Raw genomic sequence first — 72,089 nt, 5'->3', positions numbered from 1 at the left:
TGCAAAACATAAAATTTATCATTTTAGCCATTGGAGGTATACGATTCATGGCATTTAGGACACTCATCACCAACATCTTAATCTAGGATCCCTAAAGAAAACTATATAGAACCCGAATGCACTGAGTACTTTGCAGTTGTGATAAAGTAAAAACAAAGATATCTATGAATCAATATGGAGAAAGATCAGGATATATTGGTATATAGGGAAAAAAACAAAGTGTAAAAGAGCATTTATAACATGCTACTTTCTATGAAAAAATTAAAGGACATATACATATGTCTACCATTTGAGCAAAAAGAATCACAGGAAAAAGAAACCAGAAACTAATGAGATTGTTTACCTCCAGGAGGTGGGGCAGAAGGAATGGGAGGTGAGTAGAATTAGTTGTGTAGTTCTGACTGTGCTGACTTTTGCCACTAAAAGTAAACAAAAGAAGTGGTGACTAAAACAAAATAGAATAAAACAAAGCAAATGAACCTAACTATATTTCAAATTAATACCATAATTAGATTAAAATGGAAAATGAAATAAGTAACCTAAATAATTCTTGAACCCAGAATTTTGTCTATATACTCTCACAATAAAAAACACTGGGAACAGAAACTTAAGCTATACTTCATGTGTCATTAACAGGATATATGTTCCACCTTCTGAAACAGCTCATGTTGTATCCAAAGATTCAGCAAATAAGTAAACATTGAGGAAAAGTGAGTGACTCCTCACTCTGAGGAAAGGAGAGGCTCGGAAGGTCGCCACAGTGTCAACTAGAATTGGAGATACCAGCTGAAACTCATGGGTTTCCAAGTGTCCATCAATAGATGAGTGAGTAAAAAAGCTGTGGTACATATACACCATAGAATACTATACAGCTATAAGAAAGAACAATGTCTTATCATTTGAGACGACATGGAGGCACCTGGAGAGTATTATGCTAAGAAAAAAATATGTCAATCAGAGAGAGACAAATATCACATGATCTCACTTATTTGTGGAATATAATGGACAAAATAAGCTAACAAACAAAATAGACCCAGAGATATAGAAGAAGGGAACAGACTGACAAACCTCAGAAGAAGGGGTTGGGGAGAGGGAAGAGATAAACCAAAGAATTCATATGCATATAGGCATAACCAAAGGACATAGACAACAATGCTGGGTTTCAATGGGGTAAAAAGGAGAAACATCTGTAACAAAAATAAATTAATAAAAAAATTTATACAGCCCAACCGGTGTGGCTCAATGGTTGAGTGTCGACCCATGCACCAAGAGGTCAGTTTGATTCCAGCTCAGGGCACATGCCCAGGTTGTGGGCTTGATTCCCAGTGGGGGATATGCAGGAGGTGGCCAATAGATGTTCTCTCTCATCAATGTTTCTATTTCTCTTTGTCTCCTTTCCTCTCTCTCTAAAATTAATAAAGAAAATATTTTTTTAAATCTTAAAAAAAAAGTATACATAGATTGCATCTAAAGTATACATATATCAACATCTATTCTGTTTCCATCCCCCATTCTTTCTGTCCCTCTCCTGACCCACCTCCTGTGGGTAAACTTTCCTTTAGTTTCTTAGCTTCTAGTTTTTTACCTTTGTGTCTCTCTTTTCTTTTAAATCCTCATCCAAAAATATATTTTTTTATTTATCTTCAGATAGAGTGGGAGTGGGGAGTGGAGAGAGAAAGAGAGAAACATTGATGTGAGAGAGACATACTGACTGGTTGCTTCCTTCATGACCCCAACCAGGGCCAGAGACGGAACTGCAAAAGAGGTATGTGCCCTTGAACAGAATCAAATCCACAACTCTTTGGTCTTTGGGCTGACGCTCTAACCATTAAGCTGAACTGGCCAGGGCCTTTTGTGTCTCTTTTATGCATCTTTCCTAGTTGGCTTCTCTAAGATCATTTAGAATCTTTGTAAGTAATGAACAGACCTAAAGCTACAAAATGGATCACAGCGATAATGGATTATAACTTAGAAAATAAAAAATCATGAGTCTATAATGATTTAAATAAATAAATAAATAAATAAATAAATAAATAAATGCCAAGAGGGGAATATGGATGAGATTCTTCTTATAAAAGAATATCACCTCACACCTGTCAGAATACCTACTATCAATAAATCAAAAATCAAGTGCTGGCAAGGATGTGGAGAAAAGGAAACTCTAGTACACTGCTGTTGGGAAAGTAGATTGGTGCAGCCACCATAGAAAAGAGTGTGCAGTTTCCTCAAATAATTAAAAATGAAACTGCCTTTACCAAATAATCCCATTTCTGGGAATATATCCTAAGAATCCCAAAACACCAATCAGAAATAATATATGCAATCCTATGTTCATAGCAGCATTATTTACAAGAGCCAAGATCTGAAAAGAGCCCAAGTGCCCATGAGCAGATGAGTTGATAAATAGCTGTGGTATATTTACACAATGAAATACTATGAGGCTGTTAAAAACAAACAAACAAACAAAAAAACAACTCTTACCCTTTGTGACAGCATGAATGGACCTGGAGAGTATTATGCTAAGCAAAATAAGCCAGTCATAGAAAGTCAAATACCACACGATCTCACTTTTAGGTGGAATTTAATGAACAAAATAAACTGACCAAAAAATGGAATCAGAGGCATAGATGCATGGAACAGACTGGTGGGAGCCAGAGGGGATGAGGGTGGGATAACTGGATAAAGCAGGTGAAGAAATTATCTAAACAACATATATGCATACCCCATGGAAATGGACAAAAGTTTACTGAAAGCCATCAAAGAAGGCTGCAGGAGTAGGTGGAGGTGTGCAAAGGGAGGAAATGGAGTATGTCTGCTGTTGCCTCCCGTATGTCGGGAGGAGGGGGAAAGGGAATGAACAAAGAAACAGACAAGCACAAAAGACAGGTACAAGACTGCAGTGCCAAGTACTGCGTCGTTTTATTTTTATATCCTCTATCTGCGTTAGGCTAGGTCCCAAGAATTCGCTGACCTCACTCTGGTTATAGTTTAACTGTTCCTTAATCTTTAAGATCAATGAGTTCCTTGGGAGTTAACCATATCCCGTTTGCGGGCATATGTTGTAACATACTCGTTTGCGAGGTATGTGACCTCCCAGGTTAATGGAAACATTCCAGAGCTTGTTTGCAAGACATCTGGACTCCTTCCAAGTTATCTCTCTGCAGAATAACAAGGCTAAACTCTATATGATCTTACAGTCTGCAATAATGTAAACATTAAAATATTTTAATAAAAAAGAATACAACTAGATTGATTCCAACATGATGGTGGAGTGAATAGAAGCTATGCAGACCATTACCCAGGACCAAACTGGAATTACAACCAAAATAAAGACAAATTGTCAGGAAAAAGCAACAGAAAAGCAGCTGGAGAGGACCCATATAACCAGGGACAGGAAAAAGGGACACTAAATCAAGTCTGGTTGGATCTGCAGAGGCACAAGAGGGCAGGCAGAGAGCCCACAGACAGCAGCTGTTTTAGCTGTGAGCAGCTCCCTCGGGGTTAAAATCTCAAGCCAGTCCCACAGTGCAGAGGGCTGGGACAATGCACCAAATTAGCTACAGCCACTCACATTGGACTCTGGCAGAGGGAGGGGGTATTGGTCTGGAACTGTATAGAGAGACTGTGGATTTGGAGGGCACTGGGAGTTTTTTTATGAATCACTCCCTCACAGGACAATAGACATCTTACTCAAAGAGCCCTTCCTACAGTCCAGGAAAGAAGCAACAGCCCCTCCCTCAGAAATTTAACAGCACCCAGCTGGGCCAGAGAAATGCAAATTGAGGCTCATTAACAGCCAGCATCTGCCCCACCCTCTGGAAATCCTTTTACACTGAACACCTGAGGGAGTTTTCCATTCAGCTGAGAGCTCATCAAGTAACTGAGACTAGTAGCCCCTCCGCAAAAAGCTAGAGGAAAATTGAACCATTCCCGCGCTTGTAAATCTAGCCAGGGAAGTAAGACCTGACAGTGGTGTTTAACATGGGTCCTCCCACGCTCATCCAAACCTAGTAGAGGGAGTCACACACAGCAGAACACCAACACCCAGAGGGAAAATTTGAGAGGCTCCAAAACCCACTGAGATAGCCAAAATGGTGAAACAAACAAATTCCAAATGAAAGAATAAGAGGACTCTACTGGAGATGAGATCAACGAAATGCAGTTAAGCAAGTTATCAGAGGTAGAGTTCAGAGCCATGATCTTGAGGAAACTCAACAGCATGAGTAAGGACATCAACACCATGACTAAAGGTATAGAAACATTGAAAACAAACCAATTGGAAGTGAAGAATGACATAGCAGAAATAAAAAAAACACATGACAAGGAATAACCAACAGAGTAGAGGAGGCTGAGCAATGCATTAGTAAATTAGTAAATTAGAAGACAGGGTAGATAAAAATCACCCAATCAGATAACCAAAAGAAAAATAAATAAAAAATAAAAAGGAACACAGCTTAAGAGAACTCTGGGACAACTGGAAACATAACAACATTTGCATAACAGCAGTTCCAGAAGAAGTAAATGAGCAAGGGTTAGAGAATATATTTGAAGAAATAATGACAGAACACTTCCCTAACTTGGTGAAGAAAAAAGGCATTCAGGGGAATTCCAAAATGGCGGCGGAGTGAACGGAAGCTACACAGACTGTCTCCCAGGACCAAACTGGAATTACAATTATAACACAGACAAATTGACGGGAAAAAAAACAACAGAAAAGCAGCTTATGAGGACCATATAACCAGGGACACTGACTCGATGCTACTAGGCTTGCGAAGGTGTGAGACGGGGGCTGGAAGGCCATGGTCAGCAGCTCGGCAGCACCCTCGGGTTACACTCCAAAGCGGCTCCACAGCGCAGAGCCGGGAAAGAGGCTAAAAAAGCCACAGCCACTCACCTTGGGCTCCAGTAGAGGTAGGACAGGAACTGTGTCAGGACACTTGGGATTTGGAGGGCACTCAGAGCTTTTGCTGAGTGGCAGCCACGCAGGACGGTGGCCATATTGCTCCTTCCCAGGGCTCTGGGGAGAGGCAGCAGCCCCTCCCTCGGAGATCCAACCCCACCCTGTGGGCCATTGAAGTGCTAATTGAAGCTCATTAACAACCAGCATCTGCCCCACCCTCATGAAATCCCCTTATGCTGAGCACCTGAGGGAGTTTTTCAATCAACTGACAACCCAAAACCCATCAAGTAACCTCCACTGCTAGCCTCCAGGCAAAAAAGCTAGAGGATAACAGTACCTTTCCTGGGCTAGTAAAGTTAACCAGAAAAGTAAGACTTGACAGTGGTGTTTAACATGGGTTCTCCCTTGCTAATCTAAACCCAGGAGAGGGAGGCCAAACAGCAGAACACCAACACCCACAGGGAAAACTGGACAGGCTACAAAGCCCACTGTGAAAGCCGAAGTGGTGAAACTCAGAAACAGAAGCCAAATGAAAGAGCAAGAGACCTTCACTGAAGATGATATCAATGTGGAGCAATTAGGCATGTTAACGGGGCTAGAATTCAGAGCCATGCTCTTGAGGAAGCTCAACAGCATGAGTAAGGACATAGAGATGCTGAAAATAAGCCAATTGGAAATTAAAAACCATCAAGAAGAGATAAAAAATGACATATCAGAAATGAAAAACACATTGGAAGGTTTAAAAAGCAGAGTAGAGGAAGCTGAGAACCGGATCAGTAAATTAGAAGACAGGGTAGTAAAAATCAACCAATCAGAAAAACAAAAGGAAAAAACGATTAAAAAACAGGAAGACAGCTTAAGAGAACTGTGGGACAACTGGAAACTTAATAATATTTGCATCATAGGAGTCCCCGAAGAAGAAGAAAATGAGCAAGGGATAGAGAATATATTCAAAAAAAAATAGTGTCTGAAAACTTCCCTAATTTGGTGAAGGAAGAAGGCATTCAAGTTCAAGAAGCATAGAGAGTCCCAGTAGGAAGAACCCAAACAGGCCCACAACAAGACACATAGTAATTAAAATGCCAAAAATTAAAGACAAAGAGAGAGTCCTAAAAGCAGCAAGAGATAAGTAACAGGTTACCTACAAAGAAAAACCCATAAGGCTTTCAGCTGACTTCTCACAAGAAACACTACAGGCCAGAAGGGAATGGCATGAAGTAATCAAGGTCATGAAAAACAAGAATCTGAATCCAAGACTACTCTACCCAGCAAGGCTATCATTCAAAATAAAAGGTCAAATAAAAAGCTTCCCAGACAAAAAAAAAAAAAAAAAGGCTAAGGGAATACATTAGCACCAAACCAGCACTGCAAGAACTTTTTAAAGGACTGCTGTAATTAGCAGTAGAAATGGGAAGAAAAATAGAACCACACTAAACAAAAATGGGCATAAATAAGTACATATCAATAATCACCTTAAATGTAAATGGATTGAATGCTCCCATAAAAAAGACAGAGTAGCTGATTGGATAATAAAGCATGACTCATCTATATGTTGTTTACAAGAGACCCACCTCACAACAAAAGACTCACATAGGATGAAAGTGAAGGGATGAAAAAAATTTTCCAAGCAAATGGAAAGGAAAAAAAAGCTGGGATAGCAATACTCATATACGATAAAAATAGATTTTGAAATGAAGGCCATAACTAGAGACAAAGAAGGCCACTACATAATATTGAAAGGATCTATTCAACAGGAAGATATAACCTTGATAAACATATATGCACCCAATATAGGAGCACGAAAATGTATTAAAAAACTTCTGGAGGACTTCCAAGGAAAAATCGACATCAATACAATCATAGCAGGGGACTTCAACACCCCGTTGACACTGCTGGATTGATCCTCTACACAAAAAATTAGCAAGGAAACAGAGACTCTAAGTGAAGCACTAGACCAAATAGATTTAATAGATATCTACAGAGAATTATACCTCAAAACTACAAAATACACATTTTTCTCAAGTGCACCTGGGACATTCTCAAAGATAGACCACATGATAGGACACAAATTAAATCTCTACAAGTTCAAAAAGATTGAGATCATATCAAGCATCTTCTCAGATCACAATGGCATGAAAACAATCTCTACAAGTTCAAAAAGATTGAGATCATATCAAGCATCTTCTCAGATCACAATGGCATGAAAACAAGAAATCAATTGCAACAAGAACATGCAAAGACATTTCAATACATTCAAGCTAAATAGCATGTTAATAAACAATGAATGGGTTATCGAGGAGATCAAGGAAGAAATTAAAAACTTCCTGGAAACCAATAAAAATGAACACACAACAACACAAAACCTATGGGATGCAGTGAAAGCAGTTCTGAGAGGGAAGGTCATAGCACTACATGCCTACCTCAAGAAACAAAAAAAAATCTCTAATTGACTGTCTAACCTTACAACTTAAAGAATTAGAAAGCAAACAAAAAGAAAACCCCAGAGCAAGTAGAAGGAAAGAAATAGTAAATATCAGAGCAGAAATAAATGACATAGAGACCAAAAAAACAATTCAAAGGATCAATGAAACAAAGAGCTGGTTTTTCGAAAAGATAAACAAGATCAATGGACCCTTAGCTAGACTCACCAAGAAACAAAGAGAGAGAACCCAAATACACAAAGTCAGAAATGAAAGAGGAGAAGTAACAACCGACACCACAGAAATACAAAAGATCGTTAACAGCTACTATGAACTATTATATGGCAACAAATTCGACAATCTAAGCAAAATGGACAAATTTCCAGAAACACACAGTCTCCCAAAACTATTCCCGGAAGAGATAGAAAACTTGAACAGACCAATAACAACTAAGGAAATTGAAGAGGTAATCAAGACTCTCCCAGCAAACAAAAGCCCAGGACCAGATGGCTTCATGGGAGAGTTTTACTGAACATTCAAAAAAGAACTAACACCCATTCTCCTCAAACTATTTCAAAAATTCAAGAAGAAGGAAGACTTCAAACACATTCTAAGAGTCCAGCCTAATTCTAATTCCAAAACCAGAAAAAGACACTACAAAGAAAGAAAACTACAGGCCAATATCCCTGATGAACATAGATGCCAAAATCCTGAACAAAATACTAGCAAATTGAATCCAGCAATACATCAAAAAAATTATTCACCATGACCAAGTGGGATTCATCCCAGGGATGCAAGGCTGGTACAATATTTGCAAATCCATAAATGTGATACACCACATAAAAAAAATGAAGAAGAAAAACCACATGATCATATCAATAGATACTGAAAAAGCATTCGACAAAATCCAGCATCTATTTCTGATAAAAACTCTCAGCAATGTGGGGATAGAAGGATCACTTCTCGACATAATAAAGGCTATATATGAAAGACCTACAGCCAACATCATACTCAATGGGCAGAAACTAAAAACATTTCCATTAAGAACAGGAACAAGACAGGGAAGTCCACTTTCACCACTCTTCTTTAACATAGTACTGGAAGTCTAAGCCACAGCAATCAGACATGAGAAAAAAATAAAAGAGATCCAAATTGGAAAGGAGGAAGGAAAACTGTCATTATTTGCATATGACATGATATTATACATAGAAAACCCTAAAGACTCCATCAAAAATCTACTAGACTTAATAAATGAATTTGGAAAAGTAGCAGGATACAAAATTAACGTCAAGAAATCAATGGCATTCTTGTACACCAATGATGAACTAACAGAAAGAGAAACTGAAAAAATAATCCCATTTACCATCGCGCCAAAAAAATTAAGATACCTAGGAATAAACTTAACCAAAGAAGTAAAGGACCTATTTGCAGAAAACTACAGGACATTGAAAAAAGAAATAGAGGAAGATATAAAAAAGTGGAATCACATACCCTGTTCATGGATTGGAAGAATTAACATCATTAAAATGTCCATACTACCCAAAGCAATCTATAGATTCAATGCAATCCCCATCAAAATACCAGTGACATATATTACAGAACTAGAACAAATACTTCAAAAGTTCATATGGAACCAAAAAAGTCCCCGAATAGCCACAGCAATTTTGAAAAAGAAGGACAAAATAGGTGGGATCACAATACCTGATATCAGGTTATACTACAAAGCAACTGTAATCAATACAGCCTGGTACTGGCACAAGAACAGGCATATAGACTAGTGGAACAGAACTAAAAAGCCAGAAAAGAACCCAAGACAATATGCTCAATTAATATTTGACAAAGGTGGCAAGAGCATACAGTGGAGTAAAGATAGCCTCTTTAATAAATGGTGTTGGGAAAATTACACAGCTAAATGCAAAAAAAATGAAACTAGACCATCGACTTACACCATACACAAACATAAAATCAAAATGCATAAAAGACTTAAATGTGAACCGTGAATCCATAAAAATTCTAGAAGAAAATGTGGACAACAAAATTTCGGACATCATACAGAGCAGAATTTTTACTGATACATCACCTAAGGCAACAGAAACAAAGGAGAAAATGAACACATGGGACTACATCAAACTAAAAAGCTTCTGCACAGCAAAAGATACAATCATCAAAATGGAAAGGCATCCCACTGTATGGGAGAACATCATTGCCAATGATGTATCAGATAAGGGGTTAATTTCCAATATTTATAGAGTGCTCATACAACTCAACAAAAGGAAGACAATGAACCCAATTAAAAAATGGGCAGAGGGCTGAATAGACACCTCTCCAAACAGGACATACAAATGGCCAAGAGACATATGAAGAAATGCTCAACATCACTAATCATCAGAGAGATGCAAATTAAAGCAACAATGAGGTATCACCTCACACCTGTCAGAATGGCCGCCATCAACAAATCATCAAACAACAAGTGTTGGCGAGGGTGTGGAGAAAAGGGGACTCTAATACACTGCTGGTGGGAATGCAGACTGGTGCAGCCACTATGGAAAACAATGGTGTCACCTCAAAAAATTAAAAATGGAACTTCCATTTGACACAGTGATCCTGCTTCTAGGAATAAACCCTAAGAAGCCTGAAACACCAATCAGGAAGAATATATGTACCCCCATGTTCATAGTAGCACTATTGCCCTGGCCAGTTTGGCTCAGCGGTTAAAAGCGTCGACCTGCGGTCCGGACAGACCCGGGTTCGGTTCCCGCTAAGGGCACGTACTTCGGTTGCAGTTTGTCCCGGGCCCTGGTTGGTCGTGTGGGTGGCAGCCACTCGATGTGTCCCTTCACATCGATGTTTCTCTCTCTCTCTCCCTTCCTCTCTCTCCCTCCCACTCTATCTGTACAAAAAATGGAAAAATATCCTCGGTTGAGGATAAAAACAAAACAAAACATAGTAGCACTATTTACAATAGCTAAGATCTGGAAACAGCCCAAGTGTCCATCAGCAGACAAATGGATAAAAAAGTTGTGGTACATATACACAATGGAGTACTATGCAGCGGTAAGAAAGAAAGATCTCTTATCCTTTAAGATGACATGGAGGGACCTGGAAAGTATTATCCTAAATGAAATAAGCCAAGCAGTATAAGACAAATACCACATGATCTCACTTATATACAGGGTATAATGAACATAACAGTCTGAGCAATATGGTAGACCCAGAAACATGGAAGTAGGGCACAGACTGACATCTCTCAGAAGAGGGGGATGGAGGAGTGGGAAGAGATTAACCACAGAACTTATATGCATGTATTCATGACCAATGGACAACTAAGCTGTGGACGGGGCAAGGGTGGGGTGTGGAGGGGTGTGCCAATGGGGTAAAAAAGGAGAATTATCTGTAACTAAAAAATAAATAAATAACTTTTTAAAAAAAATGGTCATAACAATAGACACTGAAAAAGCTTTCAACAAAATCCAGCACCTGTTTTAGGTAAAAACGCTCAGCAATGTGAGAATAGAGGCATCATATCTCGACATAATAAAGGCCATATATGAAAGACCATCAGCCAACCTCATACTGGATGGGAAAAAACTAAAAGCATTTCTCTTAAGAACAGGAACAGGAAAGGGATGACCACTTTTGTCACTCATATTTAACATAGTACTGAAAGTCTTAGCCAGAGCAATTAGACATGAAGAAAAAATAAAAGGGATCCAAATTGGAAAGGTGGAAGTGAAATTGCCATTATTTGCAGATGATATATTGTACATAGAAAACCATAAAGACTCCATCAAAAATCTACTAGATTTAATAAACCAATTTGGCAAGGTAGCAGAATACAAAATAACATCAAGAAATCAATGGCATTCTTATACACCAATGATGAACTCACAGAATGAGAAAATAAAAATAATCCCATTTACCATCGTGGCAAAAAAAATTAAGATACCTAGCAATAAACTTAACCAAAGAAGTAAAGGACCTATTTGCAGAAAACTACAGGACATTGAAAAAAATAGAGGAAGATATAAAAAAGTGGAAGCACATACCTTGTTCATGGATTGGAAGAAGTAATATTAAAATGTCCATACTACCCAAAGCAAGCTATAGATTCAATGCAATCCCCATCAAAATACCTACTACAGATTTCACAGAATTAGAACAAATACTTCAAAAGTTCATATGGTACCCAAAAAGACCCTGAATAGCCACAGTAATCTTGAAAAAGAAGGACAAAGTAGGTAGGATCACAATACTGAATATCAGCTTATGCTACAAAGCCATTGTAATCAAAACAGCCTGGTGTTGGCATAAGAACAGGCATATAGATCAATGCAACAGAACAGAGAACTGGAAATTGACACAGGAGATTATGCTCAACTAATATTTAACAAAGGTAGCAAAAGTATACAATCAAGTAAAGAGAGCCTGTTCAATAAATAGTGTTGGGAAAATTGGACAGTAACATGCACAAAATAAAACTAGACCATCAGGTTACACCATACACAAGAAAAAAATCAAAATGAATAAAAGACTTAAATGTAACTCATGAATCCATAAAAATTGTAGAAGAAAATGTAGGCAACAAAATTTCAGACATCATACACAGCAGAATTTTCACTGATACCACACCTAAAGCAAAAGAAACAAAGAAAACATGGGACTACATTAAACTCAAAAGCTTCTGCACAGCAAAAGGAACAATCATCAAAATGGAATGGGAATCCACCATATGGAAGACCATAATTGCCAATGATGCATCAGATAAGAGATTAATTTCCAAAATATATAGAGTACTGATACAACTCACCAAAAGGAAGACAAAAAAAAAACCAATTAAAATATGGACAGAGGAACTAAATAGACAACTCTCCAAAAAGGACATACAAATGGCCAAGAGACATATGAAAAATGCTCAACGTCACTAATCATCAAAGAGATGCAAATTAAAACAACTATCACCTCACACCTGTCAGAATGGCTCCCATCAACAAATCATCAAACAAGTTTTGGTTAGGGTGTAGAGAAAAGGGGACTCTAGCACACTGCTGGGGGGAATGCAGACTGGTGCAGCCACCATGGAAAACAATATGGTCTTTCCTCAAAAAATTAAAAATTAATCTGCCACTTGACCCAGTAATTCCACTTCTTAGAATATATCCTATGAAGCCTGAAACACCAATCAGAATAACTATATGTACCCCTATGTTCATATCAGCACTATTTACAATTGCTAAGATCTGGAAACAGTCTAAGTGTCTATCAATAGATGAGTGGATAAAAAGCTGTGGTACATGTACACAATGTAAGAAAGAAAGATCTTTTATTCTTTGTGATGACATGGAGGGACCTGGAGAGCATTATGCTAAGCAAAATAACTCAATAGGAGAAAGACAAATACCACATGTTCTCACTTATTTGTGGAATATAATGAACAAAATAAGCTGATGAATAAAATAGACCCAGAGACATAGAAAGAAGTATGGTTCAGACTCACAGACCTCAGAGGACAAGGGCAGGGGGGATGGATAAGATAAACCAAAGAACTTATATGCATGTATGCTTAACCAATGGACATAGACAACAATGCTGGGGAGGTGGGTGCAGGATGGGTAGAGGGTGCCTAGGGGGGAATATGGAGAAACATCTTTAACAAAAATAAATTAATAAAAATTTGAAAAAAATGCAACTAATAAACAAAGAAGAAATGATAGAATAAGAAAAATCACCCTTAGGCCACCACATTTACCATGTAAACATCAGCAATGGATGTAAAATATTTAAGAAAAAAAAATATGTTTATATAGTACCAAAACATATACCCAAGTGATACCAATTATTTATGAGGCTAAAATACTAACTTTAAAAAAAAAAATGGTAACTTTGCAGTAGAGAACCTGGCAGATACCACCTTAGCCAATTAATCAAGGATAATAATACTAAAAATTGCAAAATTTAATATTATATGCCTTCTAATAGTGTGCACTTTGGTATATCTCCTGCAAATCTAAGCCTGAAACATATATATATATATATATATATATATATATATATATATATATATATATATATACTGTGTGTGTGTGTATATATATATATATATACACACACACAGAAAGTAAACGTAGTAAAATGATAACCAGTGGGAAATCTGAGTGAAGCCTGTCCAAGAATTCTTTATATCATTTTTACAACTTTTCCATATCTTTAAAATCATTTCAAAATGAAAGGTGAAAAATCCTTTGTCCCAGCTGGAGCAATGCCCAAGAAGAAAAAAGTCCAGGCATCACTGGACTCAGGACACTGTCCCCTGGGATTCCAGTCCCTCTGGCTCTTGAACACACAGCTCCCCAAAGGGCAGTCAGAAACCAGCCAGAAGGATGTGGACTTCTTCTCACTCTCTCATTAGTAATTATGTGTTATTATTGGACTCATTCCTCTGGAGATGGTTACGGAAAATAAAAGTGTGGAGAAGTGCCAAGGCCACAGATACTTCTTCTAGCTGTCTGGGTGTTGGGCCTCCTGAAGGAAACCTGAGAGTTGGGTGACAGTCTGGAGCAGAAGGTGTCTGACGGACCAATGACAGGCACAGGTCAGAGGAGCTCAAAATCTGCACTTGGCGATGGATCAGCTGTGTGCTGGTGGGTTCATGTCTGAGTCTGCATCCATGACTGTGGGTGTCTGCATGTACTGTGCATGCTTGTGTATGTGCTGTTTGATAGTTGCATGTGTATGTGTGCTGAATATCTGACTCATAGCCTGACTCTTTACCTGAGTAAGACCTAATCTGGGCCCTGTTTCAGCACATGTTGACAAGTTAGCCTCCTTGGGTGTAGCCAGGGACTCCTGACTCATGCCTGTGATGGCCAATGCTGGTATCACAGCTGAGCACTGGGAGTGAGACTGTTGTCTCTGCTGCTGGACAAGAAGATGCCCGACCTCACGGGGAACCAAGGTCAGGTCAGAGAGGGCTCAGACCCCTGCTCAGCAGCGTGTGCTGTGTTTGTGGGTGACACACTCGTGTGTGAGAGCAGGAAGGTGTGTTGTTTGGTTTTCTCTGTGTGTATGTGACCATATGTGTGTGACCATGTGCATTGGTGCTGGTTTAATGACTGTGCCTGACACTGAATGGGCTTCATGCCCCATGCTCACTGTGCCCCAGCACACAACACTGAGCAGAGGTCTGAACCCTCTCTGCTAGTGTGTTTATAGGTCAGTGGTCCATCATTGTGTGGTATGTCTCACTCTGTGTGGTCCTTATGACCTGTGTGTATGTATATGAGTCTTTATGAGCTGAACCACATATTGGTTCTCCTTCCCTTAGAATGGGACATGGTCTCGGGTGACTGGAATCCTCAAATCAGCTGTGTGTGTGTGTGTGTGTGTGTGTGTGTGTCTGATCTGCATCTATAACCTCAGGTGTCCTTCTGGGGCTCCATTAGCTAAGATAACCATACTCTAAGCAATGCTCTGTTTCTTGAAACATATCTGCTATAATGTTCATGTTCCTGAGTAAAAAATGAGTCACTTAGAATTGTGCAACCTCTTCTTTACTTTTAGTAAACATCCCAGAAAAAGATACTCTAGGCATCGTGCTGTGTGAAGTTATTGGGCAGAATCACCATCATACACTGGTAAGACCTTGGGAAGGCTACTTAATTTTTGGTCTCAGTTTTCACATTTATATGTATATATACATATTTTTTACTATTTTTTTGGTATGTACCCCTAGTGGAAACCAAACCTGGGACTCTCTGGTCGGCAGGCCAACACTCCAACTGTTCAGGGCTTTTTTTTTATTTTTTTTTTTAGTTTTCACATTTATAAAACAGAAGAATTACAATGGTTTTGTGACTCTTACAGAGGCTTTAAGTAAACAGTTATTATATAAATAAAGTTAATGTGTTTGAGAATTCATTGCTAGTTGGAAAGTATATAAATATAAACAAATGACATTACTTAGTAAGAGGGCTAAAAATGTTGGACAACTTTGTGTCCTCACAGCTCTAAAATAATATATTATTCTTGGCTCCTCCAAACTAGAAAAGGGAAGTTTCCATTTGTAAAGGTAAAGAACATGGGTTGGGATTACAGAAATATTAAACACCATGAAATAGCTAATACTTGGAAATATTCAACATATAGAAAATGATACTTATAAATCAAGTTATATACATTACATATCATATATATTATTGATACAGATATACACACACGTGTGTGTGCCCTTCTGTCTCCTACTGTACTATAGTTTGCCTACAGAATTTGTATAATTTATGCTTCCATTTCATAAAAGCTAAAATAAGTAAAAGAACAATAATTCTTAGTGTAGCTGTGAAGAGGTCTTAAAATCTGGGAATGCAAGGCTGATGTGTGGATTTAATTGGGAAACATAGATCAAGTCCGTAACCTCGTACCTATATGTTCACCAAAATGTTCAACAATATTAGGAAAGATATTTTGAGGACTATTTTGGTTTCAGAGCTATTCTGGCATCAAGTGGGTTTAAGTGGCCACCCATTTCTGGAGTGTCTGGGAGTTTTTAGCTGTGAGTCATGGGGACCAGGCAGGGTCACAGGAGTGTGACTGTGCTCCAACAAGGCAACTTAGCTTTGCAGTCTCACATACTTTAAGGCAGAAACAACTGACACCAGTTTACAAAGGTTCATCTTCTATTTCTGCCACAGTGAATTACTATGGTTTGGCTCTGATCTAGTGCAGAAATTATCCCTCCAAGCTCATCAAGATGCAAACATCACAGTAGAGACCTTGCTTTTCTTGTTCACGGCTGCATCTCAGTCTTAGTAGAGGTCCCTACACTGACTTGATGTTCAATAAACAGTGGTGACTGAAACAGTGAATGCCCACTTGCTTCTGTGCAATGATATCTTGTTTACTGATTTGGACTTTGATGATTCCTGGAGCCAGACGGGAATAGAGCGATGATGCATAAGTCCACAGGTGTAAGAAATTAATAAGAGTGTAGTTAAAATTCTTGTCCCGGAGAATTATAATATAAGATGTGATGGTTCTAGTCATTCTTTCTAGGTTCCTCAGATTCCCAACCCACCTTCAACCCCTCAGCATGAGGCCTGAGAACCAGAGCAGCGTGTCCGAGTTCCTCCTCCTGGGGCTCCCCATCTGGCCAGAGCAGCAGGACATGTACTTCACCCTGTTCCTGGGCATGTACCTGACCACGGTGCTGGGCAACCTGCTCATCATCCTGCTCATCAGGCTGGACTCTCGCCTGCACACGCCCATGTACTTCTTCCTCAGCCACTTGGCCTTCTCTGACATCTGTCTTTCTTCTGTCACTGTTCCAAAGATGCTCGTGAACATGCAGACTCGGCGACAATCTATCTCCTATATGGGATGCATTTCTCAGTTGTATTTTTTCATATTTTTTGCTGCTCTTGACAATTTCCTTCTGGCATTGATGGCATATGACAGGTATGTGGCCATCTGTCACCCTCTGCACTACACCACCATCATGCGGGAGGGGCTGTGCACACTGCTGGTGTGTGGCTCCTGGATTCTCACCTGTGTCCATGATTTGTTGCACACCCTCCTCTTGGTCCGACTGTCCTTCTGTGCCGACATCACCATCACCCACTTCTTCTGTGATTTCACCGCACTCCTGAAGCTGAGCTGCTCAGACATCTCTCTCAATATGCTTGTGATCTTTACAGAGGGAGGATTTCTTTACTTTCTGCCTTTGAGTATTATTTTTGGCTCATATATCCGTATAGGGACCATCATCCTGAGGGTGCCCTCCACTAACAGAATCCTAAAAGTCTTTTCTACCTGTGGCTCCCACCTCTTTGTGGTGTTTTTATACTATGGAACACTTGCAGGTGTTTACTTTTTTCCCTCATCATGGGATTCCAAAGACATAATTGCTTCAGTCTTGTATGCAATAGTTACCCCCATGCTGAATCCCTTCATCTATAGCCTGAGGAACAGAGATATAAAACAGGCCTTAGAAATGTGTGTCAATAGGGTTAATTTCTTTAGGCGGCAAACACAAAATCTTCCTGTTGCAGTCAGGAGCACAGTGAGATATGTCTCCTAAAATTACCTTAAAGTTGACATCTCCATTAACTTTCATAGAATATCCTATATGTTGTCATGTATAAGTGTTGTTATAAGTACTCTAGGTCACATTTGCTACCTGGATTGGAAATAATTTTTTATTCCTAATTGATATTTTTCACTTGTCTATCATCTCTTATAAGATATGTACAAAATCTATGCAAAACATGTGCACAATTATAATCGTGGATTTGTCTCTTTCTGTTTTGAGATGTCATGGTTTGCTTATGTATTTTTTATTTTATGTTATAGAAGACTCACTTATTTAACATCATAATCTGCTTCTGGTGAATTTTCTCTTCAATTTTTTTAAACTAATTCTTTTATGGTGGCTTTTGATGATTTCAAGACAATTGTGCACATCTCTTCCCAACTCACAGTCAATAACATCATGTTGGTTGACTGCAGTCGGACATGATGAGAATAATTACATTATGAAAATTAGTACGTGCTACAAAGCAAGGCTGTTGGATAAAGAGAGAGAGACATTTTTAAGCAATAAAACAGAAAGTTATTTATTTCAGAAGAGTAAAATGTCCAAATCTCTGGTGAGAATGGCTAAAATAAGGAAAGCAGAAATAACCAATATAAGGAATAAAAAATGGGAAAGTAATATAGATCCTATTGATGTATAAAAGGTAATGAGAGAAAATTTTGAAGAACTATTTTTTAAATTTTTTTATTAATTTGTTTTTGTTATAGATGTTTCTTCTTTTTCCCCCATTGACACCCTCCTCCCCATACCCTCCCCACCCCATCCCCAGCTTTGTTGTCTATGTCCATTGGTCATGCATACATGCATATAAGTTCTGTGGTTTATCTCTTCCCCGCAAACACCCCCTCCTCTGCGGCTTGTCACTCTGTAACCCACCTCTATGTCTCTGGATCAATTCTGAAACTCAAATGGTCTATAAACATTAAATACATTTAATTGATAATTTAAAATTTCTACAATCTCACAGCCCAGAAAATTTCATAAAATCCTGTAGGAAGAAATAAATCCAATGATACATATTGGGTTTAGAGAGAGAGACTTTTTAAAAATGCATTTAAGAGCACACCACTTCATTTATAATTGGAAAAGTTTCCTGTAATGGGTCCTACCTTAATGCGTCATCTAAATCTGATATTAGTACAGATACTTTGTAACTATAAATATAGACATATAGAGATAGATGCACATAGAGATAAAGATACTAATACAATATAGGTATAAAGATGCAGCTTTCTGGTGGTTAGTGGATACATGGTATTTCTATTCTATCACTTTATACTTTTCTTTGTCCTTATATCTGTGAGATGTCCATTGTTAACAGTGCAATGCTGAATTTTGCTCATTTTATATAGAGCAACAATTATTATAATTCTGTAGAAATTTGTCTATTGATATCTAGTATAATCGCAATACATTTTAATTTATGTTTTCCATATTACTGTTTTTTATCTGATACACCTGTTTAACATATATTCTCTCTATCTTTTGATTAAATATATAGTTTTTAATTCCATTTCCCTCTATTAACATATTAATCATATATGATTATTGTTGTTTCAAAATTATTTTCTGTGCTGTATGCAGAGATCTCTTCTTACTTTCTCTTTAATTCTTAATTGTGTTTTAATATACAAAACATAAAATTTTACCACTTAGGCATTTGAGGTATACTATTCAGTGGCATTTTGAACTCTCATCATCAATATCTCATTTATGACCAGTAAAGAAAGCTTTATAGACATCAGTTGAGTATTTTGTAACTGTGAAAGAAATAAGAACAAAGATGTCTATGAATCAGCATGAAGAAATATCAGGATATATTGGTAAATGGGGTGGGGGGGAATGCAATGTGTAAAATAACATTTATAGCATGCTACAATTTATGGACAATGAAGTGGAAGATAAAATATACATAGGTCAGCCTACTTTAGCAAAAAGAAATACCCGAAGAAGAATGCAGAACTAATCGGAGTGCTTACCTACAGGGCAGAAGGGATGGGGATGAGTAGAATTATTAGTGCAGTTCTGACTATGTTCACTTTTGCCACCCAAAAATAAATATAAGTGGTGGTGAATAACACAAAATAGAATAAAACAAAACAAATCAAGCTAACTATACTTGAAATTAAAACCACAATTAGACCAAAGGAAGAAAAATAAATAAGTAATTTTTGAACCCAGAATTTTGTCTATGTACCTCACAATAAAAAATTAAAAAAAAACCTGGACACAGAAATTGAAGCTGTACTTTATGTGTAATGACAGTGGTATAAGTTCAAGAGTCTTAAAGAACTTTGTTCTATTAAAATAATCAGCCAATAATTAAACATGAGGGGAAAGTGGTGACTCTTTGCTCTTGGGGAAAGGGGCTACGTCCGTGGGAAAGGAGAGGCTGGAAAGAACTCCATGGTATCAAACTAGACCTGGAGGTATCAATTTGAACTCATGAGTTTTAAAATGTATGGATTGTGCCCAGCCGGTGTGGCTCAGTGGATTGAGCAGGTCCTAGTTTGATTCCTAGTCAGAGCACATGCCTGGGTTGTGGGCTCAACCCCCAGTAGGGGGCGTGCAGGAGGCAGCTGATAGATGTTTCTCTCTCACATCAATGTTTCTATCTCTCTCTCCCTTTATCTCTCTCTAAAAAAAACTCAATAAAAAACCTATTTTTAAAAATATATAGGTTACAATTTATAGGTTATATATCAACATGCCCCATTCTTTCTCTCCCACTCCTGACCCATCTCCTGTGGGTAAACATTCCTTTCGTTGCTTAGTTTCTAGATTTTATTTCTTGTGTTTCTTTTTTATATAGTTCCCAGTTGGCTTCTATGAGTCATTTAGAATCCTTGTAAGCAATGAATACACAAAAACCCTCAAGACTAACAGAATAAGAACCCTGAGTCCATAATGATATAAATGAACAAATTTAAAAACTAATGAGAGTGAAATAAGGGTAAGTTTGTTCTTATAGGAGAATACAACTAACATACAAAGAAAAAGTCTTAGAATTGGAAGAATCATTATTTGGCCTCAACATTTGCATTATTTTGTCATATAAGAATTACCAACGTATGTTAAATATAGTGGGTGAAATTTTAATAAGGAAAAGTTATGTTTATATAGTATCACAATATCTACCTAAATATTACCTATCAATTACAAGGTTGAACTATTAACATTTTTTCCAATTTTTATTAATTTATTTTTTTCCACCCTAGACACCCTCCTACTCATCCCAACCCTCCACCCCCCTAACATTGTTGTCTATGTCCATTGGTTATGTATACATGCATATAAGTTCTTTGGTTCATCTCATCCATCTCCCCCACCCCCTTAACTCTGAGGTTTGTCAGTCTGAACCATATTCCTTTCTATGTCTCTGGGTCTATTTCATTCATCAGCCCACCCTTTTCATATATTCCACAAATGAGCAAGATCATGTGGTATTTGTCTTTCTCTGATTGGCTTATTTCACTTAGCATAATACTCTTGAGGTCCCTCCATGTTGTCTCAAAGGATAAGAGATCTTTCTTTCTTACAGCTGCATAGTATTCCATTGTATATATGTACCACAGCTTCTTGGACACTTGAACTAATAACTTGAAAAAAAAAAAATGCAGCTTTTCTGTAGACAACCTGGTACACACCACCTTTGCCAACTGTTCCAGGAAAAAAACGAACAAAAGAGATTCCAAGATATCTGCAGATTAACTAAAAGCTGTGCCTTGTTGCTCCCAGCCCCAAACCAGAGTTGCAGCTAAGTTGCAGAGCAAGCAATCTGAAAGACCAATTCAAAGATAGTTCATTTCAAAATTGATAACAAAGAGTACAGAAGAAGCCACATAGAGACTGGTAAGAAGGGTGGAGATGTGAAAGGGAGACCTCCCCTCATGCAGGTGTGGCTACAGCTTAAAACCCAGAGGGATATCGCAGGTGCAGAGCTCCCTCCCCCTAGGAGCATGGGGGTTAAATACCACGCAGGGCTCCCAATCCCAGAGCAACAGAGATGGGGAAAGGAGCCTGTGTCGCCTCTGGGGTTGGGAATCAGTGGGTATTCTGTTGATCTGGGAGATTTGAGCTGCAACATCCCAGAGAAAGACCACTTCTATTGTTACAGCACCAGCCTGGGGAATACCCGCCAGACTCCGACTGCCGAAGGGGCCACGCTGCCACACTCAGGTCACACAGTGGCGTCTTCTGGCTACACGCAGCAGTGGTTTTGAGGGGCCATCTATTTTCTGGAAAGGCTTTGGGAAAACACCCAGACAATGACTAAACTGTGTGGCTTGGGAAAGAGGAATGGGCTTCCCCATCTCAAACTCAGTCAGCACCCCTCCCTCCACCTACTGAGCTGTTCAACCTGCCCAGTCCTACTGGGTTTGTCAGCACACGGGAGTGTCCCATGTGCACTTGAGTAGAATGTCTATTGTACTTTTATTTTTTATGCTACATTTCTCTCTCTATTTCCTCTGTTTATTACGGCAGTCCTTTTAACATTGTTTTGCAATGCTGGTTTGGTGTTAATACACTCCCTTAGCCTTTTTTTCTTTTTCGGTCTGAGTAGCTCTTTATTTCACCTTCTATTTTGAATGATAGCCTTGCTGATTGAGTAATCTAGTCTTAAATTCAGATCCTTCTTTTTCATTACCTTGAATACTTCATGCCATCCCCTTCTGGACTATAGTTTTTCTCTTGATAAATCAGCTGATAGGTTTGTGGGGGTTCCTTTGCGGTTAACCTGTTGCTTTTCTCTTGCTGTCTTTAAGATTTCTCTTTTATTATTATTATTATTATTATTTATTATTATTATTATTATTATTATTATTATAATGTGTCTTGGTGTGAGCATCTTTGGGTTCTCCTTGCTTGTGACTTTGTGTGCTTCCGGACTTGTATGCATTTTTCCTTCAACAAGTTAGGGAAGTTTTCTGCCACTATTTCTTCAAAAAATTATCTAACCCTTGCTCACTTTCTTCTTCTTCTAGTACTCTCATGATGCAGAGTTGTAAAGTTTAATGTTGTCCCACAGCTATCTTAAACTGTCCTCCTGTGTTTTTTTTTTGTTTGTTTTGGTTTTGTTTGTTTGATTTTAATCCTCACCCAAGGATATTTTTCTATTTATGTTCACATAGAGTGGGAGGGAAGGAAAGAGAGAGAAACATCAATGTGAGAGGGACACATTGACTGGTTGCCTCCCGAAAAACCCTGACTAGGGCTGGGGACAAACCACAACTGAGGTATGTGCCCTTGACTGGAATCAAACCTGCAACTCATTAGTACACAGGCCAACTCTCTAACCGCTGAGCAAAACCAGCAAGGGTTGTCCTCCTGTTTTTTCTTTTTGGTTCTCTGATTGAGTGAGTTTTTTCCTACCCTGTCTTTTCATTTGCTAATCCAATTATCAGCATTCTCTAGTCTGCTGTTTATTTCTCCTATGTCATTCTTCATTTCTGCTTGGTTGTTTTTCATTTCCAATTGGTTGATTTTCATTGTTTCTATATCTTTACTAATGCTCTTGAGTTTCCTCATAATTATTACTCTGAAATCTGCATCTGATAACTTGCTTATCTCCATATCATTTAGCCCTTCCTTTGTAAAATTCTCTTGTTCTTTCATTCGGGATTTGTTTCTTTGTTTCACTGTTTTGGCTGTCTCAGCAGGGTCTGGAGCCTGCCAAAATCTTCCTTTGAGTATCGATGATCCACAGATTGTGGCTCCCTCTGCTATGTTTGGATGAGTATGGAAGGGACCACACTGAATACCAATGTCTGTTTTATGTTCCTAGGTAGAGTCATAGACCAGGCAAAGAATCATTTTTTCCTGATCCTTTGCCTGCAGGCTAACTGTTAGTCTTAGTTACTTAATGAGCATCAGGTCGTAGTCCTCAGTTAAATGAAAAATTCCTTAGGTGGGCAGGGTAAGAGGATTTCCAGCAGGTGGGGCTATTGCTTCCCCCTGGGATAATGGTGCTTTGAGAGAAAACTCTGCCTGAAGAAAATGGTTTCTGCACTGTGGGTTAATGACTCAGCACTGGAGCCCAGGGAGCCACCTTCTCAGCTCTGACCCCAGAGCCTTGAAACCCAATGATCAATAACCACAAGCCAGGCCAAAGAGTCAGAGCACCCAGAGACTCATCTTCTTGTGCAAGCTGGTTGGTAGTCTTTGGAAGTTAATAAGCCTTGGGTTGTGCTTCTCCAAGCCAGATAGTGTTAAATTCCCAAGGGAGGGCAGTTGCTTACCCCACCTCCAGGCTATAGCTGCTTTTGCTGTGAAAACTCTGCTTGAGAAGAATGGTTCCTGGAGCATCGGTTTATGGTTCAGCACAGGGACTCAGGACTCAGCTTTCACAGCTCAGTCCTCAGAGCCATGAAACCCAACAACTAGAGTCAGGTCTTCAGAGGATCATCTCTGCCTACTGGCTGGTGGGTAGTCTCTGGCAGTTAATGGGTCTCAGGTTATGTTTCTCTTCACTGGGTGGGGTTAAATTCCCAAGGGAGGGGCAGTTGCTTCTGCCTCAGGCTAAATCTGCTCTGATGGGAAGGGTCTGCTTGAGAGAGATGGCTACTGCAGCAGGGGGAATGACTCAGCATAGGGCTCCTGATGGCCTCCTCCCCAACTCTCTCCCTAGCACCACAAACCCCTGAAACTCCTCATGCAGCTCCAGTCCAGTACACCTTCCCTCTGCTGGAGCCCAAGGTGAGTGGCTGTAGATGTAATTTAGTGCCCTGGACCTTCAGGGAAGAGCTGGTGTTCCCAGCACCTCTACCTGCTGCACAGAACCTCTCTGTTCTATTGATTTTCTTAGCCAGGTGTTATGTGGGCACATTTTCCTGTTCTGACACTCTGTGCTGAAGAGCCAGCTTGGGGTTTATTTTTTATTTTTTTATTTTTTTAATCCTCACCCGAGGATATTTTTCCATTTTTTGTACAGATAGAGTGGGAGGGAGGGAGAGGAAGGGAGAGAGAGAGAGAAACATCGACGTGAAGGGACACATCGAGTGGCTGCCACCCGCACGACCAACCAGGGCCGGGGACAAACTGCAACCGAAGTACGTGCCCTTAGCGGGAACCGAACCCGGGTCTCGCCGGACCGCAGGCCGACGCTCTAACCGCTGAGCCAAACTGGCCAGGGCCCAGCTTGGGGTTTAACCCCTAACTTCTCAGAGGAAACTTCTCACAGCCAAGATAGCCCTCAGTTGCTGCCTGTGGGAACCCAGCCAGCCCTCTTGCACCTCTGCATCTCCTACTGGTCTCAATTTGGGGTTCTCTTTACATCCCTGGTTATAAGGGTCCTCTCCAGCTGCTCTTCAGTTAGTTTTTCCAGATGACTTTTCTTTATTTTAGTTGTAATTCAAGTTTGGTCCTGGGAGATGGTCTGTGTAGCTTCCATTCACTCTGCTGACATTTTCTCCCCCACAACTGATGAAACATTAACCATACTCATGAAAAAGAAAAAATAGAGAAGACCCAAATAAATAAAATCAGACATGAAAAAAGAGAAGTAACAACTGACATCGCAGAAACACAAAGGATTGTAAGGAAATACTATGAACAACTAAGTGCCAACAAATTGTATGACCTAAGGAAAATGGAGAAATTTCTCGAAACATAGTCTTCCAAAACTCATTCAAAAAGGAACAGAAAAACTAAATACACCAATAACAAGTAATAAAATTTAAACAGTAATAATAATAATAATAATAATAACTCCCTGCAAACAAAAGTTCTTGACTGAATAGCTCCACACTCAAATTTTACCAAACATTCAAAGAATTAACACCTATCCTCTTCAAACTATTTTAAAAAATACAAGAGGAGAGAAGATTTCCAGGCTCTTTTTAAGAGGCCAGGATTACCCTAATTCTAATACCATATAATGACACTACAACAACAACAACAAAAAGAAGCCAATATCTCTGATGAACACAGATGCCAATTATGAACAAAGTATTAGCAAACTAGATCCAGAAACACATTAAAAAGATTATACACCATGATCAAATGGGACTTATGCCAGTGATTCAAGGTTGGTACAATATTTACAAATCAATAAATGTGATACATCACATAAGCAAAATGAAAAATAAAAATCATATGATCATATCTATACATGCAGAAAAAATCATTCGGTAAAATCCAGCACCCATTTATGATAAAACATCCAAACAAAACAGGAATAGAGGGATAATATCTCAACATAAGGCCATATATGAAAAATGTACAGACAACAATATACTCAATTGGTAAAAACTAAAAGTGCTTTCCGTAATCTCAAGAGCAATACAAAAATGTCCTCTTTCACCACTATATTCAACATAGTACTAGAAGTCCTAGCCACAGCAACAAGAGAAGAAAAAGAAATAAATGGCAACCAAATAGAAAAGGAGGATGTGAAACAGTCTTTATTCACAGATGACATAATATTGTACATAGAAAACCCTAAAGACTCTGCCAAAACACTACTAGATCTAATACATGAATTTTGCGAAATAGCAGAATACAAAATTAATATCCAGAAATTAGTAGCATTTTATACACTAATAATGAACTATCAGAAAGAGAAACTAAGAAAACAATCCCATTTACTATTGCAACAAAAAATAAAGTACCTAGAAATAAACTTAACTAAGGAATTAAAAAACCTGTACTCAGAAAACTATAGAACATTGAAGAAAGAAATTGAGAAAGACACAAATAAGTGGAAGCACATACTGTTTTCATGGATTAGTATAATTAATATCATTAAAATGTACATACTATGTAAAGCAATCTATAGATTCAATGCAAATCCTATTAAAATACAAATGACATATTTCACATATCTAGAATAAATGGAACCAAAAAGGACCCTGAATATTATCAGCAATCTTGAGAAAGAAGAACAAAGTTAGAGATATAATTCCAGATATCAAACTATACTATAAGGCCACTGTAATCAAAACAGTTGGGTACTTGCATGAGAACAGGCATGTAAATCAATGGAACAGAACAAAATCAACCCATGTCTTTATGATCAATTAATATTTGAAGGAGACAAGAGCATACAAGGAAGTAAAGACAGTCTCTTAAATAAATGGTGTTGGGAAAATTGGACAGGTACTTGCAAAAACAAAAAACAAAAAACTAGACCACCAATTTATATCTTACACAAGATAAACTCAAAATGGATAAAAGACAGTGAAATATGCGAAACCATAAAATTCTAGAGTAAAACATAGGCAGTAAAATCTCAGACATGACTGTAGGTGTCTACATGTACTGTGTATGCTTATGTATGTGCTGTTTGATAGTTGCATGTGTGTGTGTGCTGAGTATTTGACTCACAGCTTGACTCTTTTCCTGAGTTAGACCTAATCTGGGCCGTTTCAGTGCATGTAGACAAGTTAGCCTCTTTGGATGTGGCCAGGGACTCCTGACTCATATCTGGCATCACAGCTGAGCATCAGGAGTGAGACTGTTTTCTCTGCTTCTGGACAAGATGTCTGAACTCATGGAAAACCAAGGTCAGGTCACAAAGGGCTCAGACCCCTGTTCATCAGTGTGTGCTGAGGCACGAGTGAGCTGTGTTTGTGGCTGACACACTCGTGTGTTAGAGTAGAAAGATGTGTTGTTTGGTTTTCTCTGTGTGTGTGTTACCATGTGTCTGCGACCATGAGCATGGGGTGTGGTGGTGGTTTAATGACTGTCCTGTGACTGAATAGGCTTCATGCCACATGATGACTGCCTCCCTCAGCAAGGGGATGGTCAGATAGGACTAACAATGCCTGTCATTAATAGGAAGGTGCTTGCTGCTTGTTGTAGTGGGTGTGTGGCTAGGTGTGCATATGTGCTGTTGGTATGTGTTTCCTGTGGTATTTTTTACTTATTTGTGGTCTTGTGTGTTTTTGGTGATGTATGTGCATAGTGCATGAGTTATATCTATGTGGTGAGTTGACTGTTTACCAGGTGTGTCATGAGTCAAGTGTATTGATGTGCATTTTGAGTGTGTTTTTTGGGTGACTGGTCCATCATTATGTGTTGTGTATATCTCACTTTGTGTGATATTTATGACTTCTATTTATGTATATGAGTGTTTATTAGCTAAATTACATATTGATTCTTCCTTCTTTACAATGCGGATGGAGTAACAGGTGACTAGAATCCTCATAGCAGCAGTGTGTGTGTGTGTGTGTGTGTGTGTGTGTGTGTGTGTGTGTAGCTTGATCTGCACACATGTCCTCAACAACTTCCTTAACTGTTCATCTTCTGGGGCACCATTAGCTGAGATAACAAAACTCTAGGCAACTCTCTGTTTCTTGAAACAGATCTGCTATCATTTCCATGTGCCTGAGTGTGACTAAGTGTCTCAGAATTTTGCAAACTCTTTTTTACTTTCACTGAAAATTCCAGGCAAAATAACTCCAGCCATCATTCTGTGTGAAGTTATTTGGGCAGAACCATTACCAAATGTGTTCTGGGAGGTTGGGGAAGTTAATTAAATTTTTGGCCTCAGTTTCCACAGTTTTAAAATGGAAATAATTATGACTGGCCGGTATGGCTCAGTGGATTGAGCATCATCCCATGGACCAAGAGGTCCCAGTTTGATTTCAAGTCAGGGAATATGCCTGGGTTATAGGCTCAATCCCTAGTAGGTGGCATGCAGGAGGTGGCCAATTAATGTTTCTTTCTCACATCAATGTGTCTATCACTCTCTCCCTTCCCCTGTCTCCAAAAACTCAATAAGAAAATATTTTAAGAGGGGTTCAATGGGGAAAATAGAGGGAAATCTGTAATACTTTCAACAATAAATAAATAAAATGGAAAGAATGATACTTGCCTTGTGAATCCTAGAGGCCCTCAGTAAGTAGTTGCTGTATGCAAAAATGTGAAAGTATTTGGTAATTTTTTTGTCAGTTGGCAAGTATATAAATATGATGGAATGAAATTATCTAGTAAAGGGAGTAAAACATTTTGGACAACTTTCGGTTCTCACAGGTCTAAAATAATATGTTGTTTCAATTGCATAAACAACAAAAGGGACATTTACATGTGAAATAATAAAGACTGTGGGTTCTGTATTCCAAAATGGTGGTGAAGTGAATGGAAGCTATACAAACCATCTCCCAGGACCAAACTGGAATTACAACTAAAATAAAGACAAATTGTCAGGAAAAAAGCAACAGAAAAGCAGCTTGCAAGGACCATGTAACCGAGGACACTGAATTGATCCTGGTAGAATTGCGGAGGCACAATAGGGGGGACTGGGAGACCACAAACAGCAGCAGTCTTAGCTGTGAGCAGTGCCCTCAGGGTTAATCTCCCAAGCCTGCTCCACAGCACAGAGGGCAGGGACAGAGCGCTAAAATAGCCACAGCCACTTACCTTGGGCTCCAACAGAGGGAGGGTGGACTGGACTGGAACTGTATGGGGACACTCAGAATTTGGAGGGCGCTCAGAGCTTTTGCTGAGTTGCGGCCATGCAGGGTGGTGCCCAACTTACTCCTTCCCAGGGCTCTGGGGAGAGGCAGAGGCCCCTTCCACAGAGATTCAAACCCACCCAGATGGGCCATTGAAATGCAAATTGAAGTTAATTAAAAACCAGCATCTGCCCCATGTTCAGGAAATCCCCTTATGCTGACCACCTGAGGGAGTTTTTCATTCAACTGAGAACCCAAGGGTCTTCAAGTAACCAACACTAATAGCCTCCAGGCAAAAAGCTAGAGGATAACTGAACCATTGCTGAGCTCGCAACTCTACCCAGAAAAGTAAGACTGGACAGTGGTGCTTAATGTGGGACCTGTCACACTCATCCAAACCCATTAGAGGGAGCCACAAACAGCAGAATACCAACATCTGTAGGGAAAATGTGGCAGACTCCAAATCCCACTGAGATAGCCAAAATGGTGAAACAAAAAAACCCACAAACAAATCCCAAATGAAAGAACAAGAGACCTCTACCGAAGACGAGATAAATTAAATGCAGTTAAGCAAGTTAACAAAGCTAGAGCTCAGAGCCATGATCTTGAGGAAGCTCAACAGCATGAGTAAGGATATCAACACCATGAGTAAAGACATAGAAACATTGAAAATCCACCAACTGGAAATAAAAAACTACCAAGAACAAATAAAGAATGACATAGCAGAAATTAAGAACACATTGGAAGGACTAAACAGCAGAGTAGAGGAAGCTGAGGACCAAATCAGTGAATTAGAAGACAGGGTAGATAAAATCAACCAATCAGAAAACCAAAAGGAAAAAACAGCTTAAGAGAACTGTGGGACAACAGGAAACATAATAATATTTGCATCATAGGAGTCCCCGATTTGCTCAGCAAACTGAGAATAGAGGGATCATATCTCGACATAATAAAGGCCATATATGAAAGACCTACAGCCAAATCATACTCAATGGGAAAAAACTAAAAGCTTTTACCTTAAGAACAGGAACAAGCCCTGGCCGGTTTGGTTCAGCGGTTAGAGCATCGGCCTCTGGTCCTGAGAGACCCAGGTTCGGTTCCCGCTAAGGGCGCGCACCTCAGTTGCAGTTTGTCCCCGGCCCTGGTCGGTTGTGCGGGTGGCAGCCACTCGATGTGTCCCTTTCACATCGATGTTTCTCTTTCTCTCTCTGTTCCTCTCTCTCCCTCCCACTCTACCTGAACAAAAAATGGAAAAATGTCCTCGGGTGAGGATAGGAAAAAAAAAAGAAAAAGAACAGGAACAAGACAAGAATGCCCACAAGGATGCCACTCTTATTTAACATAGTACTAGAAGTCTTAGCCACAGCAATCAGACATGAAGAAAAAATAAAATGGATCCAAATTGGAAAGGAGGAAATGAAACTGTCATTATTTGCAGATGACATGTCTTATACATAGAAAACCTTAAAGACTCCATCAAAAATCTACTAGACTTAGTAAATAAATTGGGCAAAGTAACAGGATACAAAATTAATGTCAAGAAATCAATTATACACCAATGATGAACTCACAGAAAGAGAAACTAAAAAAAAAAACAATTCCATTTACCATTGCAATGAAAAAACTTAAGATACCTAGAATAAACTTAACCAAAGAAGTAAAAGACCTATTTCCAGAAAACTACAGAAAATTGAAAAAAGAAATAGAGAAAGATATAAAAAAGTAGAAGCACATACTTTGTTCATGGATTGGAAGAATTAACATCATTAAAATGTTCATACTACCCAAAACAATCTATAGATTCAATGCAATCCCCATCAAAATACCAACGACATATTTCACAGAACTAGAACAAATACTTCAAAAGTTCATATAGAACCAAAAGAGACCACAAATAGCCACAGCAATCTTGAAAATGAAGGACAAAGTAGATGGGATCACAATACCAGATATCAGGTAATACTACAAAGCTACTGTAGTCAAAACAGCCTGGTACTGGCACAAGAACAGGCATATAGACCAGTGGAACAGAACAGACAACCCAGAAATGGACCCAAGACATTATGCTCAATTAATATTTGACAAAGGAGGCAAGAGCATACAGTGGAGTAAAGACAGCCTCTTTAATAAATGGTGTTGGGAAAATTGGACAGCTACATGCAAAATAAAAATGAAACTAGACCATCAACTTATACCATACACAAGAATAAACTCAAAATGAATAAAAGACTTAAATGTGACCCTTGAATCCATAAAAATCCTAGAAGAAAATGTAGGCATCAAAATTTCGGACATCATACATAGCAGAATTTTTACTGATACATCACCTAAGGCAACAGAAACAAAGGGAAAAAATGAAGACATAAGACTACATCAAACTAAAGAGCTTCTGCACAGCAAAAGAAACAACCACCAAAATGGAAAGGCAACCCACTCTATGGGAGACCATATTTGCTAATGATTCATCAGATAAAAGGTTAATTTCCAATATATAGAGAGTGCTTATACAGCTCAACAAAAGGAAGACAAAGAACCCAATTAAAAAATGGGCAGAGGAACTAAAGAGACACCTCTCCAAACAGGACATACAAATGGCCAAGAAACATATGAAGAAATGCTCAACATCACTAATCATCAGAGAGATGCAAATTAAAACAACAATGAGGTATCACCTCACACCTGTCACATTGGCTGCCATCAACAAATCACCAAACAACAAGTGTTGATGAGGTTGTGGAGAAAAGGGGACTCTAGTACACTGCTGGTAGGAATGCAGACTCGTGCAGCCACTTTGGAAAACACTATGGTGTTACCTCAAAAAAATTAATAATTGAACTTCCATTTGACCCAGTTATCCCACTTCTAGGAATATACCCTAAGAAGCCTGAACCACCAATCAGGAAGAATATATGTACCCCCATGTTCATAGCAGCAATATTTACAATAGCTAAGATCTGGAAACAGCCCAAGTGTCCATCAGTAGACAAATGGATAAAAAAGCAGTGGTAAATACACACAATGGAGTACTATGCAGCTGTAAGAAAGAAAGATCCCTCATCCTTTGAGACAACATGGAGGGACCTGGAAAGTATTATCCTAAGCGAAACAAGTCAAGCAGAGAAAGACAAGTATCACATGATCTTACTTATTTGTGGTATATAATGAACATAACAGTCTGAGAAACGGGGTCATCCCAGAGACGTAGAAGTGGGATACAGACTGACAATCCCCAGAAGAGTGGGTGGCGGGAAGATAAAATACAGAACTTATATGCATGTATGCATGAACAATGGACATGGACAACATCGCTGGGAACATGGTGTGGAGGGAGGGGACGGGGCGTATCAGTGGGGGGAAAAGGAGAAACATCTGTAACAAAAATAAATTAATTAATTAAATAAAAATAATAACAATAACTTTCAAAAGAAATGTAAGAATAAAACTGTTGGTCTCACTATAAAAAAAAAACTACTAATTTAAACAAGTCAAACAAGTGTTATTTAAAAAAAATTTTTTTTGCATTAAAAATATTGAAAACTAAAAAAAAGAAATCCAGTACATTAAAACAGAGAGAGAGACAATAGTGGGAAGTAAGGAGGAACTAGTATGTGGCCTTCTTATAGAAGCAGTCAGTCAGTGAACATAGAAGAAATGGTAGAGTGAGATAAATTACCATTTGGCCAACACATTTGCGATGATTGGTCATATAAGAATCAACATTGGATAATAAATACAGTGGGTGATATTTGAATAAGGAAAACTTTATGTTTATAAAGTAGCAAAATATCTACCCAAATGACCCTACCCCATTCATTACCAGGTTAAATAATAACTTAATAAAAATGATAACATTAACGAACCTGGCAGACACCACCTTAGCCAACTGATAAGGATAAAAACATTAGGAATTGGAAAATTGGTATCTTATCCTGTGCCTTGTAATAATATGCTCTGTGGTATAACTGCTGTAAATCTAAGCCTGAAACATACAGGCATACAAACACCTAGAAGGTAAATACATTAAAATGTTAACCACTGAAAAATCTGTGTAAAGCCTGTCCTTAAATTCTTGATATCATTTTTACAACTTTCCTACCTCTTTAAAAAAAAAAAAAATTGATGTTCTTTATTGATTTTTAGAAAGAGAAAGGGAAAGGGAGAGAGAGAGAAAAACATCAATGAGAGAGAACATCGATTGGCTGCCTCCTGCATGTCCCCCACTGGGATTGGGCCCACAACCTGGGCATGTGCCCTGACCAGAAATTGAACTGGCAACCTCTTGGTGCATGGGTCAACACTCAACCACTGAGCCACACCAACCAGGAGAAACATCTGTAACAAAAATTAATTATTTAAACTTTTTAAATTATTTTAAAATAAAAGGTGAAACATCCTTTGTTCCAGCTGGAACAATGCTTAAGAAAAAGGAGTCCAGGGCATGACTAGAATCAGGAAACTGTCCCCTAGGACTCCAGTCTCTCTGACTCTTGGACACACAGCTCCCCAAAGGGCAGTCAGAAACCAGCCAGAAGCGTGGGGACTTACTCTCCGTCTCTCATTAGTAATTACCTGTTATCTTTGGACTCATTTCTCTGGAGCTGGTTAAGGAAAATAAAAGCGTGTAGAAGTGCCAAGGCCACAGATATTTCTTCTAGCTGTCTGGGTGTTAGGCCTCCTGAAGAAAACCTGAGATTTGGGCAACAGTCTGGAGCATAAGGTGTCTGAGGACCAATGATGGGCACAGGTCAGAGGAGCTGGAAATCTGCACGTGGTGATGGATCTGCCTGTGTGCTGGTGTGTTCAAGTATGAGCCTCGGTGTCCATGATTGTGTGTGTGTGTGTGTGTGTGTGTGCATGTACTGTGTATGATTGTGCACGTGTTATTTGATCATTGCTTGGGTGTGTGTGTATGTGCATGTGCACAGTGTGTATCTGACTCACAGCCCTGTTTTAGCATGTGTAGTCCAAGTTATCAGGCTCCGGGCATGTGAGTAGGATTCCTGATTCATGCCTGTGATCGGAAATACTTGCATCACTGCTGAGCGTGGGAATGAGATTGTTGTCTCTGTTGCTGGAGAAGATGCCTGACCTCAGGAGGTACCGAGGTCAGGTCAGAGAGGGCTCAGACCTCTGCTCTTCAGAGTGTGCTGGGGCACATGTGAGCTGTGTTGTGGGTGACACACTCATGTCTGAGACCAGGAAGGTGTGGTGTCTGTTTTTTTCTGTGTGTATGTGACCACATGTGTATGACCATGTGCATGGGGTGTTGGTGTTGGTGTAATGACTGTGTGACTGAATAAGCCAAACTGCTCCATGCTGACTGCCTTCCCCAGGAAGATGATGGTCAGAAGTGGGGGAAGCATGCCTCTCATTTTAGGATGGTATGTACAGCTTTTTGTAGTGAGTGTGCACTGGGTTTGCATACATGTTGGTGGTGTGTGTTTCTTGAGAGATTTTTTAATTGTTTGTGCTCTTGCATGTTTTCGGTGATGCGTGTGTATAGTGCATGAGTTATGTCTACGTGGTGAGTTGAGTTTTTACCAGGTGTGTCATGAAGTCAGGTATGTTGATGTGCATTTTGAGTGTGATTGTGGGTGAGTGGTCCATCATCGTGTGTGTGTATGTCTAACATTGTGTGTTACTTATGACTTGTATGTATGCATATGCGTGTTTATGAGCTGAATCACATATGGGTTATTCTTCTCTTAGGATGAAAATTTGGTCACAAGTGAATGAAATTCTCAAATCAGCAGACATTATTTTTGTGGGGAGGGGTGTGTGATCTGCATCTGTGACTCAAGTATGTCCTTAGCTGTCCTCCTTCTGGGGCACCATGAGCTGAGATAACCACACTCTGAGCAACTCCCAGGGTCTTGAAACAACATTTCCATGTAGCTGAGTGTGACCAAGTCGCTCTGAATGTGCAACCTCTTCTTTACTTTATTAACATCTCAGGAAGGGGGAAATAAACTGCAGGCATAGTGCTGTGTGGTGTTGTTGGGCAGAATCACCATCAAATAGTGGTGAGATGCTTGGAAATTGCTTAAATCCTTGGCCTCAGTTTCCACGTGTATAGAATGAAAGAATTACACTCATTTGTGACTCTGTCAGAGGCTCTTAGTAAATAGTTATTGTATAAAGAATGTTAACATGTTTGAGTATTTGTCAGTTGAAAAGTATATAAATATGAAGCAATAAAATGATCTACTATGGGGACTATGAAAATGTGAACAATTTGGGTCTTCACAGCTCTAAGATAATAGATCGTGTTTGGCTCCCTAACAACCAAAGGGAAGTCAGCACATTTAATGATGAGGAGCCTGGTTTCTGATCACAGAGACATATTAGACTGCAGCCCCATGAAGGGGCTAATACTTGGTAATTTTTAATTTATAGAAAGAAGTGATTACATGTTGCTATATACATCCGTGTCACATATATTATAGATACAGATATACATACACGTGTGTGCCATTCTTTCCTATATGGAACTGAGTGTGCCTACAGAATTTGTGTCACTTACGTTTCTGTATCTTAAAAGCTAAAATGGCAGAAAGAACACAAATTCTTAACGTACGGTAAAGAGGTTTTAAAATCTGGGAATGTAAGGCTGATTGTTGGTCATGTCCTTAGCCAAGTACACAAAATGTTCACCATAAAGGTCAGCATTATAATGAAAGATAGTTTGTGGATATTCTGGTTTAGGAGCTATACTGGCATCAAGTGTCTTCAAATGAACATTCATATCTTGCTTGTTCATTAGTTACAGCTGTAGGTCAGGGGAACCCTGCAGGTTCATAGGAGGAGTGTGTCTGAGCTCCAACAAGCCAACCAGGCTCTGCAGTCTCACATACTTTAAGGCAGAAACAACTCACATTATTTTGCAGACTCGCCCTCTATTTTTGCCACAGTGAGTTACTATGGTTTAGCTCTGACCTAGTGCAGGAAGTATCCCTCCATGCTCATCAAGATGCAAACTCATACAAGTGGGGACCTTGCTTTTCTTTTTCACTGCTGCATCTCATTCTTTTTTCCTTTTTCTTTTTGTTGTTGGAAGTATTACATATGTCCCCCCTTTTCCCCAATGCACCCTCCTTCTTGCTCCCACCCCCCTACAGTCTTCCCCAACCCAATATTCCTTTCAATTGGTTGTGCATATATGCGTATAAGTTCTTTGGTTTATCTCCTCCCACCATTCCCACCCTCCATTCCTCTGAGGTTTGTCAGTCTGATCCCAACTTCCATGATTTCAGGTCCCTTTTGGTTGACACCTTATTTTGTTCTTTATGTTCCACACATAAGTGAGATCACGTGTTACTTGTCTTTCTCTGACTGGCTTATTTCGCTTAGCATAATATTCTCCAGTTCCCTCCATGTTGTCACAAAGGTAAGAGATCTTTCTTTCTTACAGCTGCATAGAATTCCTTTGTGCAAATGTATCACAGTTTTTTTATCCACTCATCTCCTGATGGGCACGAGGGCTATTTCTAGATCTTAGCTATTGTACATAGTGCTACTATGAACATAGGGGTGCATATATCTTTCCTTATTGATGTTTCAGGCTTCATAGGATATAATCCAAAGAGTGGGATCACTGGGTCAAATAACAGCTCCATTTTTAATTTTTTGAGGAAACACCATAGTGGTGTTCCATAGCGCCTGCACCAGTCTGCATTCCCACCAGCTGTGTGCTAGCATACCCTTTTCTTCATATCCTCGCCAGCATATGTTGTTTGAGGATGTGTTGATGGCACCTTTCTGCCAGGTGTGAGGTGATATCTCATAGTCATTTTAATTTGCATCTTTCTGATTATTAGAGATGTTGAGCATTTTTTCTATATGTCTCCTGGCCATTTGAATGTTCTGTTTGAAGAAGTGTCTATTCAGGTCTTCTGCCCATTTTTTAATTGGATTGTTTGTCTTCTTTTGTTGAATTGTATGAGCACTCTATATATTTTGAATATTAACCCCTTATCCAATGTATCATTGGCAAATATATTCTCCCAGTGAGCGGGTTCCCCTTTCATTTTGATGCTGGTTTCTTTTGCCATGCTGAAGCTTTTTTAGTCTGACATGATGTTGTACATAGAAAGCCCTAAAGACTCCATCAGAAATCTACTAGACTTTAAAAATATATTTGGCAAAGTAGCAGGATACAGAATTAACATTCAGAAATTGATGGCATTCTTAGACACCAATAGTGAACACTCAGAAAGGGAAACAAACCCAAAAATCCCATTTACTATTGCAACAACAACAAAATAAAATACCTAGGAATAAACTTCACCAAGGAGGTAAAAGACCTGTTCTCAGAAAACTACAGAACATTGAACAAGAAGTAGAGGGCTTCTGGTCAAGATGGTGGCATAGGTAAATGCGGTATCATGTCCTCCCACAACCACATCAAAGTTACAACTAAACTACAAAACAACCATCATTCAAAACCACCTGAAATCAAGATGAATGGAAATCCTACAACTATAGAATTAAAGAAGCAGCCACATGGAGACTGGTAGGAGGGGCGGAGGCAGATGGGCTGGTCCCACATCCACTTGTGGTAGATAAAAATCAGGAGGGTACCTCGATTGGGAAGGTCCTCCCTGAGGACTGAGGGGTCCCATCTCACACCAGGTGCCCCGTTCAGGGTTCCAGTGCCAGGAAGAGAAGTCCCCATAACTTCTGGCTGGAAAAAACAGTGGGAACTGAGGCTCAGGGATGCTGAGGTGGCTGGAGCCCCAGGCAGCTCCTCTTAAAGGTCATGTGCACGGACTTACCAGACTCGCTCGCTCTAAGCTTGGAGGGGAGGCAGCTCGAGGGGCACCAGAGACATACAGGGAAGAATTAAGCTGTTTGGCATTGGAATCAGGGTTGAAGAGGGGGCTTTCTCCAGGGCAAACGTGCTGTCAGAGGCCTTTGTTCCTTTGGTGAGCCCTTCCCTGGGGCGGCAGACAGCTGCCATATCTGAGACTCCAGCAACCTGGCTCACACTGGTTTCCCCTCCCTGGTGATTCCCTGAGGCCCTGCCCCACCCAACTTTCAGGCCCACCCAAGCTGTTGCCAGTTGCTTTACCATAGGATTAACCTGTCTTGGATCCTGCTTCAGGTTTTTCTAAATTCTTTCAAACAAGGAGCATCTGGTCTCAGCTAGGCCCATACCTCTCATTAAGTAACACATAGAAACAAACACAGGGAGGCAGCCAAAATGAGGAGACAAAGAAATAGGTCCCAAATGAAAGAACAAAGCAAAACCCCAGGAAAAGAACTAAGTCAAATGGAGATAAGCAACTTAACAGATGCTGAGTTCAAAATACTGCTTATAAGAATGCTCAGTGGTGAGAACCTCAGTGAACTTAGTGAGGGCCTCAAGAGCATAAAAAAGGAGCAGTCATAAATGAAGGATGCACAGTCAGAAATTAAGGAGGCACTAACTGAAATAAAGAATAATTTACACAGATTCAATAGTAGAGCAAGTAAAGCCAAGAGGCAAACCATCAATTTGGAATATGAGGAAGCAAAAAAACACCCAATCAGAATAGCAAAAAGAAAGAATCTAAAAACATGAGGATAGTGTAAAGAGCCTCTAGGACAACTTCAAGTGTGCCAACATTCGCATCTTGGGGGTGCCAGAAGGAGAAGAGTGAACACAAGAAATCAAAAAACCTATTTGAAACAATAATGGCAGAAAACTTCCCTAACTTGGTGAAGGAAACAGACATACAAGTCCAGGAAGCACAGAGAGTCCCAAAGAAGATGAACCCCAAGAGGCCCACACCAACACACATCATCATCAAAATGCAAAAGGTTCAAGATAAAGAGAGAATCTTAAAAGTAGCAAGAGAAGCCCTGGCCAGTTTGGCCTAGCGGTTAGAGCATCGGCCTGCGGTCCGGGGAGACCCGGGTTCGGTTCCCGCTAAGGGCACGTACTTCGGTTGCGGTTTGTCTCCGGCCCTGGTTGGTCGTGCGGGTGGCAGCCAATCGATGTGTCCCTTCACGTCGATGTTTCTCTCTCTCTCTCTCCCTTCCTCTCTCTCCCTCCCACTCTATCTGTACAAAAAATGGAAAAATATCCTCGAGTGAGGATAAAAAAAAAAAAAAAAGTAGCAAGAGAAAAGCAATTAGTTACCTACAAGGAAGTTCCCATAAGACTGTCAGCTGATGTCTCAAAAGAAACTTTGCAGGTCAGAAGGGAGTGGCAATAAATATTCAGAGTGATGAAAAGCAAGAACCTACAACCAAGATTACTCTATCCTGCAAAGCTGTCATTTAGAATCGATGGCCATATAAAGAGTTTCCCAGACAAGAAAAAGTTAAAGGAGTTAATCACCACCAAACTGTTATTAAATGAAATGTTGAAAGGTCTTTTTGAAGAAAAAGAAAATATATGAATTTAAAAAATGGCATCGAATACATATCTATCGACAATTGAATCTACAAGCAAAATGAACAGGGAGAACAGAAACATTCTCATAGATACAGAGAACATTTTGTTGCTTGCCAGATGGGAGGGGGGGTGGGGGAATGAGTGAAAAAAGTGAAGGGATTAAGAAGTACAAATTGGTTGCTAGACTGACAAACCTCAAAGGAAAGGGGGTTGGGGATTGGAAGAAATAAACCAAAGAACTTATATGCATAACCAATGGACACAGACAGCAGTATGGGAAAAGGCAGGAAAGGGGCAGGAATGGGGAGGAGGGGGTCAATGTGGGGGGGATGAGGAACATCTCTAATACATTTAACAATAAAGATAAAAAATTTTGATGAAAAAATAAATATAGAAAAAGAAGTAGAGAAAGATATTTTTAAAAAGTGGAAATATATACCATATTCATGGATTGGAAAAATCAATATTATTAAAATGTCCATACTACCCAAAGCAATCAACAGATACAATACAATCCCTTTTAAAGGAGCAAAGGCATATTTCACAGATCTAGAACAAATACTCCAAAAGTTTACATGGAACCAAAACAGACCCTGAATAGCCTCAGGAATTTTGTTTTTCTAATTTTTTTATCCTTGCCCGAGTATATTTTTCCATTTTTGTTCAGATAGAGTGGGAGAGAGAGACAGAAAGAGAGGGAAAGAGAGACACACACTGATGTGAGAGAGACACATTGACTGGTTGCCTCCCGCATGACCGCAACCCGGGCCGGGACAAACGGCAACTGAGGTACATGTCCTCGATCAGAACAGAACCCATGACTCATAGATCCATAATTCAACACTGTAACCATGGAGCCAAACCAGCCTGGGCACAAGAAGGACACAGTGGAAGGGATCATAATACCAAATACCAAGTTATACTACAAAGCAAGTGTAATCAAAAAAGCCTGGTACTGGCACAAGAATAGTCATATAGATAACTGGAACAAAACAGAGAACCCAGATATCAACCCAAGACAGTATGCCCAATTAATATGTGACAAAGGAGGTAAGAGCATACAATGGAGAAAAGACAGTCTCTTCAATAAATGGTGCTTGGAAAATTGCACAGCCATATGCAAAAAAAAAAATGAACCTAGATCACTAACTTACACCATACACAAGAATAAACTCAGAATGGATAAAAGACATAAATGGAACTTGTGAAACCATAAAAATCCTAGAAGAAAATGTAGGCATAAAAAGCTTATACATCATATGTAGAGGTATTTTCACTAATATATCACCTAAGGCAAGAGAAAGAAAGGAAAAAGTCATAAATAGGCTACATCAAATTAAAAAGCATCCCAGTCTTAGTAGTAATCTCTACACAGATTCAATATTCATTAAATCATGGTGAACAAAACAATGAACAACCTCTTCTTTCTGTGCAATGAGTTCTTGTTCTCTGTTTTAGGGGTGTGATGATTCCTGGAACCAGACAGAGATAGAGTGAAGATGCATACATCCACAGGTGTGAGAAATTATTAAGAGTGTAGTTAAAATTCATGTCCCAGCGAATATCAGTAGGAGATGTGATGGTCCTGGTCATCCTGAGATTCCCAACCATCTTCATCCCCAGCAGAAAAACAGCAGCATGAGGCCTGAGAACCAGAGCAGTGTGTCCGAGTTCCTCCTCCTGGGGCTCCCCATCCAGCCAGGGCAGCAGGGTGTGTTCTTCTCTCTGTTCCTGGGCATGTACCTGACCACGGTGCTGGGCAACCTGCTCATCATCCTGCTCATCAGGCTGGACTCTCGCCTGCACACGCCCATGTACTTCTTCCTCAGCCACTTGGCCATCTCTGACATCTCTCTTTCCTCTGTCACTGTCCCAAAGATGCTCGTGAACATGCAGACTCAGCGACAATCCATCTGCTATATGGGATGCATTTCTCAGGTGTGTTTTTTCATAATTTTTGCTGGTCTTGACAATTTCCTTCTTGCAGTAATGGCATATGACAGGTATGTAGCCATCTGTCACCCTCTGCACTACACCACCATCATGCGGGAGGGACTGTGCACTCTGCTGGTGGTTGTCTCCTGGATGCTCTCCAGTGCCCATGCTCTGTTGCACACCGTCCTCTTGGTCCGACTGTCCTTCTGTGCTGACATCACCATCACCCACTTCTTCTGTGATCTCACTGCACTACTGAAGCTGAGCTGCTCAGACATCTCTCTCAATATGCTCGTCATCTTTTTGGAGGGAGGATTTATTTACCTCCTGTCTTTGGGTATAGTTTTGGGTTCATATATCCGTATAGGGACAATCATCCTGAGGGTCCCCTCCACTAAGAAATTCTTAAAAGCCTTTTCTACCTGTGGCTCCCACCTCTTTGTGGTGTCTTTATACTATGGGACACTTGCAGCTGTGTACTTTTTCTCCTCATCCTGGGACTCCAAAGACGTAATTGCTTCAGTCATGTATACAGTAGCTACCCCCATTCTGAACCCCTTCATCTACAGCCTGAGGAACAGAGATATAAAACAGGCCTTAGAAATGTGTGTCAATAGGGTTAAGTTCTGTAAGGGACAATCACCAAATTGCCTTGTTGCACTCAGGAGCACAGTGAGGTAAATGTTCTAAAATTATTGTATGGTTGACACCTTCATATAACTTTAATAGAATATGCATTCTGTTGTCATGTATAAGTATTTAATATGTGAACTACGTCAAGTTTGCCATGGGGATTGTTCATAAGTCCTTGTTCTTAATTGATAGTTTTAGCTCTTTCATCATCTCTTATAATATATATGAAAATCTTATGCAAAAAAAATGATGTAGAATTATAATTGTGGATTTGTCATGTCTGTTTTGAGATATGTCAACTTTTACTTATGTATTCTTTTTTTTTTTTTAATCCTCACCCGAGGATATTTTTTCATTCATCATCAGGTAAAGTGGGAGGGAGGCAGAGAGAAAGAGATTGATGCGAGATAGACACATGGACTGGTTGCCTCCCGCACAACCTGACCAGAGCCGAGGACAAACCACAACTGAGGTATGTGCCTTTGACTGGAATTGAACTCACTGGTCTTCAGGCCAAAGCTCTTACCAATGAGCAAAACAGACCAAGGCTGCTTGTGTATTCTTTATTTTATGTTAAAGAAGACCCACTTATTTAGCATCACAATCTGCTTCTGGTGAACTTGGTTTTCTTTTTATTTTATTTTATATTTTATTGTACATATAATAAAAATAGTTTAATTATCTGAAAGACAGTATACAGGGCACATAAAAGGCAATAAAAATGTGATATAACAGATAATACATGAGACCACATTTATAAAATGCACACTTTTCTCAAACACATAGAAAATTGAGAAAAAATTGACTAGGTACTATCTATGAAATAAGTTTAGACAAACCCAAATCCATAATGAGACTAAATCATCTTGCCAAAATGCAATGGTATTAGAAGTAAAAATTATGATGCACCAATACATTCAAAAATTTAAACTATATGTGTAACATTTCTTTAGTCAAAGAATGAATCAGAGTGGGAATAATTACAGTTTTTAGAACTGAAAAATAAACTACAGTGCATCAAAACTTGTGAAGCATAGATGACGCAGAATTTAAAGTTTTTAATGATGTATTTATGACTAAACATTGAATTTAAAAAGATGACACTAAAAAAACAAAGTGAGACAGACACAAGGGTAAAAGGGAGGATGTGCTGATAAAAGCAGTAAGTCAAGGAAGAGATAGTAAAGAATTAGAAAAAAGTCAGTGAAACCAGAAAAAATCTTTTAAAACTACAAATTAAAGATTGATTTAGAAACATTACTGGCTAAGAAACAAAGCAAAGATACAAACAAGAGTTTTTAGAGATTATAAAAATAGACCTACAAATACAATGTGAAAATACCAGGAAGAACTTCACTGAAATGTATATAAATCACACATTTTCAGAACAATACAAATTATATAAATTTAGTCATATTAGTACAGATGACCAAATAAGTGTAACTGTGCGGAAAATAAAATTGCTAGTCAAAAATCTATTTGTAGAAAAGCACCCTTAATAAATAAATCTTTCTTGTGTAAATTATTTCTTTTTTTTCTAGTATTTTATTATTTTATTAATTAATTTTTGTTACAGATGTTTCTCCTTTTCCCCCCACTGATGCCCCCCTCCCCTTCTCTCCCTTCCCAGTCCCCAGCTTTGTTGTCCATGTCCATTGTTTATGCATACATGCTTATAAGTTCTGTGGTTTATCTCTCCCCACCACCCCCTCTTCTGTGGATTGTCAGTCTGTACCCCACTTCCACGTCTCTGGGACTACCCCATTCCTCAGACTGTTATGTTCATTATATTCCACAAATAAGTGAGATCATATATTACTTGTCTTTCTCTGTTTGGCTTGTTTCACTTAGGATGATACTTTCCAGGTCCCTCCATGTAGTCTCAAAGGATAAGAGATCTTTCTTTCTTACAGCTGCGTAGTACTCCATTGTGTATATGTACCACTGCTTTTTTATCCACTCGTCTACTGATGGACACTTGGGATGTTTCCAAATCTTAGCTATTGTAAATAGTGCTGCTACAAACATGGGGATACATATATTCTTTGTGATTGGTGTTTCGGGCTTCTTAGGGTATATTCCTAGAAGTGGGATCACTGGGTCAAATGGAAGTTCAATTTTTAATTTTTTGAGGTAACACCATATTGTTTTCCATAGTGGCTGCACCAGTCTGCATTCCCACCAGCAGTGTACTAGAGTCCCCTTTTCTCCACACCCTCGCCAACACTTGTTGTTTGATGATTTGTTGATGGCGGCCATTCTGACAGGTGTGAGGTGATACCTCATTGTTGTTTTAATTTGCATCTCTCTGATGATTAGTGATGATGAGCATTTCTTCATATGTCTCTTAGCCATTTGGATGTCCTGTTTGGAGAGGTGTCTATTTAGTTCCTCTGCCCATTTTTTAATTGGGTTCCTTGTCTTCCCTTTGTTGAGTTGTATAAGCACTCTCTATATGTTGGAAATTAACCCCTTATCTGATATATCATTGGCAATTATGCTCTCCCATACAGTGGGTAGCCTTTCTGTTTTGATGATTGTATCTTTTGCTGTGCATAAGCTTTTGAGTTTGATGTAGTTCCATGTGTTCATTTTCTCTTTTGTTTCTATTGCCGCTGGTGATGTATCAGTGAAAATTCTACTGCATATCATGTCTGAAGTTTTGTTGCCTACAGTTCCTTCTAGGATTTTGATGAATTCATGAGTCACATTTAAGTCGTTTATTCATTTTGACTTTATTCTTGTGTAGGGTATAAGTTGATAGTCTAGTTTCATTTTTCTGCATGTAGCTGTCCAATTTTCACAACACCATTTATTAAAGAGGCTGTCCTTACTCCACTGTTTGCTCTTGCCACCTTTGTCAAATATTAATTGAGCATATTGCCTTGGGTCCATTTCTGGGTTCTCTGTTCTGTTCCACTGGTCTATATGCCTGTTCTTCTGCCAGTACCAGGATATTTTGATTACAGTGGCTTTGTAGTATAACCTGAAATCTGGTAATGGGATCCCTCCAACTTTGTTCTTCCTTTTCAAGATTGCTGTGGCTATTCGAGGCCTTTTTGGGTTCCATATGAACTTTTGAAGTACTTGTTCTAATTCTGTGAAGTATGCCGTTGGTATTTTGATGGGGATTGCATTGAATCTATAGATTGCTTTGGGTAGTATGGACATTTTAATGATGTTAATTCTTCCAATCAATGAAAAAGTCATGTGCTTCCACTTTTTTATATCTTCCTCTATTTCTTTTTTCAATGACCTGTAGTTTTCTGTGAATAGGTCCTTTATTTCTTTGGTTAAGTTTATTTCTAGGTATCTTAATTTTTTTGCCACAATGGTAACTGGGATTGTTTTCTTAGTTTTTCTTTCTGTGAGTTCATCATTGGTGTATAAGAATGTCATCGATTTCTTGACATTAATTTTGTATTCTGCTACTTTGCAAATTCATTTATTAAGTCTAGTAAATTTTTTTTTTTTTTTATCCTCACCCGAGGACATTTTTCCATTTTTTGTTCAGGTAGAGTGGGAGGGAGAGAGAGGAACAGAGAGAGAGAGAGAAACATCGACGTGAAAGGAACACATCGAGTGGCTGCCACCCGCACAACCGACCAGGGCCGGGGACAAACTGCAACCGAGGTACGCGCCCTTAGCGGGAACCACACCCGGGTCTCTCAGGACCACAGGCCGATGCTCTAACCGCTGAGCCAAAACGGCCAGGGCAAGTCTAGTAAATTTTTGATGGAGTCTTTGGGGTTTTCTACGTATAGTATCATGTCATCTGCAAATAATGACAGTTTCACTTCCTCCTTTCCAATTTGGATTCCTTTTATTTTTTCTTCCTGTCTGATTGTGGCTAAGACTTCCAATACTATGTTAAATAAGAGTGGTGAAAGTGGGCATCCTTGCCTTGTTCCTGTTCTTAAGGAAAATGCTTTTAGTGTTTGCCCATTGAGTATGATGTGGTCTTATATATATGGCCTTTATTATGTCTAGATATGATCCCTTAATTCCCACATTGCTGAGCGTTTTTATCAGAAATGAATGCTGGATTTTGTCGAAGGCTTTTTGGCATCTATTGATATGATCATGTGGGGTTTTTTTCTTCATTTTACTTATGTGGTGTATCACGTTTATTGATTTGCGAATATTGTACCAGCCTTGCATCCCTGGGATGAATCCTACTTGGTCATGGTGGATAATTTTTTTGGAGTATTGCTGGATCCAATTTGCTAGTATTTGTCCAGGATTTTGGCGTCTATGTATATCAGGGATATTGGCCTGTAGTTTCCTTTCTTTCTTGTGTCTTTTTCTGGTTTTGGAATTAGAATTATGCTGGCTTCATAAAATGTGTTTGGAAGTCTTCCTTCTTCTTGAATTTTTTGAAATAGTTTGAGGAGAATGGGTGTTAGTTCTTCTTTGAATGTTCGGTAAAACTCCCCCATAAAGCCATCCAGTTCTGGGCTTTTGTTTGCTGGGAGAGTCTTGATTACATCTTCAATTTCTTCTGTAGTTATTGGTCTGTTCAAGTTTTCTATCTCTTCCTGGTCCAGTTTTGGGAGACTATGTGTTCTAGAAATATGTCCATTTCGCTTAGTTATCGAATTTGTTGCCATATAATTGTTTATAGTAGTTGTTAACGATGTTTTGTATTTCTGTGGTGTCAGTTGTTACCTCTCCTCTTTCATTTCTGATTTTGTGTATTTGGGGTCTCTCTTTTTGTTTCTTAGTGAGTCTAGCTAAGGGTCCATCAATCTTCTTTATCTTTTCAAAAAACCAGTTCTTTGTTTCCTTGATCCTTTGAATTGTTTTTATAGACTCTATGTCATTTATTTCTGCTCTGATTGTTACTATTTCCTTTCTTCTGGTTGCTCTAGGGTTTTCTTTTTGTTTGCTCTCTACTTCTTTAAGTTGTGAGGTTAGATAGTCTATTAGAGATTTTTCTGGTTTTTTGAGGAAGGCCTGTAGTGCTATGAACTTCCCTCTCAGAACTGCTTTCGCTGCATGCCATAGATTTTGTGTTGTTGTGTGTTCATATTCATTGATATCCAGGAAGTTTTTAATTTCTTCCTTGATCTCCTCGGTAACCCATTAATTGTTTAATAATATGCTATTTAGCCTCCATGTGTTCAAATGTCTTTGCATGTTCTTGTTGCAATTGATTGTAGTTTCATGCCATTGTGATCTGAGAAGATGCTTGATATGATTTCAATCTTCTTGAACTTGTAGAGACTTAGTTTGTGTCCTAACATGTGGTCTATCTTTGAGAATGTCCCATGTGCACGTGAGAAGAATGTGAATTCTGTAGTTTTGGGGTATAATTCTCTGTAGATATCTATTAAATCCACTTGGTCTAGTGCTTCATTTAGAGTCTCTATTTCCTTGCTAATTTTTTATCTAGAGGATCTATCCAGTGATGTCAGTAGGTGTTGAAGTCCCTTGCTATGATTGTATTGCTATCGATTTCTCCTTTGAAGTCCTCCAGAAGATTTTTAATATATTTTGGTGCTCCTATATTGGGTGCAGATATGCTTATCAAGTTTATATCTTCCTGTTGGATAGATCCTTTCAATATTATGTAGTGGCCTTCTTTGTCTCTAGTTATGGCCTTCATTTTGAAATCTGTTTTATCAAATATGAGTATTGCTACCCCAGCTTTTTTTCCCTTTCTGTGTGCTTGGAAGATTTTTTCCATTCCTTCACTTTCAAACTTTTGTTGTGATGTGGGTCTCTTGTAAACAACATATAGATGAGTCATGCTTTCTTATCCAATCAGCTACTCTGTGTCTTTTTATGGGAGCATTCATACCATTTACATTTAAGGTGATTATTGATATGTACTTAATTATTGCCATTTTTGTTTAGTGTGGTTCTATATTTCTTCCTATTTCTCCTGTTAATTACAGCAGTGCTAATTTCTTGCAGTGCTGGTGTGGTGCTAATGTATTCCCTTAGCACTTTTTTTTTCTTTTTTTTTTTGTCTGTGAAGCTCTTTATTTGACCTCCTATTTTGAATGATAGCCTTGCTGGGTAGAGTAATCTTGGAATCAGATCCTTGTTTTTCATGGCCTTGATTACCTCATGCCATTCCTTTCTGGCCTGTAGTATTTCTGTTGAGAAGTCAGCTGGGAGCCTTATGGGGGTTCCTTTGTTGGTAACCTGTTGCTTCTCTCTTGCTGCTTTTAGAATTCTCTCTTTGTCTTTAATTTTTGGCATTTTGTTTACTATGTGTCTTGGTATGGGTTCTTCTTACTTGGGGCTCTCTGTGCTTCTTGAACTTGAACGCCTACTTACTTCACCAAATTAGAGATATTTTCTGTCACGATTTCTTTGAATATATTCTCTAACCCTTGCTCATTTTCTTCTTCTTCGGGGACTCCTATGATGCGAATGTTATTACGTTTCCAGTTGTCCCACAGTTCTCTTGAGCTGTTTTCCTGTTTTTCTAATTATTTTTTCCTTTTGGTTTTCTGCTTGGTTGATTTTTTTCTACCCTATCTTCTAATTCACTGTTCTGGTCCTCAGCTTCCTCTACTCTGCTATTTAGACTTTCCAATGTGTTTTTTATTTCTGATATGTCATTCTTCATTTCTTCTTGGTGGTTTTTAATTTCCAACTGGTTGGTTTTTAATTTCCAACTGGTTGTCTTTTGTGTCTGTGATTAACCATTTTGGCTACCACAGTGGGCTTTGGAGCCTGCCCAATTTTCCTTGTGGGTGTTGGTGTTCTGCTGTTTGTGGCTCTCTCTCCTGGGTTTGGATGAGGCAAGGAGGACCCATGTTAAACACCACTGTCAAGTCTTAACTTTCCTCATTAGAGTTGCTAGCCCAGGGAATGGTAATTATCCTCTAGCTTTTTTGCCTGCAGGCTATTAGTAGTGGTCACCTGAAGAACCTTGGTTTCTGAGTTGCCTGAAAAACTCCCTCAGCTGCTCAGTGTAAGAGGATTTCCTGAGGGTGAGGCAGATGCTGGTTGTTAAAGGACCTCGATTTGCATTTCAATGGCCACTGGGTGGGGTTGAATCTCTGATGGAGGCGCCGCAGCCTCTCCCCAGGACCCTGGGAAGGAGTAAGATGACCACAGTCCTGCATGGCTGCAACTCAGCAAAAGCTCTGAGCACCCTCCAAATCCTGTTTATCTCCAACAGTTCCCATCCAGTTTACCCTCCCTCTGCCAGAGTCCAAGGTGAGTGGCTGCTGCTAATTTAACTTCTGTTCCTGCTCTGCACTGTGGAGCCGCTTGGGACTTTAACCCGAGGGCGCCGCTCCCAGTTAAGGGTGCCGCTCCCAGCTAAGGGCGCGGCTCCCAGCTAAGGCCATTGCTCCTGGCCGAGGCTGCAGCAGCTCCCAGCTGAGGCCGCAGGTCTCAGCAGAGGCCACAGGACCCAGCCAAGGCCGCTGCAGCTCTCAGCAGAGGGCACAGCTCCCAGCCGAGGGTGCAGCTCCCAGCCAAGGCTGCAGGTCCCAGCCCAGGCCACTGCCAACCCTGGGCTCCCGGCCTTCTCTTGCGTCTTCGCAAGCCTACCAGGATTGAGTCAGTGTCCCTGGTTATGTGGTCCTCCAAGCCACTTTTCGGTTGCCTTTTCCTGATGATTTGTCATTATTTTCGTTGTAATTCCAGTTTGGTTCTGGGAGATGGTCTGTGTAGCTTCCATTCACTCCATCGCCATTTTCAGTCTCCTCCTTTTTATTTTTTTAAATGAATCTTTTATTCTGGCCCTCATTGGCTTCAATCTGAACATACGCATCTCTTCACACTCAATGACATCATGTTGGCCAATTGCAGTCAGCCAGAATAATGATAATTACACTGTGAATGCTGCTATGTGCTACAAAGCAAGGCTGTCAGAAAAATAGAAATACTTTTTCAAAATGCATTAAGAGCACACCTCTTCATTTAGAATTAGGTAAAGATTCTAGCAATGGTTCCTACCATAACACATCTACTTCTGTATATTTGCTATATCTGTTTCACATTTATTCTCTTTTGTCTTCTACTCTGTTGATTCTTTAAATATATATTTATAATATTTTTATTTCATTTACCTTCTATTAAATTATTATCATACATTATTATAATTATTCTATAATTCTTTATTATGTTCTATGTAGAGAATATGTCTTACTGTCTCTTTAATTTTTTTTCATGGTAGTTTAATACACAAAACATAAAATTTACCATTTTAGCCATTTGAGGTATACAATTCAGTGGCATTTAGAACATGTATCACCAAAATCTCATTCCTAGACTCCTGAAAAAAAACTGTATAGCACATCAATGTAATTTAGTACTTTGCAACTATAAAAAATTACAAATATATTGATAAATCAGTATGGAGATATATCAGTATATACTTTTAAGGGGGGGGAGCTATGTGAAAAGAGAATTTATAGCTACTACTATTTACATAAAAAGGAGGGTGAAATAAAATATACATATGTCTTCCCATATGAGCAAAAAATAACACAGGTAGAATAAATCAGAAACTAATATGATCGTTTACCTACAGGAGGTGGGGCAGAGGGATGAGCAGATGAGTAGACTTACTGTATAGTTTTCACTGTTTCTTTTGCCACTAGGAAATAAACAGGAGAATTGGTAAATAAAGGAAAATAGAACAAATCAAAACAAATAAACCTAACTATATTTCAAATTAACCCCATCAACAGACCAAAAGGAAAATAAAATAAGTAACCTAAGTAATTGCTGAACCCAGAATTTTGTCTATACTTTTCAAAACACAAAACAAAAAATCTAGAAACCAAGTTTTAAGGGTACTTAGTATATGATTGACAGTGGTATGAGTTCAAGATTATGAAACAACTCACAATGTATCCAGTATTCACAAAATAAGTATACACTGAGGTAAAGTTGATGACTCCTCACTCTGGGAATGATGCTCGTACATGGCAAAGGAGAGGCTGGACAGGACTATAAAGTGTCCAACTAGTGGAGCTATTAGTTAGAACTCAGGGTTTTAGTTACTTGTTAATTTTTTAATTTTAGAGGATATGTGTTAAAGCTGAGGACAGTAAAATGAGAAAGGACTGGTGAAATGAGCCCAGTCTGGTCTGCTTTGGCTCACCTAGAAGTCAGACAAAAGGGCCTTGGACACAGGTTCAGGGGATTAGCCCGAGATAAACTCATGGGATTTAAAGTGTATAATTTGACTGAAATATATATGCTATATATGAACATCTATACTTTTCCCATCCCGTATTTATTTCTGTCCCACTGCTGACCCACCTTCTGTGAGCAAACATTCCTTCAGTGTCTTAGTTTCTAGTTCTTACTTCTTGTCTTTCTTTTATATACATTTACCATGTGGCTTCCCTGAGATCACTTAGAATTTTTGTAGGCAATAAACACACCTCAAGCTTCAAAATAAATACCAACAGTAATTGATTGTAACTCAGAGAATAAGAATCCACAAGTCCATAATTATATAAACAAATAAAAAACAATGAGTAGGGAAACACCATACTGTTTTCCAATGCCAGTTAGAGAAAGATAAATACCATATGAATTCACTAATATGTAGAATCCAATGAACAAAATAAACTGACAAAAAAAATGAACCCAGAAGCATGAATAGATGAAATAGACAGGGCAGTACCCAGTGGGAGGGGATGGGGGTGACTGGATAGAGAAGGGGAAGAGATTAACAAAATAACATATATGCATACCCCATGGACATGAACAATAGTTTGGCAAAGGCCAAGGAAGGGAAATACATGGGTGGGTAGAGTTGGGCAAAAGGCAGAAAAAGAGGGACACCTGCCATAATGTCAACATTAAAATTTTTTAATTCAAAAAACTGAAAACTAAGGGTGTCAATGAGGTAAAAAAGGAGAAACATCTGTAACAAAAATAAAATAAAAAATAAAAAAAATCTTTAAATAATAATAAATCAGGCACCACAGCAACATAAGAATGGGAAAAAAAAAAACTGAAAACTAAATAAAATCCAGTACATTGAAAGAAGAAGAAGAAACAGAGAAAAAAAGAAAAACACAGGCATAAAATAAAAATGGCAACTAATAGCTATCTATCAATAATAACCTTAAATGTAAATGGATTAAATGCTCCAATCAAAAGACATAGGGTAGCTGATTGGATAAGAAAGCATGACCCATATATATGTTGTGTTGTCTACAAGAAACTCACCTCACAACAAAAGACTCACTCAGGATGAAAGTGAAGGGATGAAAAAAAATTTACCAAACAAACGGAAAAAAAAAAAGCTGGTGTAGCAATAGTAATATCCAACAAGATAGACATCAAAACAAGGGCCATAATAAGAGACAAAGAAGTTCACTACATAATATTGAAAGGATCAATCCGACAAGAAGATATAACATTGGTAAACATATATGAACCAAATATGGGGACTCCAAAATATATTTTAAAACTTTTGGAGGACTTCAAGGGAGAGATCAATAGCCATACAATCTTAGTGAGTGATTTTAACACCCCACTGACAACACTGGATAGATCTTCCAGACAAAAACTTAACAAGGACATAGAGTTATTAAATAACAACCTATATCAGTTGGACTTAACTGATATTTACAGAACATTTCACCCCAAAGCTGCAGAATATACATTCTTCTCAAGTGCACACAGGATATTCTCAAATATAGACCACATGTAAGGATACAAAGTAAGCCTCTACAAGTTCAAAAAGATGGAAATCATATCGAGCATATTCTCAAAAACAATGGCATGAACTAGAACTCAATTATAACAGAAACACACAAAAACATTCAAACACATAGAGGCCAAATAGCATGTAATTAAACAATGAATGGGTTACAAACAAGATCAAGGAAGGAATTAAAAACGTCCTGAAAACCAATGAAAATGAACACACAACACCACAAAATCTATGGGATGAAGCAAAAGCAGGCCTGAGAGGGAAGTTCATAACACTACAGGCCTACCTCAAGAAAAAAGAAAAATTCCTAATTGACTCTCTAAAGCTGCAACTTAAATATCTAGAAAAAAAACAAAAACCCAGAGCTAGCACACCTAGTGGACAGCTGCAGACCACATCGAGGCACAACCACCCAACCATTTTCAAAAGTGAGACACTCAATGAATTGACTCAGTAGATAACAGAGCCCTACTGAAGTAAGTCTTGCTTTGTGTGGTGGGCCCTTATATGACTGATCCTCCAAGGTAGTCAGAGGCCAGTGGTCAGTGGGCACAGCCAGTCATTGCACCTGATCAACCTGAGTAAATCCCTCCCATTGATAGGCCAACAGCAATCAAGGCTCAATTACAAGAGAAGGGTGTACAGTCCATATTAGGGGTGCATCTTGAGGGTTATCAGGGAGACTGTGCCACTGGATCCTATAGGACACGCATTAAAATAGGCCACCCTACAAAACCTAGAAGACATAGCAACTCTTCCTAATACATAGAAATAAACAGAGGGAAGCACCCAAAATGAGTACACAAAGAAACATGTCCCAAGTGAAAGAACAGAACAAAATTCCAGGAAAAGAACTAAACAAAATGGAGATAAGCAATCAATCAGATGCAGAATTTAAAACACTGGTTATAAAGATACTGAAGGAACTTAGTCAGACCTTCAGGAGCTTAATGAGATTTCCAAGAAACTAAGTGAGAATATCAACAACATAAAAAAATAAAATAAATAAAAAAAAAAACAGTCAGAAATGAAGGATGCACTAACTGAAATAAAGAATAATTTACAGCCCTGGCCAGTTTGGCTCAGCAGTTGGAGTATAGGTCTGTGGACTAGAGAGTCCTGGGTTTGGTTCCCACTAAAGGCACATACCAAAAAAAAAGAATACTTTACAGAGAATCAATAGTAGAGTAGGTGAAACCAAGAAGCAAACTGTTGAATTGGAATATAAAAAAGCAAAAAAACACCCAATCAGAACAACAAAAAGAAAAAAGAATCCAAAAAAAAGAGGACAGTGTAAGGAGCCTCTGGGACAACATCAAGTGTACCAACACTCGCATCGTGGGAGTGCCAGAAGGAGAAGAGAACCTATTTGAAAAACTAGATATACCAAAATGGCGGCAGAGTAAATGGAAGCTACACAGATCATCTCCCAGGACCAAACTGGAATTACAACAAAAATGAAGAAAATCATCAGGAAAAAAGAAACAGAAAAGCAGTTTGCGAGGATCATATAACCAGGGACCCTGACTCGATCCTGGTAGGTTTACAGAGGCACGAGAGGGAGGCTGGGAGCCCAGAGACTGCAGCAGTGTTAGCTGTGAGCAGTGCCTTAGCTGTGAGCGCCCTCAGGTTAAACTCCCAAGTGGCTCCACAGCACAGAGCTGGGACAGAGGTTAAAATAGCCACAGCCACTCAACTTGGGCTCCAGAAGAGTGAGAATGGACTGGACTGGATCTGTGTGGGGACACTTGAAATTTGGAGGGCACCCAGAGTTTTTGCTGAGTTGTGGCCATGCAGGACTGTGGTCATCATATTCCTTCCCAGGGCTCTGGGGAGAGGCAGTGGCCCTTCCCTCGGATATTCAACCCCACCCAGTGGCCATTGAAATGCAAATTGAGGTGCATTAACAACCAGCAGCTGCCCCATCCTCAGGAAATCACCTTATGCTGAGCACCTGAGGGAGTTTTTCATTCACTGAGAACCCAAGGCTCTTCAAGCAACCACTACTGATAGCCTCCAGGCAAAAAGCTAGAGGATAACTGTACTATTACCGGGCTAGAAACTCTAACCAGGAAAGTGAGACTTGACAGTGGTGTTTAACATGGGTCCTCCCTGGCTCATCCAAACCCAGAAGAGGGAGCCACAAACATCAGAACACCAACACCCACAGGAAAAACTTGGCAGGCTCCAAAGCCCACTGTGATAGCCAAAATGGTTAATCACACACACAAAAGACAAATGAAAGAACAAGAGACCTCTACTGAGGATGAAATAAATGAGGTGCAGTTAAGCAAGTTAACAGAACTAGACTTCAGAGCCATGATCTTGAGGAAGCTCAACAGCATGTGTAAGGACATGAACACCATGAGTAAAGACATAAAAATGTTGAAAATAAACCAGTTGGAAATTAAAAATCACCAAGAAGAAATGAAGAATGACATAGCAGAAATAAAGAACACATTGGAAGGTCTAAATAGCAGAGTAGAGGAAGCAGAGGACCAGATCACTGAATAGAAGACAGGGTAGAAAAAATCAACCAGTCAGAAAACCAATAGGAAAAAAAAAACAATTAAAAAACAGAAGGACAACTTAAGAGAACTTTGGGACAACTGGAAATGTAATAATATTTGTATCATAGGAGTCCCCGAATAAGAAGAAAATGAGCAAGGGTTAGAGAGTATATTTGACGAAATAGTGACAGAAAACATCCCTAATTTGGTGAAGGAAGAAGGCATTCAAGTTCAAGAAGCACAGAGAGCCCCAAGTAAGAAGAACCCAATCAGGCCCATACCAAGACACATAGTAATCAAAATGCCAAAAAAATTAAAGACAAAGAGAGAATTGTTAAGGCAGCAAGAGATAAGCAACAGGTTACCTACATAGGAAACCTCATTAGGCTCTCAGCTGACTTCTCAACAAGAAACACTACAGGCCAGAAGGGAATGGCATGAGGTAATCAAGGTCAAGAAAAACAAGGATCTGAATCCAAGACTTCTCTACCCAACAAGACTATCATTCAAAATAGAAGGTCAAATAAAGAGCTTACTGAACAACAACAACAAAAAAGGCTAAGGGAATACATTAGCACCAAACCAGCACAGCAAGAAATGGTAAAAGGACTGCTGTAATTAGCAGGTGAAATAGGAAGAAAAATAGAACCACACTAAACTAAAATGGCAATAAATAAGTACATATCAATAACCACCTTAAATGTAAATGGATTGAATGCTCTGATAAAAAGACACAGAGTAGCTGATTGGATAAGAAAGCATGACTCATCTATATATTGTTTACAAGAGACCCACCTCAAAACAAAAGACTCACATAGGTTGAAAGTGAAGGAATGGAAAAAAATCTTCCAAGCACTCAGAAAGCAAAAAAAAAGCTGGGGTAGAAATACTCATATTTGATAAAATAGATTTCAAAATGAAGGCCATAACTAGAGACAAAGAAGGCCACAACATAATATTGAAAAGATCTATCCAACAGGATGTTATAACCTTTATAAACATATATGCACCCAATATAGGAACACCAAAATATATTAAAAATCGTCTGGAGGACTTTAAAGGAGAAATCAATAGCAATACAATCATAGCAGGAGGCTTCAATACTCACTGACATCACTGGATAGATCCTCTAGACAAAAAAAATTAACAAGAAAACACAGACTCTAAAAGAAGCACTAGACCAAATTGATTTAATAGATATCTACAGAGAACTACACCCCAAAACTACAGAATTCACGTTCTTCTCAAGTGCACATGGGCCATTCTCAAACAGAGACCACATGTTAAGATACAAACTAAGTCTCTACAAGTTCAAAAAGATTGAAATCATATCAAGCTACATCTCAGATCACAATGGCATGAAACTAGAAATCAATTGCAACAAGGACATGCAAAGACATTTGAACACATGGAGGCTAAATAGCATGTTATTAAACAATTAATGGGTTACCGAGGAGATCAAGGAAGAAATTTAAAACTTCATGGAAACCAATGAAAATGAACACACAACAACACAAAATTTATAGGATGCAGCTAAAGCAGTTCTGAGAGGGAAGTTCATAGCACTACAGTACTACCTCAAGAAACAAAAAAAATCTCCAACAGATTATCTAACCTCACCACTTAAAGAACTAGAGAGCAAACAAAAAGAAAACCCCAGAGTAAGTAGAAAGAAGGAAATAGTAAAGATCAGAGCAGAAATAAATGACAGAGTCCAAAATAACAATTCAAAAGATCAATGAAACAAAGAGCTGGTTTTTTGAAAAGATAAACAAGATTGATGGACCCTTAGCTAGATTCACCAAGAAACAAAGAGAACCCAAATACACAAAATCAGAAATGAAAGAGGAGAAGTAACAACAGACGCCACAAAAATACAAAACATTATTGTTACATAGTTAACTACTATGAACAATTATATAAAAACAAATTCAACAACTAAGCGAAATGGACAAATTTCTAGAAACACATAGTCTCAGAAACTGGTGCTGGAAGAGATAGAAAATTTAAACAGATCAATAACAACTAAGGAAATTGAAGAGGTAATCAAAACTCTCCCAACAAACAAAAGCTCAGGCCCAGATGGCTTCACGGGGGAGTTTTACCAAACATTCAAAAAAGAACTAATACCCATTCTCCTCAAACTATTTCAAAAAATTCAAGAAGAAGGGAGATTTCCAAACTTGTTATATGAGTCCAGCATAATTCAAATTCCAAAACCAGAAATATACATTACAAAGAAAGAAAATTAAAGGCCAATATCCCTCATGAACATAGATGCCAAATCCTGAACAAAATACTAGCAAATCGGATCCAGCAATACATCAAAAAAATTATTCACTATGACCAAGTGAGATTCATCCCAGGGATGCAAGGTGGGTACAATGCACACAAATCAATACATGTGATACAACACATAAATAAAATTAACAATAAAAACCACATGATTATATCAATAGATGCCAAAAAAGCATTCAACAAAATCCAGCACCCATTTCTGATAAAAATGCTCAGCAATGTGGAAATAAAGGGATCATATCTCAACTTAATAAAGGCCATATATGAAAGACCTACAGCCAACATCATACACAATGGGCCAAAACTAAAAGCATTTCCCTTAAGAACAGGAACAAGGCAAGGATGCCCACTTTCACCACTCTTATTTAACATAGTATTGAAGTCTTACCCACAGCAATCAGACAGGAAGAAAAAATAAATAGGATCCAAATTGGAAAGGAGGAAGTGAAACTGTCATTACTTGCAGATGACATAACACTATACGTAGAAGATCATAAAGACTCCATTAAAAATTTACTAGATTTAATAAATGAATTTGGCAAAGTAGCAGGATACAAAATTAACGTCAAGAAATTGATGGCATTCTTTTTTTTTTTCTTTTTTTTTTTTAATCCTCATCCGAGGACATTTTTCCATTTTTTGTACAGACAGAGTGGGAGGGAGAGAGAGGAAGAGAGAGAGAGGGAAACATCGATGTGAAAGGGACACATCAAGTGGCTGCCACCCGCACGACCAACCAGGGCCGGGGACAAACTGCAACCGAGGTATATGCCCTTAGCGGGAACCGAACCCGGGTCTCTCCGGACCGCAGGCGGACGCTCTAACCACTGAGCCAAACTGGCCAGGGCTCGATGGCATTCTTATACACCAATGATGAACTCACAGAAAGAAAAACTAAGAAAACAATCCCATTTACCATTGCAGCAAAAAAAATTAAGATACCTAGGAATAAACTTAACCAAAGAAATAAATGACCTATACGCAGAAAACTACAGGTCATTGAAAAAAAAAATAGAGAAAGATATAAAAAAATGGAACCACATAACTTTTTCATTGATTGGAAGAATTAACATCATTAAAATGTCCATACTACCCAAAGGAATCTATAGATGCAATGCGATCCCCATCAAAATACCAATGACATACCTTACAGAACTAGAACAAATACTTCAAAAGTTCATATGGAACCAAAAAAGGCCTTGAATAGCCACAGCAATCTTGAAAAAGTAGAACAAAGTTGGAGGGATCACATTACCAGATTTCAGGTTATACTACAAAGCCATTGTAATCAAAACAGCCTGGTACTGGCACAAGAACAGGCATATAGACCAGTGGAATAGAACAGAGAACCCAGAAATGGACCCCAGACAATATGCTCAATTAATATTTGACAAAGGTGGCAAGAGCATACAGTGGAGTAAGGACAGCCTCTTTCATAAATGGTATTGGGAAAATTGGACAGCTACACGCAAAAAAAAAAAAAATGAAACTAGACCATCAACTTATACCCTACACAAGAATAAACTCAAAATGAATAAAAGACTTAAATGTGACTCATGAATCCATAAAAATCCTAGAAGAAACTGTAGGCAACAAAATTTTAGACATCATACAAAGCAGAATTTTCACTGATACATCACCTAAGGCAATAGAAACAAAGGAGAAAATGAACACATGGGACTACATCAAACTCAAAAGCTTCTGCACAGCAAAAGATACAATCATCAAAATGGAAAGGCTACCCACTATATGGGAGAGCATAATTGCCAATGATATATCAGATAAGTGGTTAATCTCCAGTATATATAGTGCTCATACAAAACAACAAAAGAGCCCTGGCCGGTTTGGCTCAGCGGTTAGAGCGTCGGCCTGCGGTCCGGAGAGACCCGGGTTCGGTTCCCGCTAAGGGCACGTACCTCGGTTGCAGTTTGTCCCCAGCCCTGGTTGGTCGTGCGGGTGGCAGCCACTCGATGTGTTCCTTTCACATCGATGTTTCCCTCTCTCTCTCTCTTCCTCTCTCTCCCTCCCACTCTGTCTGTACAAAGAATGGAAAAATGTCCTTGGATGAGGATTTTTAAAAAAAAAAAAAAAAAAAAAAAAGAAAGATAAAGAACCCAATTAAAAAATGGGCAGAGGAACTAAATAGACACCTCTCCAAACAGGACATCCAAATGGCTAAGAGACATATGGAGAAATGCTCAACATCGCTAATCATCTAATGCAAATTAATGCAAATTAAAACAACAATGAGGTATCACCTCATACCTGTCAAAATGGCCGCCATCAACAAATCATCAAACAACAAATGTTGGCAAGAGTGTGGAGAAAAGGGGAGTCTAATACACTGCTGGTGGGAATGCAGACTGCTGCAGCCACTATGGAAAACAATATGATGTTACCTCAAAAAATTAAAATGTTTTAACTTCCATTATAACTTCCATTTGACCCAGTGATCCCACTTCTAGGAATATACCCCAAGAAGCCTGAAACACCAATCAGAAAGAATATATGTACCCCCATGTTTGTAGCAGCACTATTTACAATAACTAATATCTGGAAACAGCCCAAATGTCCATCAGTAGACGAGTGGATAAAAAAGCAGTGGTACATATACACAATGGAGTACTATGCAGCTGTAAGAAGGAAAGTACTTTTATCCTTTGAGACAACCTGGAAGGACCTGGAAAGTATTATGCTGAGTGAAACAAGCCAATCGGAGAAAGACAAATATCACACAATATTAATTTTTGTGGAATATAATGAACAAAACCAGCTGAGGAACAAAATCGACCCAGAGACATGGAAGTGGAGTGCAGACTGATCAACCTCAGAAGAGGGGGATGTGGGGGGAGGAAAGAGATAAACCACAGAATTTTACGCATGTGTGTAAACAAGGACACAGACAATAATGCTGGGAGGTGGGGTTAAGGATGGGGAGGAGTGTGTCAATGGTGGGGGGAGGGGAATATCAGTAACAAAAATTGATTAATTAATTAAAAATAAATATTAAAAAAAACAAAAAATAAACAATGAGTGGGGAATGAGGAGGAATAAGTATACAGCCTTCTTATAGAAGAACATAGAAGAAATGGCAGAATGAGATAAATCACCATTTGGCCAATACATATACAATGACTTGTCATATAAGAATCAACACTGGATGATAAATACAGAGGGTGATATTTGAATAAGGAAAACATGTTTATAGAGTATTAAAATATCTGCCCATATGATACCTACCATTACAAGGTTAAATAATAACTTAATAAAAATGGTAACTTTAGAGTAGAGAATCTGGCAGACACCACCTTAGCCAACTGATAAGGATAAAAACATTAGGAATTGGAAAAATTGTTGTCATGTGCCTTGTAATAATATGCTCTGTGGTATAACTGCTGAAAATCTAAGGCTGAAACATATATACATACAAACACCTAGAAGGTAAACATAGTAAAATGTTAATCACTGAAAAAAATCTGTGTAAAGCCTGTCCTTAAATTCTTTTTATTTTTACTTTTTCTTTATTGATTTTATTTTGTTATTATTTTATTTTTGTTACAGATGTTTCCCCTTTTTCCTCCATTGACACCCTCCTCCCGCCCCCAACCCCTCCTCCTGTCCTTTAATTCTTGATATGATTTTTACAACTTTTCTATACCTTTAAAATCACTTTAAAATAAAATGTTGAAACATCCTTTGTCCCAGCTGGAACAATGCCCAAGAAGAAAGAAGTTCAGGGCATGACTGGAATCAAAACACTGTCCCCTAGGACTCCAGTCCCTCTGGCGCTTGGACACCCAGCTCCCCAAAGGGCAGTCAGAAACCAGCCAGAAGCGTGGGGACTTTCACTCAGTCTCTCATTAGTAATTACCTGTTATCTTTGGACTCATTCCTTTGGAGCTGCTTAAGGAAAATGAAAGTGTGTAGAAGTGCCAAGGCCACAGATACTTCTTCTAGCTGTCTGGGTGTTGGGCCTCCTGAAGGAAACCTGAGAGTTGGGCAACAGTCTGGAGCAGAAGGTGTCTGAGGGACCAATGATGGGCACAGGTCAGAGGAGCTGGACATCTGCACTTGGCGATGGATCAGCATGTGTGCTGGTGTGTTCAGGTATGAGACTCAGTGTCCATGATGGTGTGTTTGTGTGTGTCTGCATATATCATGTACACCTGTGTACCTATAATTTTAAAATTGTGTGTGTGCGTGTGTGTGTGTGCTGTGTATCTGACTCACAGCCCTGTATTAGTGCTTATACATCCAGTTATCATCCTCCCGACATGTGAGTAGGGACTCCTGATTCATGTCTGTGATCATAAATATTTGCACAAGTCTGAGCACCGGGAGTGAGACTGTTATCTCTGCTGGGACAAGAAGATGTCCAACCTCATGGGAACCAAGGTCAGGTCAGAGAGGGCTCAGACCTCTGCTCACCAGCGTGTGCTGGGGCACATGTGAGCTGTTTGTGGGTGACACACTCGTGTATGAGGCCAGAATGGAATGGTGTTTGCTTTTTCTGTGTGTATGTGACCATGTGCATGTGGTGTTGGTGGTAGTTTAATGACTGTCCTGTGACTGAATAGGCCTAACTGCCCCATGCTCACTGCCTCCCCAAGGAAGGGAGGGAATCATGTCTGTAATTAATAGGAAGGTGTGTGCTGCTTGTTGTAGTAAGAGTGAACTGTGTGTTCATGTGTGTTGTTGGTGTGTGTTTCTTGTGAGATTTTTGAGTAGTTTGAGGTTTTGTGTGTTTTTGGTGATGTGTCTGTACAGTGCATGAATTATGTCTATGTGGTGAGTTGAGTGTTTACCAGGTGTGTTCTGAGTCAGGTATGTTGTTGTGCATTGGAAGTGTGTTTGTGGGTGAGTGGTCCACCATTGTGTGTTGTGTATGTCTGACATTGTGTGGTACTTACAACTTGTATGTATGCATATGCGTGTTTATGAGCTGACTCACATATTGGTTATTCTTCTCTTAGGATGAAAATTTGGTCACAAGTGACTGACATTCTTGAATCAGCAGAAATAATTTGTGTGTGTGAGGGGTGTCTGATCTGCAGCTGTGACTCAAGTATGTCCTTAACTGTCCTCCTTCTGGGGCACCATGAGCTGAGATAACCACACTCTGAGCAACTCCCAGGGTCTTGAATCAAACTGCTATCATTTCCATGTTGCGAGTGTGAACAAGTCGCTCTGAATGTGCAACCTCTTCTTTACTTTATTGACATCTCAGGGAGGGGGAAATAAACAGCAGGCATCATGCTGTGTGATGTTATTGGGCAGAGTCACCATCAAATAGTGGTGAGATGTTTGGAAATTACGTAAATCCTTGGCCTCAGTTTCCACATGTATAAAATAGAAAGAATTACACTGATTTGTGACTCTTACAGAGGCTCTTAGTAAATACTTATTGTCTATAGAAGGTTAATGTGTTTGAGTACTTATTGTCAGTTGAAAAGTATATAAATATAAAGCAATAAAATGATGTAGTACAGGGACTAAGAAAATTTGGACAATTTATTATCTTCACAGCTTTAAGATAATGCTTGGATCCCTGACACCGAAGGAAAGTTGGCACGTTTAATGGTGAGGAGCCTGGTTTCTGACACAGAGACATATTAGACTGCAGCCCTATGAAGATGTTAGTACTTGGTAATTTTCTATTTATACAAAGTAGTGATTATATATTGTTATATAAGTTCCTTGTCACATATATGATACTTGCAGATATACACAATTGTGTGTGCCATTCTATCTGATATAGAACTGAGTGTGCCTATAGGATTGAGGTCATTTATGTTTCTGTATCCTAAAAGCTACAATAGTAGATAAAAACATATTTTGGGTGCACTATAAAGAGGTTTGAACATCTGGGAATATAGGGCTGATGTGTGGTTTTAATTAGGGAATGTAGGTCACGTCCTTAGTCAAGTACAAAAAATGTTCACCATAGTGGTCGGCATTATAATGAAAGATAGTGTGTGGATATGTGGAGATATACTGGCATCACATGGTTTCAAATGAACACCCATTTCTTGCTTTTCCATAAGTTACAGCTGTGGGTCAATGGGACCCGGCAGGTGCACAGGAGTGTGACTGTGCTCCAACAAGGCCACTCAGCTCTGCAGTCTCATGTTACTTTAAGGCAGAAACAACTGACACCAGTTTGCAGAGACTCAATTTCTATTTCTGCCACAGTGAATTACTACGGTTTAGCGCTGATCTAGTGCAGAAAGTGTCCCTTCATGCTCATCAAGATGCAAACATAACAGTGGGGACCTTGCTTTTCCTGTTCACAGCTGCATCTCAGTCTTAGTAGAGGTCCCGACAATGACTTGATGTTCAATAAACAATGGTGATGAAACAGTGAATGTTCATTTGCTTCTGTGCAATGAGGTCTTGTTGACTGACTTGGGGGTTCTATGATTCCTGAAGCTAGACAGAGATAGAGCAAAGATGCATACATCTACAGGTGTGAGAAATTATTAAGAGTTTAGTTAAAATTCATGTCCCAGCGTATGTCAGTAGGGGATGTGATGGTCCTGGTTGTCCTTTCTAGGTCCCTGAGATTCCCAAACCATCTTCTTTCCCAGCAGAAGGAGAGCAGCATGAGGCCTGAGAACCAGAGCAGCGTGTCCGAGTTCCTCCTCCTGGGGCTCACACTCCGGCCAGGGCAGCAGGGCGTGTTCTTCACCCTGTTCCTGGGCATGTACCTGACCACGGTGCTGGGCAACCTGCTCATCATCCTGCTCATCAGGCTGGACTCTCGCCTGCACACGCCCATGTACTTCTTCCTCAGCCACTTGGCCTTCTCTGACATCTCTCTTTCCTCTGTCACTGTCCCAAAGATGCTCGTGAACATGCAGACCCAGCGACAATCCATCTCCTATGTGGGATGCATTTCTCAGTTGTATTTTTTCATACTCTTTGGTTCTCTTGACAATTTCCTTCTTGCAGTGATGGCATATGACAGGTATGTGGCCATCTGTCACCCTCTGCACTACACCACCATGATGAGGGAGGGGTTGTGTGTGCTGCTGGTGTGTGGCTCCTGGATGGTTGCCTCTGTCCACGCCCTTTGTCATACCCTCCTTTTAGTGCGACTGACCTTCTGTGCTGACATCACCATCACCCACTTCTTCTGTGATCTCACTGCACTACTGAAGCTGAGCTGCTCAGACATCTCTCTTAACATGCTCGTCATCTTTGCAGAGGGAGGATTTCTTTACCTCCTGCCTATGGGTATTGTTTTGGGCTCATATATCCATATAGGAACCATCATACTGAGGGTGCCCTCCACTAAGAGACTGGTAAAAGCCTTTTCTACCTGCGGCTCCCACCTGTTTGTGGTGTCATTATACTATGGGACACTTGCAGGTGTTTACTTTTTCTCCTCATCATGGGACTCCAAAGACATCATTGCTTCGGTCATGTATACGGTAGTTACCCCCATGCTGAACCCCTTCATCTACAGCCTGAGGAACAGTGATATAAAACAGGCCTTAGAAATGTGTGACCGTAGGGTTAACTTCTTTAAGTGGCAATCACGAAATCCTCTTATTGCAGTTAGGAGCACAGTGAGATATGTCTCCTAAAATTATTGTATGGTTGATATCTCCATATAACATTAATAGAGTAAGCATTTTGTCTTCATGTATACATGCTGTTAATATGCCACCTAGGTCAATTTTGTTACTTGGATTAGTAATGATTCTTTATTCCTAATTAATATTTTTCACTTGTTCATCATGTCTTATAAGTTATATGCAAAATCTGATGAATACATATTGCACAATTATAATTGTGAATTTGTCTTTTTTTTTTTTTTTTTGGTGACATGTCGGTTTTTGCTTATGGATTTTTATGCTATGTATGAGCAACACTGATTTACCATCATGATGTCCTCTGGGTGTTTTTTTGTTTTTTGGGGTTTTTTTTTTTTTTTTTGCCCTTTTTTATGCTGGCATCCATTGCTTCAAGCTGAAGGTGCACATCTCTTCCCACCTCACAATCAATGACATCATGTTGCGAACTGCAATTAGCCATGATAAAAATAAGCATACTATGAAAAATGCCATGTGCTACAAAACAAGGCTTTTTTTAAAAGTGAGGAAATTAGCCCTAGCCATTGGCTCAGCGGTTAGAGCATCTGCCTGTGGTCCAGAGAGACCTGGGTTCGGTTCCCACTAAGGGCACGTACCTCAGTTGCAGTTTGTCCCTGGCCCTGGTTGGGTTGTGCAGGTGGCAACCACTCGATGTGTCCCTTTCACGTTAATGTTTCTCTCTCTCTCCTTCCTACTCTATCTGAACAAAAAATGGAAAAATGTCCTCTCGCGAGGATAAAGAAAAAAGCAAGGAAATTGTCTTAAAATGTATTTAATAGCATACAACTGCATTCATAATTTAAAAACATTTCTAGAAAGGTGTCCAACATTAATACCACATCTATTTCTGATATTAGTACAGACACCTTTTATCTATAGCTATAGAAACAGATACAGTTTTAGATACAGACTCAGATAGAGACACTAGTACAGTAGGTTGTAAAGATGCAGCTTTCTTGTGGTTGGTGTTTACATGGCATTTCTTTTCCATCACTTTAAACTTTTCTATGACCTTATATCTGTGAGGTGTACATGGTGAACAGTGTAAAGTTGGATTTTGCTCTTTGTATGTATAGCATTATATTTCTGGGGAATTTTATCTATTGATATCTAATATAATCATAATATATTTAAAGTTATATTTTCCATATTACTATGTTTTTTATTTGATACCTCTATTTCACATTTGTTCTTCACCCCTTTTGGTTCAATAAATACATATTCTGTTATTCTATTCCCCTTCCATTGATTTATTAACCCTACATTATTATAAATATTCTATAATTCCTTTCTATGCTGCATTTACAGATTACATCTTTTATTTTTTTAATTTATATTTCTTGTTGAAAGTATTATGCATGTCCTCCCATGTTCCCCCATCAACCCCTGCATCCTGCTCCCACCCCTCACAGGACTTCACCTCACCATTGTCTGTGTTCATGAATTATTCATATATGTACATAAGTTCTGTAGTCAACCTCTTCCCGAGTCCACAGCCACATTCCCTCTGAGGTTCATTAGTCTGTTTCATGCTTTCAATGTCTCTGGATCTATTTTGTCACCTTATTTTGTACATTACATTCTACATATAAGTGAAATAATGTGCTACCTGTCTTTCTCTGGTTGATTTCACTCAGCATGCCCTTGCAGTTTGTTGATTTATTCATCATAGCCATTCTTGCAGGTGTGAGGTGATACCTTATTGTGATTTTAATTTGCATCTATCTGATGATTAGGGATGTTGAGCATTATTTCACATGTCTCTTGACCAATTGTATGTCCTCTTTAGAGAAGGGTCTATTTAAGTACTTTGCCCACTTTTTAATTGGATTGTCTGTTTTCCTTTTGTTTGTTTTTAATTTTTTTCATTAACAAAAATAAAGACAATTTTATTAGCATACATGAGAAAATAAACCACATTTAAGCACAAACATAAAAACAATGGACTTATTTTTCCATCGTCAAGCTTGTTCTTTTTACTGGTTTCCTCCATATCAAAAGTGAATGGTTTGTCATAACCCATTACATGGTCATAGTCTCTGGAGTTTGGAAAGATACCTGGATTGACTAACAGTGAGGTGTTTCAGCGGAAGTTCCAGGGTTTGGAGCCTCAGTGGAGCTGGGACTTTAGGCCTCACCCTGCTGAGACCAGCCACATTGAGAGATCAGAGAGCAACAGAGGGGTGATTTTCAGCCTTGCCCTGCTTGGTTTGGCAGCATGGTGGTGCCAGGGATTGGCAAGGAACTGGAATTTTCAAACTGTGTCTCTAAGAGAGGCTTTGTCTCAGAGACTGAGGGGGAAATGCAGGGCTCCACCTGCAAGTTCAGCCTGTGCTACCCCAGGAAGGAGAAACATTACTCACCACCCTCCTATAGGATGCACACACCATTTGCAACAGGAGACTGTTTGAATCATCCCTGCCTGGGCCTGGATACCCCTGCTGGCTGAAGTTTTATGGGAGGAAGAAAGAGTGGCTCAGTGTGGGGACATTCAAAGTGTGAGACCCTTGAGGACTGTTGTGTGGAACCAGGAGGAAGAGCTTAGCCCCCTCCTATGGGCTGGGCTGGCATTGTTGTCAAGAACATACCCTATTGATCTATGCCCCTGAGCCCAGGGAGTCTCAGCTAGCTCCTTCAAATGGGATAGATGGCTATAGACAAACTGAACCTGCATCAAGCCACCCTGGAAGGAACTAGCGTTGGAGACCCTGGCAGAAAATGAGGGGTTTGGCTTTAAAGCAAGGACTACCTTCTCCTCACTGAATGCCTCACCAGGGATCCCAAAGTAGGTGCCCTACTAGCTCTGTCTTGGCCAGCCTAAGTACATCCTACAGCCTCTGTGCAAAAGGCTCTAGAGAAAGACCAAGCAATCTTAGGTGGAAGGGAAAATGGTTTGCAGGTAGAGGCAGACTTTCAGGAGTCTGAGTCCTATCACAGATCAGCTCCCAACTATAAGCTGAAAAAAGTCAACTGATTGGCCACTTGCATGCACACACAGATCCACTAGACACAGACACCAACAGTGAGCAGTGTAGTAGCTACAGAACAGTAGCTCAACACTGGCTACACACCATGTCTGACAATAACTGGTCCTGGATGTCTCCCAAGTGAACCCAGAATCAACACAACCAGCTGAGAGCCTCAGACCACATCAGAGCTCAGTCAAACTAGCCACACAGCCTGCACTCCCAGAGGTACATCTTGACAGGCACCAAGATCCTTCTGTTGCTAGGAACAACTATGCCTCAGGGAGCAGGACCTGCACAACATCTCATACACAGTGATCAAGGTATACCCTTATAGTCACCAAACCTGAAGGGATAACTGCACCTGCAAAATGGCCAACAGAAATCAAACCTCAGCTACAACAAAGTGTGCACATAATCCACAACCGACATTCCTAGAGCACCCGGCTCAGAAGATCAAGGACAGTGCCCTACTGGGTTCCACAAAATACATACTACATAAAGTCCACCTCACAAACACTGGGAGTCATAGCAGTTCTATCTTATACATAGAAACAAACACTAGGAGACAGCCAAAAAGGGGAGACAAAGAAACAGGCCCTAAATGAAACACACACACACACACACAAACACACACACATAACACAGGAGGAATCTCATGAAAAAGCCAAATGAAATGGAGGCAAGGAGTTTATCAGATACAGAGTTCAAAGTAAGGTTACAAGGATGCTCAAGAAACTTTATTAGAACTATATCAGCATAAATAAGGACATAGAAACCATGAAAAAAATAATCAGTTGGAAGAATACCATATCTGATATCAAGAATAGACAGGAAGGAATAAAAAGTAGGTTGGATGAAGCAGAGGATCAAATCAGTGATTTGGAAGACAAGGCAGAAAAAAATTCCCAAACAGAGCAACAAAAGGAAAAAAAGAATTAAAAATAATGAGGATATTTTCGGAATTTTGGTATAATATGAAATGTAACATCATCTGCATCATAGGTGTACCAGAAAGAGAAGAAATTGGACAAAGGACAGAGAACCTGTCTGAAGAAATAATGCCAGAAAACTTTCCTAACCTGGTAAAAAAAAAAAATAGAAGTCACACAGGTTCAGGAAGCACAGAGAGTCCCAATAAAGACCAACCCAGGAAATACTCACCAACACTCATAATTAAAATGAAAAGGTTATAGACAGAGATGCTTAAAGGAAGCAAGTGAGAGACAGTTACCTACAAGGAAGTTCCCATAAGGCTGTTGGCTGATTTCTAAACAGAATTACTTCAGGTCACAAGGCATTGGCATAAAGTATTCAAAGTAATGAAAACCAATGACCTGCAACCACGACTACTCTGTCCAGCAAGGTTATCATTTAAAATGAATGGCAAAATAAAGAGATTACGACATCCAGTCAAGATGATGGCATAAGTAAACACGGTATCACCTCTTCCCACAACCACATCAAAATTACAATGAAACTACAACACAATCATCATTCAGAACCACCTGAAATCAAGCTGAATGGAAGTCCTACAACTACAAAATTAAAGAAGCCATCACAACAAGAATCAACAGGGCGAGGCCAACAGTGTGAGCCAAGTTGCTCTGAGGGGAGGCAGCTTGAGGGGCACAAGAGAACAGGGAAGAACTGAGCTGTTTGGCCTCCAGATGATGGCTGGAGGGGCAGCTTTCTTCTGGAAAGACCGTTGGAGGCCATTGTTCTTTTGATGAGCCCTTCCCTACAGGGTAGAAGGTGCAGAGGCAGGCTGGTCCCACACCCATGTGTGGCGGATAAAAATCAGGAGAGACCTCAGCTGGGAAGTTCCTCCTGAGAAGTGAGGGGTCCCCATCCACACCAGGTGCCCGGCTCAGGGTCCCAGTGCCAGGAATAAAAGTCCCATAACTTCTGGCTGGAAAAACTAGCAGAAACTGAGGCAGAGGGAGGCTTCGGCTGTGGAAGCCCCAACAGTTCCTTTTAAAGAGCCCTTGCACGGACTTACTCAGACTTACTCTCTCTGAGCTCTGAGGGAAGGCAGCTTGAGGGGCATAAGAGAACAGGGAAGAACTGAGCTGTTTGGCCTCCAGATGAGGGCTGGAGGGGCAGCTTTCTCCTGGACAGACCGTTGGAGGCCATTGTTCCTTTGGTGAGCCCTTCCCCTACAGGGCAGGCAGACTGCCACCATATCTGGGAATCCAGTAACCTGGCTCACACTGTTGGCCCCGCCCTGGTATTCTTTGAGGCCCCACCCAACTTTTTGGGACACCCAAGCTGTTTCCAGTGGCTTTACCATAGAATTGGCTGGTCTTGGATCCTGCTTCAAAGTTTCCTAAAATCTCTCAAACAAGCAGCATCTGGTACCTGAGCCCACCAGTGCACCTGGCACCATCAGACCAGTGGACTCTCTGTGTCAACACAGACCAGTGCACAGTAGTGGAGCTGTCAAGGTTCTGGTTGCAGAAACCACAAATGGCCAGGAGCTCAGCACCATCCCCCGCAGTAGCAGCCCTATTAGAGTCCAGATATACCCCAGGAACAGAGGCTGGGGAGTGTTCTATCCCCAGGCAACAGAAGCACAGACGAACAGCAGACAACCATCCCCAAAAACCTACAGCAAAGGCTGAGCAGGAGCTGAGCCTCACTGGGCAGCAGCACTCCCCAGCCACCAGCAGCGAGACCTGGAACTCCAGTGGGGCCTTTGCAACCCAGTGGCTCACAAGAGAGGTGGAAAGCCAGGGATCCAGAGGAGCCTGTGTGACCAGCAGCCCACAAGAGTGGTGCGGAGTCAGGGCTCAAGAGGGGCCAATCTCAGTGAGCCCCATACTTGTTGTTAAGTGGCCCCAGGCCTGGTACTAGAAGCAGCCAGCCTTTGTTCACAACTTGGCTTTTCCTGGACATCTCCAAGCCCAGCACAAGAAGCAGCCATCTGCAGTTCATGCTGTAACTTATGCCGGGTGGCCCTGGATAGAACAAAGGCAGTGGCTGTCCTTGTCCCAGAGCTAGCACACCTGGTGGACAGCTTCAGACCACATCAAAATACCACCACCCAACCACATCCACAAGTGACACACTCAATGAGTGTACTCAGTAGGTACCAGAACACTGCTAAAGTAGGTCTTGTTCGCTGTGGTGGGTCCCTACACAGCTGATCCTCCACGGTAGTCAGAGGCCAGTGGCTAGTGGGCACAGCCAATCCTTGAAGCTGATCAGCCTGAGTAAACCCCTCCCATTGATGTGTCAACAGCAATCAAGATACAATTTACAACAGAAGGGTGTGCAGTCCACACTAGGGGTGCACCTAGAGGGCCCAGCTGGGAGACCAGGGAGACTGTGCCACTGGATCCTACAGGACAACTACAATAGTAGGCCCTTCTACAAAGCCTAGGAGTCATAGCAACTCTGCCTAATACATAGTGACAAAACACGAGGAAAGCAGCCAAAATGAGAAGACAAGGAAACATGTCCCAAATGAAAGAAAAGAACAAAACTCCAGGAAAAGAATTAACAATATGTAGATAAGCAATCAATCAGATGCAAAGTTCAAAAACAGGTTATAAGGTTGCTCAGGGAACTTGGCGAGACATCCAAGGGATTTAGTGAGACCTTCAAGGAACGTAAGGAGACCTCTGAGAATTAGTGAGAACATCAACAACATAAAAAAAGGGCCAGTCAGAAATTAAGGATGCACTAACTGAAATAAAAAATATTTATAGCGAATCAATAGTAGATTAGGTAAAGCCAAGAAGTAAACCATGGATTTGAAAAATAAGGAAGCAGAAAACATCCAACCAGAACAGCAGAAAGAAAAAAGAATCCAATAAAATGAGGATACTGTAAGGAGCTTCTGGGACAACTACAAGCGTGCCAACATTCACATCACAGAGGTGCCTGAAGGAGAAGAGAGAAAGCAAAAAATTGAAAAACTATTTGAAAGAATAAAGACAGAAAACTTTCTGAACTTGATTAAGAAAATAGACATACAAGTCCAGGAAGCACAGACAGTCCCAAACAAGATGAACCCCAAGAGGCCCAAACCAAGACACATCATCATCAAAATGCCAAAGGTTAAATACAAAGAGAGATCTTAAAAGCAGCAAGAGAAAAGCAGTCCGTTACCTACGAAGGAGCTCCCGTAAGACTGTCAGCTGATTTCTCAAAAGAATTTTGCAGGCCAGAAAGAAGTGGCAAGAGATATTCAAGGTGATGAAAAGCAATGATCTACAACCAAGATTACTCTATCCTGCAAAGCTATCATTTAGAATCAATGGACATATCAAGAGTTTCCCGACAAGAAAAATCTAAGAATTCATCACCAAC

General features: G+C 39.6%; 2 protein-coding genes across 2 annotated transcripts in view; both read left to right on the top strand.

The window, feature by feature from the left end:
• Window positions 1-17,389, top strand: part of LOC118629811 (olfactory receptor 1J4-like) — a 20,721-nt gene extending 3,332 nt beyond the window's left edge. The window contains exon 2 of the mRNA XM_036261455.1: window positions 16,402-17,389. Coding sequence (XP_036117348.1) covers window positions 16,402-17,389 — 988 coding nt within the window. The remainder of the gene's footprint in view (window positions 1-16,401) is intronic.
• Window positions 17,390-40,819: 23,430 nt separating this feature from the next.
• LOC118629809 (olfactory receptor 1J4-like) lies at window positions 40,820-64,797 on the top strand. The gene is made up of 2 exons (XM_036261452.1): window positions 40,820-41,316; window positions 63,810-64,797. Exons 1-2 carry the CDS (start codon window positions 40,820-40,822, stop codon window positions 64,795-64,797), a joined length of 1,485 nt encoding a protein of 494 aa, XP_036117345.1.
• The last annotated feature ends 7,292 nt before the right edge of the window (window positions 64,798-72,089 follow it).

Source organism: Molossus molossus, unplaced genomic scaffold (assembly GCF_014108415.1).
Source record: "Molossus molossus isolate mMolMol1 unplaced genomic scaffold, mMolMol1.p scaffold_m16_p_14, whole genome shotgun sequence".
NCBI classification, from domain to species: domain Eukaryota; kingdom Metazoa; phylum Chordata; class Mammalia; order Chiroptera; family Molossidae; genus Molossus; species Molossus molossus.
This window is presented reverse-complemented; position numbering and strand designations above follow the sequence as displayed.

Excerpts from the sequence above, each read along its gene's own strand:
- LOC118629809 (XM_036261452.1), top strand. The coding sequence starts at position 40,820 with ATGAGGCCTGAGAACCAGAGCAGTGTGTCCGAGTTCCTCCTCCTGGGG. Across the intron at positions 41,317-63,809 it reads ACCGTCCTCTTGGTCCGACT|CATGAGGCCTGAGAACCAGA; the intron begins GTCCTTCTGTGC and ends GAAGGAGAGCAG.